At 35.1% G+C, this 68,628-nt stretch overlaps 1 protein-coding gene and 2 pseudogenes across 1 annotated transcript; all 3 read right to left on the bottom strand.

The window, feature by feature from the left end:
- Positions 1-23,646: 23,646 nt before the first annotated feature.
- Positions 23,647-54,141, bottom strand: LOC113199224 (taste receptor type 2 member 125-like). Its single transcript, XM_077799075.1, has 2 exons — positions 54,018-54,141; positions 23,647-23,792 (listed from the first exon to the last, which is right to left on the bottom strand). Exons 1-2 carry the CDS (start codon positions 54,139-54,141, stop codon positions 23,647-23,649), a joined length of 270 nt encoding a protein of 89 aa, XP_077655201.1.
- Positions 54,142-58,520: 4,379 nt separating this feature from the next.
- LOC113199225 (putative taste receptor type 2 member 33) lies at positions 58,521-64,262 on the bottom strand (annotated as a pseudogene).
- A 2,442-nt stretch (positions 64,263-66,704) lies between these two features.
- Positions 66,705-67,390, bottom strand: LOC113199227 (taste receptor type 2 member 140-like; annotated as a pseudogene).
- Positions 67,391-68,628: the final 1,238 nt, after the last annotated feature.

Genomic DNA, 68,628 nt, shown 5'->3' with positions numbered 1-68,628 from the left:
TCTTCCTGTGGTCCCATGAAGCAAGCAGTCACTAAGGCAAAGGAGTTCATCCACATAGCTAGAATCCTCATTCTCTGTTTCTCCTTTGCCCCGTAAGGACCATTCCTCTACCAGCTCCAGAGACCTCTTTCGGGTTTTATCTACCCGCCCTCACCTCCCACCAGTGGCTCTCCCAGAGACTCCAACCCTGCACCTTTCACTCTGGGTTGAAAATGCTTTAGATTTCCACCTGAACAACAGCCTCTAGGGAGTACAGTCTTTTCCAGACACGGTGAGAATGGTGCCCGGAGTAATTCCCACACAATTTCATTTGTATAGTAAAAATGACAAGTCAGTCCTGAGAAACTGTGTCTCCATCCATTTAAAAATATTGAGCAGTTTGTACATTGCATTTAATTCTTTCATTCCTGAAAAGTTTTATGTAGTGTCTGTATCCAGGGCATGATATCCAAAAGAGGTGAATCTATCATAATCTTATGTTTCTGTCTACTTAAATCACAGTATTTACAATGATACTTGCATGTCATAAAGATTTATATCAATACCTAAGATTAAATTAATTTAAAATATATTTTAATTAATATTAAAACTATATAAAATAGAGTTTTATAGTTTTATTAAAACTATGTTTTTTTAAAAGTACATTAAGCTCTAGGTCACCATCGTTCTGATTTAGCAAGTGTTCAAACACAAACATTACTGAAGCTTCCTTCTCAATAGTTTTTCAGTTGTGTTACTTCTGATGTATTTTTGACATCTGAAGGAAGTACAATTTCCAATAAGAGACCATGGATAGGCAGAAAAAGAGATTTGGGCAATCAGCCTTATTCATCTCTAAGGAATTGTGTAATTATACTCTCAGCAAGGAGATTCTGTGAGATCACCTGCAATTTGAAAAATAGAGCCTTTGGTTAATGTGATTTTAATCTTTAGAGAGAAGAGGAATTACTTGCAAGAGACTGAAAGTGATACTCAATGAACAAGGGTATAACCAAGGAGAGGGAGGTGTCCTGGGAAGCAAGGAAGTTCCTTCCAAGGCTGCTCACAGGTCATGCAGGGTGAAGCCTGAGCCCTGGCAGCACAGACTCACTAGAGACCCTGCAAGGTCAGGTTCAAAGAAGTCCTGATAGCAGCACCCTATGGAGCAAATTCAGAAGATAGCAGTTGAGGGAGCTTTGTAGTCTGCTAAATACTATAAACCAAGAGGAGAAGAGAGCTAAAAAGTTGATTACTGAGCTTAGCCTTTGAGGAAGAAAGTCAAAGGCCCTCACCCACCTCCGAGCACTGAGCCAAGACAGAGAATCAGAGTCCGATGACTGAGGGGATCTAAGTACCCGGAAAAAAGATACTGAGATGCACCACAAGAATAGCGAGGATGTGTTCATATGGTACTTTCTCAAAGATCTATAGCCATGTACCCGAAAATGTGTTCAGAGAAAGGACAAGTATCAAAATTCTGAGACTTTCAAGCATGGAACCTAAAATGACTCCAGTATCTGGGGACCAAACCAATGAAGTGGGGGTTCCTGAATATCAGATGCTCCTTAGAGTTTTGACTTATGTCCACCCCAAGGTTTGAAGTTATTTACCTATTCCTGAAGATATTATTGAAATGCTCAGATTTGGCAGGTGGTAAAACTCACATTGCTTCCTGATTTGTAGAGTAAGTGACATTATCTTCAGCAGGAGCAAGGGGGAGTCTCCGAAACTTACCAGTTCTAGCAGACAATGACTTAAATAACCACATTCTTAAAGGAATGGAATAAATTATAACGACCACAAAAGTTTGAAAGTTATAGTGAGCAGTATTCCTCCTCATATTCCAATTAAATTAAAGTATCTGGACTCTGCCAAAACCAGCTGAGGTATAGAATGAATGCAGATTATTTTGCAAAACATCAAATTCCATCTATTAATGGCATTATATTAATTGGTATCTGTAAGCAGAAAATATAAAATTCCTGAAATATCATAAAATACCATAATATTAAACAAGAACAAAATGTCAAAGGAAAATTAAACTTGAAAAAATTAAGAACATGTATAACGTGAGTGATGTTTTGGGATGTCCAATGGTCTCATCTACATGTGCAAACATCTTTTCTAAAGAAAATAACGCACTAGAGAGGTGCCAGTGTTTGTTGGGCTTCTTTTGATTTTTGAAGCCAACATAAGCCACATTTAAGGATATTGTTCAGATCCATTTATGGAGTTTTCCAAGAGGTTTCTGGCTTCAAGTGGACCCCAAAACAAAAAAAGGGCTCTAAAACTGGTGCACAGTGGCGTCCTAGCTGCTCTGCTCATCATGCTAGTTCAGCCATGAAGCTTGGTGATGCATGTGCACAGCATCATTTCTTTCTCTCCTCATTACTTACAATCACTTTTCCCCAAGCCTTAGACAACCCTACTTAGAAAAAGGATTTGAAATCAATCTTTTGTCTCCACACGCATAGGCACCCCATATATAAACTTTTTTTTCAAACTTGTTGCTTCAATGACTGGAATTCCACAGTGTGAGTAAAATGCACCTGGTTTGGAAAAGGGGACACTGGGCATGTCTCTAACATGATCCATAGGACAAGGGGAGACCAAAATCCTTTGGAATTAGTACAAAGCATACTTTCTGCAGCACAGGAGTGCCCTGTGTCTGTAAGACAAAACAATAAGAGCAGAGCATTAAACCAGGCTAAGGTCCCTTGAGCACAAAGTCCCATGAACTTGTACAAGTCATGCCCTCAGAAAGTCAGCCACTCTCGGAAGGCATGGATACCCCTGAGTGACAGAAGGGGCAAACTATCAGAAACAAATTTGTGTGATTCCTCCCATTCCTTGACCATCTCCTAGTCTCTTGGTCAGCACGTTGGTTCATCTGGATTTTTTTTCCATCTTTAACTTGAGTGGAAGTCCACTCTGTAAGCATTAGACCTTATCTTCAGAGTGGCCCCCATACAGCTGGATGATGGAAGGCAGCAAAGCAGAAATGCTGGTTTTCTTTGAGTCAACCCCAGCCAGTGGGAAATAGAAGACAGAGAGATCTAGGAAGATAAATTGCTTATCATCTCTCTCCTCCATGGACTAATGCCAGATCTGGTTCACCCTGAACCTCTCAAAAAAGCCCTTAGGGCCAAATATGCACAGTGCTAAGCAACTTGCTATCTCTCAGCTGAATGCCAAGTGGCTCCCAGCAAAATCATATACCACAACACATTGTTTCACATCTTTTCTTAACTTAATTTTTATATATCCTCCCCGTTTCTATATAGGACTTGCTTTTGAAAAGAAATGTCACCATTTGAATCCCTGACATTGACTCAGGTTTTAGAAGCTCCAGGATAAACTATTATTTGAATTGCACTGGTTCCCTTCTCTGTGAGTTTACAATATGGTAATTAAAAATTGAGAAAGAATATTGGGAAAATATTATATTAAAATAGCATTTTAAGAAGGAAGTTGGTTATTAATTATATTGCAAAAAGTCAAATGCCATTTTTGGTGTAAAATAGGCAGCTAGAATTATCATAATAATAATATATCAATATATCATCACAACAGAAACAGAAACAGACTTAAATTTAACAATTCTTTTATATGCTTTTAATAATTATTGTTTGGTGATGTGTCATCTACTTATAGCTGTTCACCCCCCTCACACACACTTTCTATTCCTGGTATAGTTGCATCAGAGCTATATTCTAGTGATATTTTCCCTAGAACTGTGGACTAGCCAGTTTTTTGCTCTGAGGCATACTTGAATTTGAATAAGCCTGTACCCTCAACATTAAGCTAGAACCAGGAAATCTGTGCATCTTGCACATTGGTTATAAGTTGCATTTTCATTGATTCATTTGTCCTCATATAGTTTATGCACTCATTACTTTATTGATTAAAATATCACTTTTTATCAAATATTCATGTCAGCTTTGGCATTTTTCAGAGTAAAAAACTAGCTAGTCCACAATTCTAGAGAAAATATCACTAGAATACAGCCCTGATGCAACTTGATCAGAAATATGAGGTAGGGAGAGATGGAGTGCTAAAAGTGGATGACCCTTAAGACACATCATATTATAATAATTTTAAAAGCAAATAAAAGATTTTGGTAAATTTATGTCTCTTTATGCCTGGAAGTCAATATAAAAGAAGACAGATATGCTCTCATCCTATATGGTCTTTACACAATATATAAATAAATCAGATGTGGAGATGATCTAAAAATTTATACAATAATGCTAAGATTTCATAATGAAAGAATACATGTAATAATGTACAATTCAGTTATTGTATAAGGCTATATATTTTATTCTTGGATTTGAACTTTCTATTAATAATTATGTCCATACTTTCTTTTATTTCAATAACTTACACAATTATAATAAAAGATATTTATAATAAATTCCCTATTATTATCATATGGATTTCATAGATATCTTAATGGTTGTAAAAAGGATCACTGAATTGTGTAATGATTTCTATACTACGTTCATTTGATTTTTCTTAAAATAGGGAGATTGGAATCTGCTCATTTTAACTTTAAAATGAATTTTTAAATGGAGATTTTCAGCAATTCAAATGCCAAGAGGTGGTTGAGGAGAAAACAGAAATATTAAAAATGAGATCTCAACTTCAAAAAAGTGTTCCTCAAGACAAGAATAGAAGAAACAACCTTCCTAACTGCATTGATATTGGGACGTGATCATGTTCCTATCTTCTTCATCCCGATTATGGAGATGTTGTTTTTCTAGGCCTTGCACCTGCTTGTATTAAATCCAATGTTTTTAGTACAGTTTAGGGACTCATTTGTTAACTTTACTCTAAATATATTTGTCAATCTTGAATTTTATTGTGTGTATATTTTAATAACAATTCTGTCTACTCTCCATTAAGCCTGAAGTAAGTCTTCATGATGAAGCAAAATCAATCTCTAACATACATCCTTGATATGTGATTTAGAATTGAGTATTCCTGCCATCCAAAACAGTTACAAGTACAAAGCATGAAATCTAATATACTGTGGCCTATATGTGTGTTATAAACTACAATGGAAGAGAGCAATAATTCCTAAGACAACAAAACCACCAGTTCTACACAATGCATAAATGCAAATCATAAATGCTTTAAATGGAGGATAAAACAGAATATGTAGGTGAAAGACACATGACTTTATAATATTGAAATATTTCCTACCATATTTAGTAAAACTTAGTTGCTTACAAAAAAAATTAAAGATGTGTTATGACTAATCTTTCTTATATTTTTCATACCTACTCAAACATATAAACCTTGTATCCCTTTACTTAATAAACATAAGAAAAGACTTCTGTAATATCTTTAGATATTACTCAAATTTAGACAATATGAAAAAAGTGGTGGGAAGCATGAACTGTTACAGACTCTAGCAGTTTGATTTCTGCTAGAAGTCACCATGTGCCTGTTACTGATCTGTCTACTGACTTGAAGGTTTCCGTTCTTTCAGACAACATCTCACCTGCTACAGAACCAACAGGAAGACCTGTTTCTGCTTCCAGTTTCCCCAAATCAGGATGAATAAATGGCCTTAGGGACAGACAGTGACAGAGGCCTGGCAGAGCAAGGGGACTGGCTCATCCAACAGTCTATTAAAACTCCTACCATGAATGGTTACAGACATAAAGTATGTGGCAATAGCAAGAGAGAGGAGACCACAGTTTGCCAGGTTTTCATGTAAAGCCTGGTGCTGGATCGTGGATCCCTTGCCTGGAACTGTGTCATCCTGTGTGTTTACACAGGGAGTACATTAGCAACACAAAACAGATCAAGGATTTTATAAAGAGGATGAAGTTTACTAGAGTGAATATGGTCAGATTTGAAAGGCTTATGACTCCCTCAGTTTGGTCTTCACGCTCCCGTTTCCTTCTTACTAATTCACCCACATGGTCTCCTCTGTGGTGGCCTCTGCAGGATGAAAAACAAAACCACCATCATCCGGAACAACATCACCAGAATGACTCTCTTCTCCCTTATCTTTAAGTGAAGAAATATAAAGTTGGAGAAACTGACAATCTTGAGCAAATAAAATATGCTGAGGTTTGTAGCAAGTGAGATGCTAAAATAGTTGATTACTGCCCCAGTAATAAGAACAATTCTTACTTGTCACCTTGTTTTATATCATAGTGTTTTATTTTATATTGTTTATATTGCTTGATTTCCTCCTGGTAAACCAATTCTGGAGATGACTGAGGCAGAAACAATTCAATTACCTGAGGGGATCCTTTGTCTCTTGACCCAGCCATGGCAGTTCACCAGTGCTATGAAGACCATTGCAAAATTTCCAAAAACAAACTTTGTCATTACTTAAATGGAAATGATGCTCAGTAGTGAAACTGAAATCTGGAAAAGAAATAAAAATAAAATATTTCTGTTGTTTTTCATATTCTTAAATAATATCAAGCAGGAAAGCACCAAAATGTGCTAAATGATGAGCTTGTTCCTGTTTTTATGGAAAACACTCTTATTCCCCAAATAGATGAAAATAACTTTTATTTATGTACTTTATGATCTTGCACAGGCTCCATTCTTTCATAGCAGATGTTGGATCGAAAGCTGAATTCTCATTTGCTAGGATACAAATGAAGACATATTCTCTTTCATAGTTTGGCAGCTTTTTTACCTTCTCTAACCTATGCATAATTTGGCGTATCAAGGTTAAATGTCAGCTAAAAAAAATTTAAGCCCTAATAAATTAACCATGAAGGAAATGTCTAAACTGATAGATAGCCCTTGGTTATCTGGTAATGACTTGAATGGTTTATTGCCACTAAGGGTTTATTTTAACACAATCACTAAAACCATATAGAAGGGTCAAAAGACATCAATATGGAGGCTTTCCAAGGTTTTCCTATCAAAAGTTTCTTTCTTCCAGTAGAAACCTACAAAAATTGGATCCTGATAACCAATACTTACATTCATCTTATAGTTTTCAAGCCATAAATGTAAACACATGCACTCATCACAACTACCCATACAATTCATTTGATCTCTGAAAAATTAAAAAACTATAAGATGTAAATTATTATCATATAATTTCCAAAATGAGTCTCAGAAAACTTATTGAGATTTAAATCACCTTATTTTGCCTCAGGCTTCTTAAAAGACAATATTTACCACGTATATCTTTCACACTAAGGTCTTTTACAAAGGGTTCTGTACTAAGTATATTTAATTTATATTTAATTATATGTAATAAAAATATTCAGAAAATTTACAGTATTCCTGAAATCCATTGGGATTTTCCTTGGATCCTAGAATTTGGACACAACAGCTACCACAAGAAATTGATCCTGTCTTCTCAAAAGCCACATATTTGTCTACATTCATTCTGATCTTCTTTTATATCTACATTTATTCAGATCTTCTTTTATATCTATGTTTATTTATATCTTTTTTTTAATAACTGCCTCAATAAAATCTGAAATGTGAGACTTATTTTCAGGCCCTGTCTCATTTTTGTTGCTACTGTGAAAAAGTATAATTTCAAATTCCATATTCTAAATAGTCTTTACTGATGAATAGTTGTGTCTTTATATATTTGGCAATATTGCTAAGAATATTTTATTCTATTTAATAATCTACTAGCAATTTCTTTATGGATTACATTGGATTATTCATAGGTAAAACACTGTCCAAAAAAAAAAAAACAACTATTTTGTCATTTTCATTCAAATTTTCATAAGTTTTTCTTTATTATCTCTCCTAATTGTACAGGCAAATAACTAATACACAGCTCTTCTTAATATTGGAATTAGTATAAAATATTTTACTTCTGACCATTAAGTATAATATTCTTGTATTTGGTTAATACACACCAATTTGGGGTTCTTATTTATTTTCTTCCATGCATACTAGTTTAGTGAAAATTTAATCAAATGATACTTTAACATCTTTTAATTGTCAGAGTTCAATCAGAAGACAAATCATGAAGAAATTTGACCATTAAACTTTAACATGAATAATTTTTTATTATACTAGGGGGTAGAATAATGAGGGATTGATTGGAACCAAGTAAAGATGACTCTACAGAATGCAGAAATAGCAAAGAACAACCATTATACTTAAGGCTAAGACATGGCACCCAAAAGAAGACTTACTTTCTCTCTCTCTCTCTCTCTCTCTCTCTCTCTCTCTCTCTCTCTCTCTCTCTCTCTCTTTCTCTCCCCCCCCCCCGGCCATCCACGTGTAAGAACAAGAGTCCCATGAAGACCAAAAACAGCTAGAAATCTTCTGTGTAGGCCTGGCCACAAATCCTCCTCTCCAAGGTTGTGAAAGCAGGTCGTAGATGTCTTGGCAGAGGTGCTCCAGGTGAAACGAACTGCTTGAGGGCCTTCTGGGAAAAGTTACCCACAGCTGGGTGTGGTGAGCCGTTTCTGTGAACTGTGGCCGCCATTACAAGATGGCGCTGGTTTCCCCTGTAGTCTGTGACAAACAACTCCTTATCAGAATGAGTTGGCATGCTGTGACTTGGCACCCTATGAGAAAAGTCCACGTGGCAGCTTCGCATTGGGGCTTGAGGTGCTTTATTAAGGCTGGGAGGGGCATCCAGGGGATAGAAGAAAAAGTATCAAGGACCTGAATAAACTGCTGAGAGAAGATTCCCGAGTTGCGTCTTCCTTGCGGGCAAGGGGTCGCGACAGCTGGGTGCTGTGGTCCACCACACACCTCTAGAGCCTGGCAAGGAAAAGCTACCCACACTATCAATCCAGACACCCAAACTGTCCAATTAATCTGTATTGTACTTGAGTTGAAAAACTATGCTTATACACTTTTTTTGTTTGTTTTACAATGGATTATTATTATGTTTCCAATATCATCTATATTTGTTTTCTGTTTATCGAATTTTTAGAAAGAAACTTTTGATTTCTTATTTTCTGTATTTTATTTTGGCCTTCAATATCATTAATTTCTTCTATTATTACAGTTGTCCCTCTGTAGCCACAGATTCCATATCTACAGTTTCAAGCAACCACAAATCAAAAATAATCAAAAATTTTTTTCTTCACTACTGAACATGTATAATTTTTTTTATTGTCTCTAGTCCCTAAGTAATGTATAACAACTACATATATATCCATACACACACACATATGCATAGTATATATATTGTATTTATAAATACACTATATATTTATACTATGCATATATGCTATATATGTATAATATATAGATAGTATTTATATTATATTAGGTATTACAAGTGATCTACAGATAATTTTAAATGGGCTGAAGGATGTGCTCTAGCTATATTCAAATAAAATCTAGTTTTACATATGTTGCTTATGCATCCACAAATTTGTAACCTTTGTAGTTTACTGTAATCAATCTTTGTGGATTATTATGTAGTTAGCAATGCAAACTTAGGAATCAGATTTCTTGGGCAAACACTATGAATTTTTTCCTTTTCTGGTTGAGGTTCTTAACCTCTTTTACCTTTCATTTCCTTATGTCCAATAATTGGTGTCATCATTTTCAGGATTATAAAATGATAATACATGTAGAGCACTGAGTATAGTTGTCTATATACAAAAAAAACTAAGTAAACTTTTTTTTACTCATACTTAAAATTTTTTGTCTCATTAATGGTCCACATATGCAAAAACTTAATGTTTCTTTGAAAAGATTATAGAGTGTCTGTTGGTGAAATACTCTATACTTATCTATTAGAATAAACTTATTGGAGAGTAGGGGTTGTAGCTCAGGGGTGGAGCACTTGCCTTGCACATATGAGGCACTGGATTTGATCCTCAGCACCACATAAAAAAATAAATAAAAATAAAACAAAGGTATTGTGTCCATCTAGAACTAAAAATATTTTTTAAAAAGAATAAATTTATTGGGTGTGCTATTCACATTATCTTTAAATTTACTCATTCTGCTTGATCCATCAGATTGTACAATATTTAAAATTTTTAGAGTATATGTATTCAATATGTAGTTCATTTTTAAATGTTGGTGCATTTATTTCAGTACTACATTTTTAAAAGACCTCATGGACTTAATTGCTGGATCATGCTTATTGCAGCTTCCTTTTTTAGTTGAAATATCTTTTTAAGTATTAATGCATTTCACTTTAATATATATTTCATCTGATATTAGGTTTGCTCCTCTGGCCTTTGTCTACTTGATATGTTAGTTCAGAATTTAGCTTCATATTGCAAAGCTAAAGAAGGCAGCAAAAGCTTAGTGATGTAATGAGACATAAAATTTTATCTACCTCTCATCTAACAAAACTAGTGGTTTGTACACCAAGATGCACATGATAACCTTAGGGTCTGTCACTAACCAAGAAGGAAAGAGAAGAAAATATTGGAAAACACTTAATAGTCCATTTGTATCCTTACAACTTTATTCCCACATTTTCAACCCTTCTTTATTTATTTTAAATTTCACTTTTATATACAAGATAAAAACATAAAATATATAAATGTGCAAAATATGATTGTATTTTATAAAATTTATGTAATATTGCATATATATAGACAAAAAATGAGTTAATCTTAAATTTGAGTATTTTGCCTTTTAGTGACTGACTTAATTCACTTAGGAATTTCTGGTAACTTTGGCCTCATTAGAATGTCCCTAACTGGTGGTCATGAGTCATGCTTTCTCTTTTCTTGTCTGCTTTTTATTGGATCAATGAAATTGTTATTATTCCTTTTCCCCAGCTCTCTATTCGTCACATTACTTGTTATATTTTTATTAAGTAAGACAGATCTGTATATATGCAACACATCTCCTTCTAACCATTTCGGAATTACATCACTCTCTCTTCTAATCCAAAGATTGGCTTGTTTCAAGACCCTTTTATACTAACTAAACCTTCTAGCATTTGTTATGTATATTTTTGCTTTAGTAGCTAGCTTTATTAAATAATGATTTTTGTAGAGTAAGTATGAACAATTTTAAGTGTATAGTTCATTTTTGTAGAATCTTTGTAATTACTTTCTTTTAACCACAAAGTATCAAATGGTTACTTCTTATTCACACCCATTCCTTTTCTTCAAATACTTAGCATATTATTTGCTCAGCATCAATCTTTTCCTCTTATTTTCTATCTTTGTAATATTGTGCTTGGGCCTCCATAACAAAATATCACAGACTTGCTGCTTAAGGAACAGAGATGTATGTCCTCACAATTCTGGTGGATTCTGGCAAGTCCTGTCTTGATGACTGGTCTGCCAGCCCCCTTCTCAAGGACTAGCCCTCTGTGAGCTCATATGATCTTCTCTGGGTACTCCTGTTTCTCCCTTGTTTTCACCACTTCTATTGAATAAGGGTTTCTCACTTTGGACTTTGCTTAATCTTAAACTTAATGACATCTACAAAGGTCCTGTCACCAGACACAGTCACATCAGAGTTTGAGGCTTCAACATGTAGACTTGAGGGCACATAATTCAGTCTATAACAGTCTTTTTAATGGATATGCACTGGTTACATTTTTCAATGAGGAGATGTACACAGGAAATACTTTAGTCTTTTTAGTTATGAAATGATATTTATTCAATCCCTTGGACATATTTTTAGCCAAGAATTCAAGAATGTGAAGCTAAATTTAAGCACTGTAAAATATGAATTGGTCCTCTTGTGCCATATAATTTTCAATAAGATTTCCCATGTGATTCAAATTACTTATTTTGTTCTTTGGAGATTACCTCTCAGGCCTTTGTAAGTACTCTCTGAATTTCAGTTTGGCTCTGATCATTGCATTTTTTTATGATTGGTGCAAATGTGAATATGTATATGATATTTCACTCTCTGAAATGTACGGACTAGGAGGTATACTGTTATTTTAAGTACAACTGTTTAAGTACCACTGTTAGTACAGCCTTATTTTAATTGGTCAGAGAAGAGTGAAATACATGATCAACATGATAATGGCAAAACCTATTTGATGCTTTGTTTGTTTACAGCAACTTATTCATAACTGCCAAACTCTAGGAACAACAAAAGTATCTTTCTACAAGTGAATGGAAAGCAAACTTTGGTGCACCATACATGAAATACTACTCAACCATGAAAAGCAATAGTTATGTATGATTCTCAAAGACACTACAGTGAGTGAAAGAATACAATCTCCAGGAACGTGCTGTACGGTCCTATTTCTATAACATTCTGAAGCAGACAAATCTGTATGTACTGAGAACAGATGAGTATTTGAAGGAATTGGGGTGAGGTGAAGGTTTGACTACAATCATTATAAATAATTATACAGGGATGACATAATTTATTTTTCTATGTGCAAACAATAAGAGAGAAACCCATGGGCCACCCTTAGATGATGGATCTACTCTATGCCCTAAGAGTGGTAGATACTTGAATTGACAGGTGTTGAAACTCACAGAACTATGAAACATTTGATACTTTTAGCAAGTTTTATTGAAATATGACCTGCAAATAAAAAAGAATATTCTCTTTAAGATAATATGAAAATTATTTATCTCAAAGTTAAAATCAGTATTATGCTTATCTATGAAACATTAGCAAATTATCCATTTACAAAAACTCTGGTTATCACAGAAGTTACTAGTTATCACAGCTATCACTTAACATCATAATTTTTTGAGCCATTTCATTATATAAACCAACTCAAACAAAAAAAGAAGTATAATTAAAATAATCTGGGAACAGTGGAGCACGCCTGTAATCCCAGCAGTTTAGGAGGCTGAGGCAGGAGGATCACGAGTTCAAAGCCAGCCTCAGAAAAAGTGAGGCACTAAACAACTCAGTGAGACCCTGTCTCTAAACAAAATACAAAACTAGGGTTGGGGATGTGGCTCAGTGTTTGAGTGCCCCTTCAATCCCCAGTACACCCTAAAATTAAAATAATTAAAAGAAGTGGCAGAATTATTATAAATAATTATACAGGGATGACATAATTTATTTTTCTATGTGCAAACAATAAGAGAATAGGATTCAAACACAAAGCACATGTGATAGTTTAGCATGTGACTTCTAATTAAGCAAATGAACAAGAACAATGATTCTGTCTAGTTGTACACAACAACCAGTCATCAAATATCATCAAATGCCATAAAAATTAAGAACTCTTAATTTGAGTACCAAAATAAGTATTGTTTTTTGTATTTTTTTTCCAGCAGATTCCAGATGTGGCTATGAGCAGCCTCTTTCTGTTGGCATTTCATCTGAATTTGAGGGAGAGTCTCCCTCTGTAGGTCTTTGCTGATATTTTCAAACATAATTGATAAAACCTGTAACATTTCAAATCCTCAATCTCTTATCTTAGATATAGTATTAAATATATGTAAATATAAAAATGCTATGGAGAATATATATAATCCACCACAGAAATATTACATCTTCCATTTCAGATGTCCACTTTTTACTTGATAAAATCTGTTACATATTAAAGTGTGCAAAAGACACAGAGAAAAGGACCCCAACATATATTTCTTCCCTGAATATATGAGACATTTTGAGAATAATAAAATCTATTCCAAACACAAACCCCAAAGCTTGAAGGATCTTCTTTGTGAAAATAAGCCATGAGCAAAGAATGATTCATTCCTAAAAATATGTAGGATACTATCTTGCTGAAAATTTGACATCAAACAAAGGGCAAATGGCCAAGTTTTCCTCTGTGCATCCCAACTCTTGAATCTAATTATTTCAAAATTTTCCACCAACCTTATTAAACAACTTACTTAAATCATTTCTTTTACACAACCAATATTAATAACATACTCACATAACCAAAATTCATTTAATTTTTATATCAGTCACCTATAAGTTTCTTTAACTTTCTGGTTGTATAACAACCTAGTTGTTATCCACCCAAGTGAAATACAGGCACATGACATATAATGATTTAAAAAAAAATATCTCAGTATGATATTCAATTAAAAGACAATCATCAAGATTGCTATGGAAGGTAGAAGATGGCAGGTTATAGGTACTCAGCACTAACCTGCTACTGAAAACATTGAACCAAATCAGGTGTGCTGCTGAATATTAAGGGGATGAGGGTCATGGGAAAGCACTGGGGAGCAACCTATCAGTGACCAGGTGAAACCAGATATATTGGTTTTTAGAGTGGTAGGAGGAATGGAGCATACCAACACCAAATGCTCAAGGGACCACACAGGGGAGGGGAACTGTTCCTTCAGCAGGCTGAAGGGCAAATGTGCACAGGGCAAATGTGCAGGCTAAGTAGACAGGAGACTTATATAGGCTGTATTCTGCATGAGGAGTTGTTTTCCATGCTTCGTAGCATGTTCATACTATGCTACCAGGGAAGATAACTTAAGAAGGTCTCCTTGTCTGAACTTTCTGTGTGAAAGAAAAAAAACTAATTTTTTTTTATATGTCCAAGACTCAACCTTCTCTTTACTGGCTCAGCAGGTGCCAGCTGGAGAGTCAGTTTGGGCCCAGGAAAGTGACTGTGACACAATCTGCTGAGAACTCTGTACAGTGGGATGTGCTATCTGCACTGTGGATAGAAGAGAACCATACACCAACAAGACACAACAATCATAAATATATATGCCCCCCAAAATGGTGCAGCTATGTTCATCAAACAAACTCTTCTCAAGTTCAAGAGTCAAATTGACCACAACACAATAATTGTGGATGACTTTAACACACCTCTCTCACCACTGGATAGATCTTCCCAAAAAAAGTTGAATAAAGAAACTATAGAACTCAATAAAACAATCAATAACTTAGACTTAACTGACATGTATAGAATATTTCACTGGCATCAAGTGGATAAACTTTCTTCTCAGCAGCACATGGATCCTTCTCTAAAATAAATCATATACTATTCCACAAAGCAACTCTTAGAAAATACAAAAAAAGTAGAAATAATACCATGCATTTTATCAGATCATAATGGAATGAAATTGGAAATTAATGACAAAATACAAAATAAAAATTTCTCCATCACCTGGAGACTAAACAATATGCTATTTAATGAACAATGAGTCACAGAAGACATCAAGGAAGATATTTAAAAATTCTTAGAGGTACATGAGAATAGAAACACAACATATCAAATTCTCTGGGACACTATGAAAGCAGTACTAAGAGGAAAATTCATTGCATGGAGTTCTTTCCTTAAAAGAAGAAAAAGTCAACAAATAAATGACCTCAGACTACATCTCGAAGTCCTAGAAAAAGAGGAACAAACCAGCAGCAAAAGTAGTAGAAGACAAGAAATAATTAAAATTAGAGCTGAAATCAATGAAATAAAAACAAAAGAAACAATTAAAAATTGACAAAACAAAAAGTAGGACATTTGAAAAAATAAATAAAATTGACAGACCCTTAGCCACACAACAAAGAGAAGGAGAGAGAGAAATCAAATTACCAGCATACATGATGAAAAAGGAAATATCACAATAGACACTACAGAAATAAAGAGGATAATTAGAAATTATTTTGAAATCTTATACTCCAATAAAATAGAAGACATTGAAATCATTGACAAATTTCTTAAGTCATACAATTTGCCCAGATTGAGACAGGAAGATATACACAATTTAAACAGACCAACATCAAGTGAGGAAATATAAGAAGCCAACAAATGCTTACCAACCGAGAAAAGCCTAGGACCAGATGGATACACAGCCGAGTTCTACAAGATCTTTAAAGAAGAACTAATACCAATACTCCTTAATTTATTTCAGGAAATAGAAAAAGAGGCAGTAATTCCAGACTCATTGAACTCAAAGCCAGGCAAAGACACATCAATGAAAGAAAACTTCAGACCAATATCTCTAATAAACATAGATGCAAAAATTCTCAATAAAATTCTGGCAAATCAAATACAAAAACATATCAAAAAGATTGTGTACCATAATCAAGTGGGATTCATTCCAGGAATGCAAGGTTGGTTCAACATATGGAAATCAATAAATGTAATTCATTACATAAATAGACTTAAAATAAGAATCATATTATATTCTTAATAGAGCAGAAAAAGCATTTGACAAAATACATCACACCTTTGTGTTCAAAACACTAGAAAAACTAGGGATAACAGGAACATATCTCAACATTGTAAAGGCTATCTACGCTAAGCCTCAGGCCAACATCATCCTAAATGGAAAAAAATTGAAGGCATTCCCTCTAAAAACTGGAACAAGACAGGGATACCCTCTTTCCCCACTTCTATTTAACATAGTTCTTGAAACACTGGCTAGAGCAATTAGACATACAAAAGGAATCAAAGGGATATGTATAGGAAAAGAAGAACTTAAATTAGCACTATTTGCTGACTATATGATTCTATACCTAGAACACCCAAAAAACTCCACCAGAAAACTTCAAGAACTAGTAAATGAATTCAGCAAAGTAGCAGGATATAAAATCAACACCCATAAGTCAAAGGCAAAGGCATTTTTATATATCAGTAACAAATCCTCTGAGAAGGAAATGAGGAAAACTACCCCATTCACAATAACCTCAAAAAAAATTAGACTCTTGGGAATCAACTTAAGGAAGGAGGTGAAAGATCTATACAATGAAAACTACAGAACCATAAAGAGAGAAATCAAAGCATACCTTAGAAGATGGAAAGATCTACCTTGCTCTTGGATAGGCAAATTTAATATTATCAAAATGACCATACTACCAAAAGCACTATACAGATTTAATGCAATTTCAATCAAAATCCCAATGACATTCCTCATAGAAATATAAAAAGCAATCATGAAATTCATCTGAAAAAATAAGAGACCCAGAATAGCTAAAACAGTCCTTAGCAGGAGGAGCAAAGCAGATGGCATCACTCTACCAGGCCTTAAAATATACTACAGAGCATTAGTAACAAAAACAGCATGGTATTGGGACCAAAAAAGACTGGTAGACCAATAGTACAGAATAGAGGACACAGAGACTAACCCACAAAATTACAATTATCTTATATTAGACAAAGGTGCCACAAACATGCACTGGAGAAAAGATAGCATCTTCAACAAATGTTGTTGGGAAAACTGGAAATCCATACGCAACAAAATGAAATTAAACCCATATCTCTCACCATGCACAAAACTTAACTCAAAATGGATCAAGGACCTAGGAATTAAACCAGAGATGCTGCGTCTCATAGAAGAAAAAGTAGGCCCTAATCTCCATCATGTGGGATTATGCCCCAACCTCCTTAATAAGACTTCTATAGCACAAGAATTAAAACCAAGAATCAATAAATGGAATGGAATCAAACTAAAAAGTTTCTTCTCAGCAAAAGAAACAATCTGTGAGGTGAACAGAGAGCCTACATCCTGGGAGCAATCTTTACCCCTCACACGTCAGACAGAGCATTAATCTCTAGGGTATATAAAGAACTCAAAAAGCTAAGTACAAAAAAAATAAATAGCCCAATCAACAAATGGGCCAAGGACCTGAACAGACACTTCTCAAAAGAGGATATACAATCAATCAACAAATATATGAAAAAATGCTCATCATCTCTAGCAATCAGAGAAATGCAAATCAAAACTACTCTAAGATACCATCTCACTTCAGTCAGAATGGCAGCCATTATGAAAACAACAACAATAATGTTGGAGAGGATGTGGGGGATAAAGGTACACTCATACATTGCTGGTGGGACTGCAAATTGGTGCAGCCAACATGGAAAGCAGTATGGAGATTCCTTGGAAAGCTGGGAATGGAACCACCATTTGACCCAGCTATCTCTCTCCTTGGACTATACCCAAAGGATTTAAAAATAGCATACTACAGGGACACAGCCATATCAATGTTTATAGCAGCACAATTCATAATAGCTAAACTGTGGAGCCAACCTAGATGCTCTTTAGTGGATGAATGGATACAAAAAATGTGGTATGTATACACAATGGAATATTACTTAGCAATAAAAGAGAATAAAATCATGGCATTTGCAGGTAAATGAATGGCATTGGAGAAAATAATGCTAAGTGAAGTTAGCCAATCCCCCCCAAAAAAAAGGTGCTGAATGTTTTCTTTGATATAAGGAGGCTGATTCATAGTGGGATAGGAAGAGGGAGCATGGGAGGAATAGATGAATTCTAGATAGGGAAGAGGGAAGGCAGAGTAAGGGAGGAGGCAGGAGATTAGCAAGGATGGTGGAATGTGATGGACATCATTATCCAAAGTACATGTATGAAGACACGAATTGAGTGTCAACCTACTTTGTATACAACCAGAGATATGAAAAACTGTACTCTATATGTGTAATAAGAATTGTAATGCATTCCGCTGTCATGTATTTTAAAAAATAATATCAATTAAAAAATCAGAAAAAAGTTAACACCAGAAACAGAAACAAAAAAGGCAACATGACTCCTCCAAAAGCTTGTAACTCACCAATAACTGAATCTATACATGTAGAAGAGGATGAAATGCAGGACAAAAAATTCAAAAATTTGATTGTTAAAATGATCAATTAACTCAAAGAAGATTCAAATAAATAGCTGAGGAAGACAACACAAGATATCAAAAATCAATTCAATAAGAAGGTGAACATTCTGAAAAAGAGTCAGACAGAAATCTTGGAAATGAAACTCAGGAAGTCAAATGAAACACTCAGTTGAAAGCTTCATCAATAGTCTAGATCCAAGGAAGAAAGAACATCAGGGCTTGAAGGTAATGTCTATGAACTGGCAAATGGACTTTATTATTTAGATGATAATAAATACTTAAATAAAAAAGAATGAACAGAACATAAAAGACCAATGGGACAATAAACAATCAACCAAAGAATTATGGGTGTAGATGAAGGAGAGAGTTGCAGGCTAACTCACAGAAAATTGACTCAGAAGCTTAGCTGAAAATATCCCAAATCTTGGGAACATGAATATTCAGGTACTGGGGATATTTAGAACCTAAAATAGAAATGATGAGAAAAAAAACTTTCCATTACACCTTGACATATTATACTATCAAAAATAAAACAAAGAATATTGAAAACTACAAAGTACTGCTTACACCAAGTCACATGTAAAAGCAAGCCCATCATATTAACAGTAGATTTCTCAATGGGAAATCTAAAGGATAGGAGGACTTGGAGTGATATGTTCCAAATCCTGAAAGAAATTCACTGCAATGTAGATTACTATATCTAGCAGTTACCTTTCAGAATATATATATATATATATATATATATATATATATACCTTTCAAAACAAGAATAAACAAAAAGGATTCATGGCCACTAAATTAGTATTATAGAAAATAATCAAAGAAATCCTACATGCAGATGAAGTAGCAAGATAAGCACAACAAAAGCATTGGAAAGAATAAATCTCAATAAAAGAGTAGCTAAGTAAATAAGAAAAAGGAGAGAATAAAAATGACTATTTCAATAAGCCATCAAACCTCTATGATGAGTAAGAAAGATATAAACATAAAATTTTCAAAATGAACAAAGAAAACAAAATAACAGAAATTAGTACATTTCCTCCAATAAGAAAACTTTGAATGTAAATGGTCTGAATTTTCCAATTGAAAGATGCAGGCTAGCTGACTGAATTAGAAAACAAGAACCAACCATTTGCTGTTTGCAAGAAACTCACCTCATCAGCAAAGATATACACAGACTGAAAATGAAATAAAGAAGAATGATATGTCAATCAAATAGAATCCAAAAGCAAGCAGATATAGCAACACTCATATCTGACAAAATAGACTTTGAGCCAAATCAGAAGAGAAAGAAAGTCACTACACTTAAATAAATGAGGGAAAACATCAAGAAAATATAATGATTATAAATATACATGCACTGACATCAGAGGATCTAATTATGTAAAACAAATTCTACAGGACATAGAAAGATAGGCCCCCACTTGCCATTCTTACCAATAAAACAATCATCTAGGCAAAAAAAAGTAAACAAATATCAAGTTAAGTTACCCTATAGACCAAATAGACTTAACAGATATCTGCAGAATATTTCATCCAAAAGCTATAGAATACATATTGTTTTCATTAGCATATGAATCTTTCTTTAAAATATGTCACATTTTAGGCCATAAAGCAAATTTTAATACATACCAAAAAAAGCTGAAATATTTTCTTGTATCTTAATAGATTGTAATGGAATGAAATTAGAAATCAACAGCAAGAGAAACTACTGAAGTTATACAAACACGTGAAAATTGAGTCATATTTTTGAATAAGCAGTAGGACACAAAAGAAATAAGAGGGAAATTTTTTAATTATTAGAATTAAGTGAAAATGGAAACACAACTAATCAGAATCTATGGGACACAATGACAGCATTTATAAAAGGTAAGTTTGTAGCAGTAAGTGCCTACATTGGAAAAATAGAAATCTCAAATAAATAACCCAATGATGAATCTCAAGGCTTCAGAGAAACAAGAACAAACCAAACCCAAAATCAGTAGAAGAAAAGAAAGTATAAAGATCAGAGCTGAAATAGGGAATAAAACAGCAAGTTAAAGGATCAGTAAAACAAAGAGTTTGTTCTTTGCAAAGAAAAACAAAATTGACAAATACTGAAACAAAGTAACCCAAAGAGGAGAGGGAAAAAGAGAAAAAGCAAACAAATAAATTAAGAGACAAAGGACAGTATAACACCACTGAAATTCAGAGAACTGTTAGGGAATATTTTGAAAATTCTCAAAATAATAAATCAGAAAATCTAGAGAAAAACAATGGAAAAATTTCTGAAATATCTGACCTAATATTGAATCAAAAGGAAATGAAAAGCCTAAAACCTAAACAGATCAGTAGCAAACAATGAGATTAGACCAGTAATAAAAAGTCCCCAATGCGTAGGCTCTCTCTCGTTCAGCGAGGAGGTCCACGGAACAAGTTAGAGGAGAATGTGGCTGCAGAGTCAAGAACTCTGAAGACCAAGCTAGAAGGAGTTCTGATTTTATTGCACAGTTACCATGTATATATACTAGGGCAGTAGCTAGGCAGATTATAGGCAGCCACCAATACAATGTCTTGCCAACTGTCCTTATAGCGACCAATCAATGAACCCTGGAGCAAGTACCTGGACTGCAACGCATGACCTCACGCCAAGGGCTGTGCATACAGGGTAGGCAGTTTGCCACTCCTGCACCTAGCACCAGGGAAGTGATTTGCCACTCAGATGCCCTTAACATATGCCATGTATGCAGGACTCCATGCATTAGTTCCCACTTCCCAATAAAGAAATCACAAGGACTGAACAGATTCACAACTGAATTTTACCAGGTCTCTAAAGAAAAGCTAATACAAATGCTCCTCAAACTATTCCATAAAATAGAAAGGAAAGTAATTTTTCCAAATTCATTCTATGAAAACAGAATTACTCTGATACCAAAACTTAATAAGGACACAAGAAATAAAATATATACTTGAAAATTGAGTTCAACATCATATTAAAAACTCATACACCATGATCAAGTTGGTTTCATTCCAGTGATGCAAGATTGGTTCAACATATGCAAATCAATACCTGAAATGCACAATATAAATAGAATCGAAGATACAATCACACAATTATCTCAACAAATGCAGAAAACTCTTCAATAAAATTCATCATCCCTTTATGGTAAAAGTCATGAATAAACTAGATATAGAAGGATCCTAACTCAACCTAATAAATGCTATGTGTGGCAAATCCATTGTTCACATCATACTAAAGAGGAAAACCTGAAAGTGTTTCTTCTAAAATCAGTAATGAGACAAGGGTGTCCACTCTCACCACTCTTACTCAATAGCACTGGAAACTTTAGCCAAAGCAATTGGTTAAGAGAAAGAAGTAAAAGGCATAAACTTAGGAAAAAAGGAAAATAGATTATCTTTGTTTATATGATTCTGTACCTAGAAAACTGTAAAGATTCCACCAAAAATCTCTTAGAAGTGATAAGCAAATTCAGCAGGATACAAATTGAACAGAAAATGGCAGCTTTCCTGTGCACCAACAATAAACTCACTGAGAAAGAAATCAGGAAAACATTCTCATTCACAATAACCTTTCTTAAATACCCAGGAATAAACCTAACTGAGGAGGTCAACAATTTAAATTATAAAATATTGAAGAGGATGCTAGAAGACAGAAAAGAATCCTATGTTCACAGATTGGAAATGTAAATATTGTTGAAAAGGTCCTACCACCAAAAGTGACCTACAGATTCAATGCAGTCACCATCAAAATACCAATAACATTCTTTACAAAACCTAGGAAAAACTATCCTAAAATTCATATGGAAGCACTAAGAACCCAAATTGCCAAAGCAATCCTGAGCAAAAAGAACAATGTCAGAGGACATCTCAATACCCAATTTCAAAATATACTACAGAGCCATAGTAACACAAATAGCATGGTATTGGCATAAAAATAGACAAAAAGACCAAGGAATAGAATAGAGGACCCAGGAATAAACTCACAAAGCTGTAGCCATCTTATTATTTTTTTAAAAAAAATATTTTTTTATTAGTTATTGATGGACCTTTATTTATTTATTTGTTTATATGTGGTGCTGAGAATCAAACCCAGTGCCTCACACATGCTAGGCAAGCACTCTACCAAGCACTCCACAACCCCAGCCCCTCCAGCCATCTTATTCTTAACAAGAAAGTCAAATGCATAGATTGGAGAAAAACTGCCTTTTCAATAAGTGGTGCTGAGAAAGTTGAACTTCCACCAGTAGAAGATCGAAATCATCTGATTTCTCTCTCATCTTATGGAAAAATCAACTGAAAATCTATCAAAGACCTTAATGTAAGGCCTGAAACTTTGAAACTATGAGGAAAAACAGGGGAAGTACTTCAAGATAGAGTAGAGATAATTTCCTTAACAGATGCCAGTAGCTCAGGGAATAAAAACCAGAACTGACATATAGGATTACATCAAATTAGAAAACTTCTGCACAGCAAAGGAATCAATCAACAGAGACAGAGTCTACAGAATGGGAGAAAATGTTTGCCAGCTATTTACCTGGCAGATTAATATCCGAGATACATAATGAACTAAAAAAATTAACAATAAAATCACAAGTAATCCAATTAATAAATGGACAAAAAAGTTGAATAGATACTTCTGAATATAAGTATAAATGGCCCGTAGTTACACCAAAAACAAAAACAAACAAAAACAATGTTCCACATTTTTAGCCACAAGGGAAATGAAAATCAAAACTACATTAAATTTCCATCTCATCCAAGTCAGGATGGCTATTATCAAAAAAATAAAATAAAAAGTAAAATAACAAATACTGGTGAATATGCAGAGGGAAAGGAAAATTTATACACTGCTGGAGAAAATGTAAATTAGTCCAGCCATTATGGAAAACAGTATTGAGTTTTCTCAAAAAAACTCAAAATAAATCAACCAAATAATCTAGCTATACCACTAGATGTGTGCATACACACATACATCTTCTGTGTTATAGGTTTCTCACTTTAAAATCTCCACAAGGTTAAAGATCAGCAAAAACTTCATAGTATTTATAACTATAAAGACTTCTTATCTTTATAGTCTGTATTGATATTCTCCTGTGTGAAGTATATTAACATATATACATGTAAATGGACTGCTAAGGTTGTAATATGTTTGGTTAGTGTTTATTCCAAACATATATTTGTAAAATTCAAAATTTTACATACAATAGAAGAACATTGGGAGAGTACAAATTTATAACACACAGACTTTGTCCCTCAAGAATACTCTCCATGATCCCTGAAATGAATTAGAGTCCTCACATCCTTGGACCTGCACCTCAACCACCTCAGCACTGAACAAGAGGCCTGCTTCAGCTTATGGGTTCGCAGAATAAGGACAAATGAGTGGCCTGAAGGAAAAGCTGTTCCAGTAACCAGGCCAATAAAAAGATAAGATTGGGCTGGGGATGTGGTTCAATCGGTAGGGTGCTTGCCTGGCATGAGCGGTGCACTGGGTTTGATCCTCAGCACCACATACAAATAAATATTTTTTAAAAATTCTCTCTCTCTCTCTCTCTCTCTCTCTCTCTCTCTCTCTCTCTCAAAAGATAAGATTACTCCCCATTAATTCAGAGCTAGAAATTTGTATGACATGAGAAATAAGAACAAGGTATGTAACAGGAGAAAGGCAGTCACAGTTTGTAAGGCTTTCACGTGGGCCATGGGCAGGCATCTCTGAACCCTCTGACATTGTGCTGCCTCTCTTCAGATGTTTCCACAGGTGTGGGACGCCATTCTCACACGTGATCGGGTGCCTCCCGTTGAGGGTCTGAGGCACTTTGGCAAATGTCGAAGTTTTTCCCGTCCCTCTCCTGATGAGAGAGCCCATCCGTGTGGGGGTGTGCCTGACCACTGACCCCGGGGACCCAATCGCTGACCCTGACCTTGGAGTGCAGCCCCCCCTCAACCTTCATTGGATGGAATTCTCCCCTGAATCTCTGGTTCCCTAATAAAAGGCTACTCCCGGCGTGCTCGCTCTCTCTCTCCTGCTAGCCCTGAGTAATCCTTGCTGCCCTGCTGGGCGGCTAGAGGAGCGAACCAGAGAGGGGAGCCGTCTCGGACCTAGCAATAGAATTAAGGTAATTGAGTCTTGTGTTTTTATTTCGATCTCGTCTAACTAACTTTATGCCTAGAACCTCATTAATGAAACCACTGCGCAGGCCGCGTGGTAGATTTGGCGCCCAACGTGGGGCATTCTAGATTAGTTAGATTGAGTGGGAGCGCGCTATAAAGATAAGGAAAAAAGATATAAGGACAAGGAAAAAGGAAATAAAGAAATAAAGGAAAAAGATAAAGATAAAGGAAGAAGTGACATTGGGTCACAAAAGTACCTGGAGTTATTGAAGGAAAGAGACATTAAATTAATTAAAATGGGAAATTCAACTTCTTCTGATAAGGAAATGTACCTGACTATTTTAGACAGTATAATTAATCAGAAAGGGAAACAGATTAAGAAAACTCAGTTATTACAATTTTTAAAGATTGTAGGTGAATATTGTCCTTGGTTTTGTGAACAGGAATCTCCAAATTTACTTACTTGGGAGAAATTAGGAAGGAAGTTACAGAGAGTTTGTATTTCTAATGAATTACCTGGAGGCATTGAAAATATACAGAAAACATGGACAGCTCTAGAAGTTTGTCTTTTTGAATATATGGGCCAAAGTTCGTGGCCCCCTGAGGACCTTTTAAAAGGCATTCAAGGAGCTGTTAGGTCTATTCAAATGGAGAATCAGCCTGAGGCTAAGTTAATTCCCTTTCCCTTAAGCCCTTTAAAAACAAAGGCACTAAGGGCCAAGCCAAAGGTTCAAAATGTGAACTTAAACTTGTAGCCCCATGTGGAGGATTCAGATGGCGCGGATGAGCCCGCCTTCTCGCCGCCATCATTCCCTCCTAGCGGGAGCCAAGCAACAATATGGGGAATTCCAGGGAAGATCACACAGTATGACGTCACTGGCGCCGACCAGAGCAGTCCGCAATTTTTACCGGGACAGGGACAGAAATCACAGACAGTTTTCTTAGGACCTTCAAGGATAGTTGAATTAAATCCTGAAACGGGGCCGAAACAAATTCCTACTGGGATTTTCGGGCCGCTTCCTGATAATACTGTAGGTTTAATTTTGGGACGGAATAATTTGAAGGGAGCCATTGAGGTAATACCTGGTGTGATAGATTCAGGATTTAAAGAACAGCTATATGTTACTGTAAAAGCCAATTATCCCCTAAGACTCACCCCAAAGGATACCTTTGTCCAATTAATATTATTGCCTTGTGTCTCTGAAAGGCACCTGCCGGCAGATTCAGTTTCTAAGCAGCCAGACAGAGTATATTGGTCACAGTTAGTAAGACAAGAACGCCCTTTATTAAAACTTAGAATTAATAATAAAAATTTTCTAGGAATAATCGACACAGGAGCCGATATTTCGGTATTGTCTAGTCGGTTTTGGCCTAGAAACTGGCCTTTGCATGTAGCACCAGCTAACCTAGAGGGAATAGGACAGGTTTCACAGCCTGCTCAAAGTGCCAACTATCTCCATTGGGAAGATTCTGATGGGAACAGTGGAGTATTTAAGCCTTATGTGTTAGAGTCTTTACCAGCTAACCTATGGGGAAGAGATATTTTAACCAAAATGGGATTATTATTAGTTACTCCAAATTCTATAAGGTCAGTTGAGGAAGTTAATCAGAGGTATTTTCCTAGAGATGATAGGGAGACCTTTCAGGAAGAGTATCTGTTTACAAGCCAGTCTCCACGACAAAGATTAGTAAATGCTCCAAACCAAAATTTTTACTAGGGGCCCTGAGCACTTCCCCGATCCCTAAGACAGCTGAAAAAATCACGTGGCTCACAGAGGAGCCTATATGGATTTCTCAGTGGCCCATCTCAGGGGAAAAACTTAAAATAATTCATAGATTAGTTGAGGAACAATTTCAGGCTGGTCATATTGAACCAACGCTTAGTCCTTGGAACACACCTATTTTTGTTATTAGGAAAAAGTCAGGAAATTGGAGATTACTACAGGATTTAAGGGCAACAAATCATGCAATTCAGCCTATGGGATCATTACAGCCAGGACTTCCCTCCCCCACAGCCATTCCCTTAGATTATAGCTTGATGGTAATAGATTTAAAAGACTGCTTTTTCTCTATAAGGTTGCATCCTGAAGATTGTGAAAGGTTTGCTTTCACTGTCCCAGCAATTAATTTTAAGGAACCTGTTAAGAGATATTGCTGGAAGGTTCTTCCTCAGGGAATGCATAATAGTCCTACACTGTGTCAAAAGTACGTTGATCAGGCAATAGATCCCATAAGAAATAGCTTTCCTGATGCATATATTATTCATTTTATGGATGATATATTATTGGCTCATGCTAATCCAGAGACACTTTCAGAAATTTTTACTCAGTTAGAGGCTTCGCTTACAGCAATGGGTTTATGTATAGCTCCTCAAAAAATTCAAAAGGTGTCTCCTTTTCAATATTTAGGCCAGATAATTCAAGGACGTACAATCCGTCCTCAAAATCTTCAGATAAGAGTTAAGGAGTTACGTACCCTTAATGATTTTCAAAAATTATTGGGAGATATTAATTGGCTAAGGCCATCCTTAAAACTAACTACTTCTGAGTTAAGTCCTTTATTTCAGATATTACAAGGGAATCCTTCTCCAACCTCTCCACGTCAGCTAACTTTGGAAGCTAAGGCAGCCTTGAAAAAGGTTGAAGTTACAATTAAAAATGCACAGCTTACTAGAATAGATCCTAAAGAAATAGTGTATTTATTAATATTTCCAACTGAGCATACCCCAACAGGAGCCATATGGCAAAGATTAGGAGTTATTGAGTGGATTTATTTATCCCACTCTCCTCAAAAAACATTAATTCCTTTTCATGATTCTATAGCTCAATTAGTAATTAAAGGTAGAACTAGGATTTTACAATTAATTGGATCTGAGCCTGATATCATAATTATTCCATTTTCTGCTCAACAAACTAACTGGCTTTTTCAAACTTCTAACTATTGGCAAATAGCTTTTGCTGATTTCCCTGGACAGATAGATAGCCATTATCCTCGTGATAAGATTGTACAATTTGCATCATTAACATCACTAATTTTTCCAAAAATTGTACGAGCTCATCCAATAGAGGGAGCTTTATCGGTGTTCACAGATGGTTCCAACTCCGGTAAGGCAGGTTTTTTCAGTCGTGTTCACACAGAGGTGATACAAACTTCTTATACTTCTGCCCAAAGAGCAGAGCTTCAAGCTCTGATCTGTGCCTTAGATTACTTTTCAAATGAGCCTATTAATATTTATTCTGACAGCTTATATGCAGTCGGAGTTACCAAAAATATTGAAACTTCAATGATTGGGTTTACTTCATCACAGGAGTTATTTGAATTATTTCATAATTTACAAAAGACAGTGCTAATGCGAAAGTACCCATGTTTCATAGGACACATTCGAGCCCATACTAATCTTCCTGGACCTCTAGTTTCAGGTAATGACAAAATTGATAAGTTAGTAGCTTTTTGTCAACAGATGTCTTCATATGACTGTGCACTAGCTTCCCATTCCTTACACCATCAAAATGCTTCTAGCTTACGTAAAAAATTTAGTATTACCAGAGAACAAGCTCATCAGATTGTAAGCCAATGCCCAAAGTGTGTTATTCACACTCCATCTCTGCCATCAGGGGTAAATCCCCGTGGATTAAAACCAAATCAGATATGGCAGATGGATGTAACTCATATTCCTCAATTTGGTAAGCAATGTTATGTGCATGTCATAGTGGACACTTATTCTAGATTTATTTTTGCCACAGCACATACTAAGGAAAATGCTCAACATGTAATTTCTCATTGCTTAGCAGCTTTTTCCGTTTTAGGGTGCCCTATACAGATTAAAACAGATAATGCTCCAGCTTACGTAAGCTCTTCTTTTCAACAATTCTGTCAAGAGTTTAAAATTAATCATAAAACAGGAATTCCTTACAACCCCCAAGGTCAAGCCATTGTGGAACGAGCTCATTTATCTATTAAGCTTCAATTACAAAAATTAAAAGGGGGGAATAGGATTGTCACTCCCCAAAATAGCCTTAATCATGCCTTGTTTGTTTTAAATTTTTTAAACTGTGATGCAAAAGGTCACACTGCTGCTGAGAGACAAATGTCTCCGTCAATAACAGGCCCCTTAGGCAGAGTTCTGTGGAAAGACTTACAGACTGGTCAGTGGAAGGGTCCAGATCCGGTAATAATGTGGGGAAAAGGCCATGCTTGTATCTTCCCAGAAGGTGCTTTCCGTCCTATTTGGGTGCCTGAACGTTCTATCAGACATGGAGGAGATAGAACCCAGATTCAAGCGACTGAGGATCGACCCAGAGGAGCCACTACCCAGAAGGAGGAGATTTCGGAAAAGGATGAAGAAAGACCAGATTGAACCAGCTGAAAAGCTGATTTCGTGGAAAGACATAAAGAAGCTAACAACCCAGGCTTCCCAAATACTTCGACGCCTAGGAAAGAACAGGACCCCAGTCTTGATGGTAGCGACAGTAATTGCCCTACTGGGCTGTCAGGTAAAAGGGAATCAAGTAGACACTTATTGGACATATTTCCCAGATCCACCCCTGGTACACCCAGCTGTGTGGACTGGAGAATCTATTCCAGTATTTACTAATGACTCATTCATGATGGGAGGATTTACAGATACTCATATTACTCCCAATCATGTGACTAGATTTAATTATTCTAGCTACAGTGCCCAATTACCTTTGTGTTGGTCACATGATAAACATGCTGGCTGTCTGAAAGTATCATTTGAAGAAAAGACAGCGATTGGTAAACCTAGATTGACAAATAATTCTATTTATGGGGACTTAAAACCTAACACTAGATCAGTAATTAAAATGGGACTTTCCCATAACAAGCCAGTCATTTCTGCAAAACCTCCACAGATATCCCACTGTCCAAATAGTTCTATAATTGAGATCGGCACCTTTCCTAAATGGATGGATTGTGTAAATGCCTTTCCTGTACAACATAAGGTGTCTAAAGATAGTGGGTATATTTTAGACTGGTCTCCAAAGATTGATAAAAGACAATTACGAAGAAATTCTGCTATGACACCTGCAGGATTTGTCAGTAATATTTTGACTTATAGTGAAGGAGGTATTCAAAAAGATATTTGGTGCTTAATTGCTGCCTCAGAGTATTTACATTTTACAGATAAGCCTTTACCAAAATTTGTCGGCAAGAACTGTAAAGAGGGATCTTGCTATGGCTTAAGAGCTTGTGTCCAATCTCCTTATGTTTTAATTATTGGTAATGTAAAAGTTAAATGGATAGATGACAGATATGTTATTACTTGTAATAAGTGCAACCTAACCAACTGTATTACTAGGTATAATGGAGGAAAAGGAGTGCTGATACTTCATCAGCCCTCTTTTGTTTTATTACCTGCTAATATTTCAGAGCCATGGTATGCTGATGCTGGTTTACAAGTCTTGCAGCAAATTCATGCTCAGCTAACAAGACCTAAACGTGCTATTGGAGTCATAATTGTTGGTGTGTTAGCACTGGTCTCATTTATTGCCTCAACTGTCTCTGTGTCTCTGACGTTGTCTCAAAATATTCAGCATGCAAAATTTCTTAATAATTTAGCTCAAAATACTTCCAAGGCTCTGCGTAATCAAGTAAATATTGATGAAAGGATTGAAACTAAATTAAATGCCTTAGAGGCAACTGTTATAGACATAGGTAATGAACTTTCAGCCTTAAAATTTAAGGAGAGGCTTAAATGCCATGCTAATTATAAGTATGTATGTGTTACAGCTGCCAAGTACAATGCTTCTCTCTGGGATTGGGAGAAGGTTAAAAACCATTTATTAGGTATTTGGCAAAATATTAATAATAGCTTGGATATTCTGGAACTTCATCACCATATCCAAGACATTCAAAATAATAAAGCTGATTTTTCAGATCCTTCTTCTTTGGCTAACCAAATATTGAAGGAGTTAAATGGATTCAACCCTGGAAATATTCTTAAACACTCCGCTTGGTACATTATTGGATTATTCTCTTTGCTGTTAATTCTCTTTTGTATTGTAACTATAGGATGGCGAGTCTTCCAATCAAGAATCCAGAAACTCCAGAGAATGAACCGCCGCCTCATTTTTAAGACAAAAAAGGGGGAATATGTGGGACGCCATTCTCACACGTGATCGGGTGCCTCCCGTTGAGGGTCTGAGGCACTTTGGCAAATGTCGAAGTTTTTCCCGTCCCTCTCCTGATGAGAGAGCCCATCCGTGTGGGGGTGTGCCTGACCACTGACCCCGGGGACCCAATCGCTGACCCTGACCTTGGAGTGCAGCCCCCCCTCAACCTTCATTGGATGGAATTCTCCCCTGAATCTCTGGTTCCCTAATAAAAGGCTACTCCCGGCGTGCTCGCTCTCTCTCTCCTGCTAGCCCTGAGTAATCCTTGCTGCCCTGCTGGGCGGCTAGAGGAGCGAACCAGAGAGGGGAGCCGTCTCGGACCTAGCAATAGAATTAAGGTAATTGAGTCTTGTGTTTTTATTTCGATCTCGTCTAACTAACTTTATGCCTAGAACCTCATTAATGAAACCACTGCGCAGGCCGCGTGGTAGACACAGGGACATGATTAGCAGGTGAAAAGCCAGCAAGGACACAGAAAAGGTGATGAACATGAACATAGAGTTGATGAGAAAAAGAAGTTTGGTAGTTTGTACAGAGTTTCTAAAAATGGAACTGCGAGATAGGTTTCTTTCATATTCATCCCAGCCATCAATATGTGTGTTTGTAAGTATAATATTTAAAAACAAGAACATCAGAGACACCAGCAGCATCACTGAAACCACTTTTTTAACTCTCCACCTTAAGTAGAGAAAAATAGACTAAGAAAAACTAGCTATCTTAAGAAAATAAAAGATGCCAAGGCTTGTTGACAGACAGAGGTTGAAAGGATGGATCACTGTCCAGATCAAAACAGTCATTTTCATCATTTTTGCAGTCAGCAACGAACCTAGACAAAGCACAGGTACAAGGATATTGATTGGTATTGATGAGAGCACATCAATTCTGGAGATTGCCAGAGCTATGAGGATTCATTCAACTGAAGAGATCTTCTCTTGACCCATCCACACAGTTCACCAGTGCTATGAATCCATTTCCTAAACTCCCAGTTATTAATTCCACACTTTAAATAATTGTAAATATGTTGTATATGACACCACCCACCATCCTAAAAGAATGTCCCAAGGTTTAATATCACTGCTGAAGACTAGTTTATACATTCATTTAAAATGCAATGGATGATGGATTATTGAAAATACAGAAATATTCTCCCTTCAAAAACCAAAAAACATCCAGATTTTCTCATGACTGGATTAAGTTTTCTGCATGAAAATCTTGTATTTTCCAGACAGCCCTACTAGGCTCCTCAAAATATTGCATACCTTACACATAGTAGTCTGGAGTCTTTTGAAGTTGATGATGGATATGTTGAATTCTTTTGCGCTAACATTTGCATTGCTTTGATTTTTTTTTGCCCTATCTACATATTTCAGTCTGGCAGCATGAGTTCTGAGTAAGTAATATTACAAAATCCTAACATAACACACATAGCAGGTACCAAAAATATGAGCTGGATCCTCAGCATCACAAAAAAAATAATGAGGGGGGAGCTGAGCTGGTAAATGGAACTCCCAAAGCATTGAGGATTTAAAACTAAAGTTAAGCATATATGGAAACCTATGCAGATGTTTACCAGAGCTCTTCCTACAAAGTGTCAGCATGGAGCTCATTATTCCTACAATGCTGAAGATTGAAATGTCATTTTAGTTTTTATAAATACATGGGTAGACAACATACACAACCAAACCATAAAAACACATTTACTCAAATCCAAATCTCCTTCTCTTTTCACTCTAATAATTGAGGTTTTTTTTTAGATTTGCATTCAATATACCTCTACCTAATACTGAGTACAGTGATAATTATTCTGTCATTCTTTTAAAAATGTTTCCAGGTATATATATATATATTATTAAATGTGAATATTCAGTAAACTTTATTTTTCTGTGCATATAAAAAGTGGTGGGAATCTCTCTGTGGTCCCCTGAAGCAGTCACTGCAGCAAAAAAGTTCATCCACACAAGAATCCTCCTCATTCTCCACCTGCTCCTTGCCCAGTAGGGACCATTCCTCCATGAGCACCAGAGACTTTCACATTTTATCCACCTGCTCTCACTTCCCACCAACATCTGCTCCATGACCCTCACTACAGGCACCCAGGTAATGAAAGATAAAGGAAAAGGCAGATAAAGGTAAAGGTAAAGGCACCCAGATAAAGGCAGCCTGAGCAAGATGGAAACTAAGCAGCCTGGTGACATTGTTTCTCCTCAATAGCTAAGAAGTAAGCAGGGAACAAATAAGAGGAATACAACAACAGCTACCAGAAGCAAAAGAAAAACATGTATTCTAAACTTTAGGCATGACAGGGATATTGCATGGTGAACATGTGACACACCCTCCATCCTAAAACAATACTGAACCAAGCAAGTGAATCCAACATATCTTGAAATTTCTCACAGATGCCCAACAATTAGGGAAGAGAAATACTGAATAAAGGTAGACCTTCCTGGGCAAAATACAATGAATACTCCTCAGAACAGAAGAAAGGCATACCATTAGTATGCAGCTGGAAGGTCCCTTGGCTTTACTGCACACATCAAAGATGAGCTCAAGAAAGACAACCTAGGGATAGGGCTATGTGGAGGGGGAACTGGGACTGCAACTTCTTAGGCTTTTTGAAAAGATCCAGAACTGGGTCCCACAAAGGCCACACTCACCTTTGAGCAGCTCTCCCTGAAGCTTCACCTGTGCACCTTTCCCCTGGATGGGAACAATTTAGGTTTCCACCTGAACAATAGTCCCAAAAGAAAAATAACACCTTAGTTCCTCAAGGAGAAACAGTTTCTTTATTCATTTTATAGTTAATGTTATATTTAGGCAATGTTGTATTTAGACAAGGTTGAGAAATTTCTTTTTAACATTTTCATTGTGATTACAGTATCAAGTGCAAACAAAATGAAATGGACTCATGGAACATAATTCTATGTAGCTCTCTGCTAGCTCACTATATCCATAATAACAATATCTGTTCATAAACCAAGTGATAAACATATTGTTATCTTAAGTAAAACTATATTAAGTTTTTGGTCATCATCACTCTAATTTAGCAAAAATTCAGGCAAAATATTATTGGAGCTCCCCTCTCCTTGTTCAATTTCTGGTAGTGTTACTTCTAAATATATCTTTCATATTTGAAGAGAAAAGTATGTTTTCTTATGTGAGATAGATGATGCGTGGATGGATGGATGATATATTAGAAGTATGGATGGATGGATAGGTAGGTAAGTAGATAGATAGATAGATAGATAGAGTAAAACACTCAGTTTTATTCACCTCTATGGAGCTGCTTAACTAAAGACTAGTAAAAGATTATATAAGCTGATCATGAGGTTAGCATAACTCCAGTATCTGTGGAACCAAAGAGACCTTGTGGTACACTGCATGGAGTAGGAGCTCCTAAATATGACATGAAACTGAAGTCCATCCCTATGTGTTTCTAAATGTGTAGTTAACATAAACAGATTTGGCCATTGGAAAAACTCTCACATTGCTTCCTGATCTGTACAGTAAGGGACATGGTTGTGAGCAGGACCAAGGGGCACTCTGAAACTCTCTCTTCCTGAAAGACAATGAATAAAAATTAAAAATCACACTTTTGAAGGAATGGGATAGATTACTGCCAGCACAGAAACCTTAATGTTGCAGGGGATCATGTTCCTTTTCATATCCTCGTTGAATTCAAGTATCTGGACTCTGCCAAAAACAGCTAGGATACAGGATATAAGTTCAGATTACCATAAATTTACATTTCACTGGTTCATCTTTCCAAGAAGTGGTATCATCAGTGAGTAGGACACACCCTCTGGCCCTTTGTATGTGGCTATTGATTTGGTGAGTGTATTTTTAATCTATAGCCATGAAGAGAGAAGGTCAAAATAATTTAATTTTATTTTTTAAATACAATAGTATACCTTCACTGTTTTATGTCAGCGCTATGTCACTTTTTCAGTTCTGTTTCTTTGATATTTTGCAAAACATTTGTTTATCAAATGGTTCATATCAATAACACTATATTAATTGATATCCATAATCAGGGAATGGCAAGTTTCTTAATTATTATAAAGTACCATAACTTTAAAAACACAAATGAAATACTGAAAGAAGGTACATAAACCTGATAAGATTTAGAGACTTCAAAAATCAATGTCATTTTTAGGAGTTAATGGTTCAATTTTTATGTTCCAATATATTTCCTAAGGTGAATATTATGTTGTCATATTTTCCCTAAAGGCTGCTGGTTTCAAGTGGACCCAGAGCAAGAGAGGGCTCTGCAGCTGGTACAGGCTGTTGTGCAAGCTGCTCTTCCCATTGTGCCAGATGAGTCAGCAAATTCAAATTTGAGAGAGGTCTTTTCCAGTAGAGTTCAAGAGGCAACCATATCTAACATTAATGTGGTAAGGACATGATTGTAGGAAAGACACTGCACAAGTCTCTGACAAGACTCACAGGCAAAGAGGTAAAGCCAAGGTCCTGCTGACTCAGTACAAGGCAATACCCTCTTCAGGAGGAACACCCTGTGTCTGAGAACCAAGTGGTAAGAACAGACGTTTAAACCAAGCATAGGTCTATTCTCAGCACCACACCTTCTGTGAATGCACAAGTCATACATTTATAAGGCAAGTCACTATTGCAGGCACAAACTCAAATGAATGGTACAAGGGATGGACTGTTCGAACACAAAATTGTCTGGTTCCTGAAATTCCCTGATGATATCCTATTATCTTAGTCAACACTTTGATGATCTGAATTATCCTTCTTTTATGAACTTGAGAGTAGTCACAACAGTCTCAGCATCAGGTCTTATTTTACAAATGAGAATGAATAATGTAACACAGAAAAGTAGAGATGTTGGCTTGGGGTAAACACTGACCAATGAGAAATAGAAGAGAGAAGAAAGCTGAGAACATAAATTTCTGATACTTCTGTCAGTGATGGATTGATGGTTCCCTCTTGGACCTCCTAGAAAAATTCTTAGGACCAAGTGCTCACCTGTGCTGACCACCTTGCTGCCTCTCAGCTCCTGGTGAGGAGGCCACCAGCAGAGAGTCACACAGCACATCACAGTGTTCCACCCATTCTCATGGCTCAGTTTCCATATGTCCTCTGCATTTCTGCCTGGGACTTGCCCTCTTAAACAAGTATCATCACATTAATCCCAGATACCTGCTCAGGTTTTTGAAGTCTCAGGCTAGGATATTCCTTGAGTTGTACATTTTCTATTTGTCCCCTCTCTGTGAGTTTACAACATAGAAATAATAAAAAGAACATCTATCTAGATAAGATATTGAAAAAAATATGTCAAATATTTTTTAGTCAGAAGCTTGTTACTAACCATATTTTTTTAATCAAATGCCACTTTGTGTAAAAAATAGTCCCTGAGAAAATATCAAAAAAATAACACATCACTCACAATAGAAAATTTATATAAATTTATCCAAACCTTCTGTATTTTTTAAACTATCGAACTGTGAAAACTGTCATTGAACTTTGATGTTCCAACTCATCTCCACATTCCTAACATAGCTACGTAAAGACTCAATTTTACTGATGGCTTCCCTAGAATCATGGGATAGCCACGATTTCAACAGCTTGAAACTTACTGAAATAACTATAACATGAAACCAGGAACAAAACCCCATGCAGTGTGCAGATTTTATGATGGGTTTTAATTTTATTGGCTTATCATTTCTAATCTAGTTCATTCATTCACTAATTTCTTCTGTAAAATGTATTTTTTGGCCACCTTATCCATGCACTGGCTCTCAGGTCCTGGATATCAACAGTCAACAACATGGACGTTGTCTCTGCTCTCTTGATGTTTATACTGCACTAGGGAGAAGAATGATGAAGTCAACAGATGAAGCAGATTAGGACATGATTTATCTGAAATTTCAATAATAATGTTATTGAATAATGTTAAAATTTCGTGACAGCCCAAATAAATAAAGTCAGTAGAACTCAATTGTTGAACAGGTTATACATTTCCTTCTTGTAATAGAATTTGCCATTAATGAATACTCAACACACTTTCTCTCATTTACACGTTTTACACGACATTATTAGAAATAGGATCTTCCTTGTAATTATTACATGAATTTCATAGTTTCTATTTTTATGTTTGCAGAAAAGTTCATTGAATTATACATAATAATTTTATATACTGAGCATTTTGTCATAATAAGAAAGATCATTTTCTTTTTTTTTTTTTTTTTTTTTTATTGGTCGTTCATAACACTACATGGTTCTTAATACATCATATTACACGGTTTGATTCAAGTGGATTATGAACTCCCGCTTTTACCCCATATACAGATTGCTGTATCACACCAGTTTCCCTTCCATTAATTGACATATTGCCTTTCTAGTGTCTGATGTATTCTGCTGTCTGTCCTATTCTCTACTATCCCCCCTCCCCTCCCCTCCCCTCCCCTTTTCTCTCTCTACCCCTTCTACTGTACATCCTTTCTTCCATTTGTATTATCTTGTCTTACCCCTCCTTTCCTCTTATATGACATTTTGTATAACCCTGAGGATCGCCTTCCATTTCCATGCAATTTCCCTTCTCACTCCCTTTCCCTCCCACCTCTTATCCCTGTTTAATGTAAATCTTCTTCTCAAGCTCTTCGTCCTTACCCTGTCCTTGTTTACTCCCCTTATATCAAAGGAGTCATTTGGTATTTGTTTTTTAAAGATTGACTAGCTTCACTTAGCATAATCTGCTCTAATGCCATCCATTTCCCTCCAAACTCTATGATTTTGTCATTTTTTAATGCAGAATAATACTCCATAGTATATAAATGCCACATTTTTTTTATCCATTCATCTATTGAAGGGCATCTAGGCTGGTTCCACAGTCTTGCTATCGTGAATTGAGCTGCTATGAACATCGATGTAGCAGTGTCCCTGTAGCATGCTCTTGTTAGGGCTTTAGGGAATAGACCGAGAAGGGGAATAGCTGGGTCGAATGGCGGTTCCATTCCCAGCTTTCCGAGAAATCTCCATACTGCTTTCCAAATTGGCTGCACCAATTTGCAGTCCCACCAGCAATGAACAAGAGTGCCCTTTTCCCCGCATCCTCTCCAGCACTTACTGTTGTTTGACTTCCTAATGGCTGCCAGTCTTACTGGAGTGAGATGGTATCTTAGGGTAGTTTTGATTTGCATTTCTCTGACTGCTAGTGATGGTGAGCATTTTTTCATGTACTTGTTGATTGATTGTATGTCCTCCTCTGAGAAGTGTCTGTTCAGGTCCTTGGCCCATTTATTGATTGGGTTATTTGTTATCTTATTGTCTAATTTTTTGAGTTCTTTGTATATTCTGGTAATTAGGGCTCTATCTGAAGTGTGTGGAGTAAAGATTTGTTCCCAGGATGTAGGCTCCCTGTTTATCTCTCTTATTGTTTCTTTTGCTGAGAAAAAACTTTTTAGTTTGAGTAAGTCCCATTTGTTGATTCTGTTTGTTAACTCTAGCGCTATGGGTGTCCTATTGAGGAATTTGGAGCCCGATCCCACAGCGTGCAGATCATAACCAACTTTTTCTTCTATCAGATGCCATGTCTCTGGTTTAATATCAAGCTCCTTGATCCATTTTGAGTTAACTTTTGTGCATGGCGAGAGATAGGGATTCAGATTCTTTTTGGTGCAAATGGATTTCCAGTTTTCCCAGCACCATTTGTTGAAGATGCTATCCTTCCTCCATTGCATGCTTTTAGCCCCTTTATCAAAAATAAGATAGTTGTAGTTTTGTGGATTGGTTACTGTGTCCTCTATTCTGTACCATTGGTCCACCCGCCTGTTTTGGTACCAGTACCATGCTGTTTTAGTTACTATTGCTCTGTAGTATAGTTTGAAGTCTGGTATCGCTATACCGCCTGATTCACACTTCCTGCTTAGTATTGTTTTTGCTATTCTGGGTCTTTTATTATTCCATATGAATTTCCTGATTCTTTTATCGATTTCTACAAGATATGCTGTTGGGATTTTGATTGGCATTGCATTGAACTTATATAGGACTTTTGGTAATATCGCCATTTTGATGATGTTGGTTCTGCCTATCCATGAGCAGGGTATATTTTTCCATCTTCTAAGGTCTTCTTCTATGTCTTTCTTTAGGGTTCTGTAATTTTCATTGTATAAATCTTTTACCTCTTTTGTTAGGCTGATTCCCAAGTATTTTATTTTTTGGGGGGATATTGTGAATGGAGTAGTTGTCCTCATTTCCGTTTCAGAGGATTTGTCGCTGATATACAGGAATGCCTTTGATTTATGCGTGTTGATCTTATATCCTGCCACTTTGCTGAATTCATTTATTAGCTCTAATAGCTTCTTTGTAGACCCTTTTGGGTCTGCTAGGTATAGAATCATATCATCTGCAAATAGTGATAATTTAAGTTCTTCTTTTCCTATTTTTATGCCTTTAATTTCTTTCGTCTGCCTAATTGCTCTGGCCAGTGTCTCGAGGACTATGTTGAACAGAAGTGGTGAGAGAGGGCATCCCTGTCTTGTACCAGATCTTAGAGGGAATGCCTTCAATTTTTCTCCATTCAGAATGATGCTGGCCTGTGGCTTATCATAGATTGCTTTTACAATGTTGAGGTATGATCCAGTTATCCCTAATTTTTCCAGAGTTTTGAACATAAAGGGATGCTGTACTTTGTCGAATGCTTTTTCTGCATCTATCGAGATGATCATATGGTTCTTAATTTTAAGTCTATTGATGTGGTGGATAACATTTATTGATTTCCGTATATTGAACCAACCTTGCATACCAGGGATGAATCCTACTTGATCATGGTGTATAATTTTTTTGATATGTATTTGAATCCGATTCGCCAGAATTTTATTGAGGATTTTTGCGTCAAGGTTCATTAGAGATATTGGTCTGTAGTTTTCTTTCTTTGAAGTATCTTTGTCTGGTTTCGGAATCAGGGTGATGTTGGCCTCGTAGAATGAATTTGGAAGTTCTCCCTCTTTTTCTATTTCCTGAAATAGCTTGAAAAGTATTGGTGTTAGTTCCTCTTTAAAGGTTTTGTAAAACTCTGCTGTATACCCATCCGGTCCTGGGCTTTTCTTAGTTGGTAGTCTTTTGATGGTTTCTTCTATTTCCTCTATTGTTATTGGTCTGTTTAGGTTGTCTATATCCTCCTGGCTCAGTCTGGGCAGATCATAAGACTCAAGGAATTTATCTATGCCTTCACTATCTTCTATTTTATTGGAGTATAAGGATTCAAAGTAATTTCTGATTATCTTCTGTATTTCTGAAGTGTCTGTTGTGATATTGCCTTTTTCATCCCGTATGCTAGTAATTTGGGTTCTCTCTCTTCTTCTCTTCGTTAGTATGGCTAAGGGTCTGTCAATTTTATTTATTTTTTCAAAGAACCAGCTTTTAGTTTTGTCAATTTTTTCAATTGTTTCTTTTGTTTCAATTTCATTAATTTCAGCTCTGATTTTAATTATTTCTTGCCTTCTACTTCTTTTGCTGTTGTTTTGCTCTTCTTTTTCTAGGATTTTGAGATGAAGTATGAGATCATTTATTTGTTGGTTTTTTCTTTTTTTGAGGAATGAACTCCAAGCAATGAATTTTCCTCTTAGAACTGCTTTCAATGTGTCCCATAGATTCCGATATGTTGTGTCTGTGTTTTCATTTAACTCTAGGAATTTTTTAATTTCCTCCTTGATGTCTTCTAAAACCCATTGATCACTCAGCAACCTGTTGTTCATTCTCCAGGTGATGCTTGATTTTTCCTTTCTTCTTTTATCATTGATTTTCAGTTTCATTCCATTATGATCAGATAACATGCATGGTATTATCTCTACCCCTTTGTATTGTCTAAGAGTTGCCCTGTGACATAGTATATGGTCTATTTTTGAGAAGGTTCCATGTGCTGCTGAGAAAAAAGTGTAGCTACTTGAAGTTGGGTGGTATAGTCTATATATGTCAATTAAGTCTAGGTTGTTAATTGTGTTATTGAGTTCTATAGTTTCCTTATTTAACTTTTGTTTGGAAGATCTGTCCAGTGGTGAGAGAGGTGTGTTGAAGTCTCCCATGATTATTGTATGGTGGTCTATTAGACTCTTGAACTTGAGAAGAGTTTGCTTGATGAACACGGCTGCACCATTATTTGGGGCATATATATTTATGATTGTTATGTCTTGTTGGTGTATGGTTCCCTTGAGCAGTATGAAGTGTCCTTCTTTATCCCTTTTGATTGTCTTTGGCAGAAAGATCATTTTCATATTAAATTTAGAAGGAGTCTTAAGAATAGAAGATGGAGCCAGGTGCCGTAGTACATGCCTATAATCACAGTGGCTTGGGAGGCTGAGGCAGAAGAATCAGAATTCAAAGCCAGCCTCAGCAAAAGCGAGGCATTAAGCAACTCAGTGAAATCCTGTCTCTAAATAAAATACAAAATGGGGCTGGAGATGTGGCTCAATAGTCGAGTACCCCTGATTTCAGTCCTGGGAACCAAAAATTTTAAAAAAAAAAAAGGAAGATGGAGCTAGACATGGTGGAGCACACCTATAATCTCAGCAGCTCAGGTTTGTGAGGCAGGAAGATAGCAAATTCAAGGCCAACCTCAGGAATTTAGTGATGCCCTAAGCAATTTAGTAAGGCACTGTCTCAAAATGTTTTTTTTTAAAAGGGATTGGGGATGGTGTAGGTCAGTGGTAAAATGGCCCTGGGTTCAGTCCTTAATATCAAAAAAAAAAAAAGAAATAAAAGAAAAGAAAGAAAGAAATGGAAAATGGAGATGATTGGCAATTCAGAGGCTCCTGGATGATGTAGGAAAGAAACAGAATCAAACAGAATCAAATCTCAACTACAAAAAAGGTCTTCTATAATTTAACAACTGTAAAAAATGCCTTACCTACTGTACATGGAAATCTGTAAGAGCATTAAAATCAGGTCGCAATAATTGTTCTTCATTCTTCATTTCTATTATAGAAATGATCCTTTTATTAGTTTTTCATATATTTGTACTAAATCAAATATTCTTCAGTACTGCACATGGTCTATGCATGTGTGTGCATATTAAATTAATTCAAAATATATTTGTTGCTCTTTGTTTTTTGGGTGCCTGTTTTTATAAGAATTATGCTGCATACTCTCTATTAAACATGAAATAAGAATTCAAAATGGAATAACTACCTCAAAACAAAAAGCTCAAAATGTTAATTTCAAATTGAATGTTCTTGCCATCCAAAGTACTGGGGTTTGAAAAATGAGGCCAAACACCCTGTGTTACATATGTGTATACAAATTGCAAAGCAAAATAATGATTTCCCAAGAAAAGCTGGCAATTCTACAAAATGTATAAATATAAATCATAAGTTATTCAATCAGAGGATAACAGTATTATGTGAAACCCATGGATTCTTAATTCTAAAAAATTTTCTACTATATTTGGCATCACTTTTACTTACAAAAAATTAAGGGTATTTTATTATGAATCATTTCTATTTTTCATCTATATGCACAAATATACACAATCATATACTTTTCTATTTATAAGATGAGGTTTTCCTTCAACACAATGATGTTTCCTTCTGCAATGATGTTTCTGCCTCATCAAAGACCTAAAAGCAGTGGAGCAAGATGACCATGGATGGAAGCCTTGGAAACCACGATCCAAAATAAATCTTTCCTCCTTTCAAATGGTTGTCAGGTTTTTTTGTCATAGCGACAGAAAGAAGACCGACCTATACTCCTACAGTTTGATTTCTACCAGAAGTCACACCATGGCCCTGCTATTGATCTATGCACTGGAAAGTTTCCATTCTTTCAGCCAGCACCTCTCCTGCCACAGAACCCACAGAAAGACTTGTTTCAGCTCTTTCCTTCCTGAATCAGAACATATGAATTGCTTAAAGAATAAACAATGCCAGTAGCCTGGTAAAGCAAGGCGACCAGTTCATTGAGAAGCCTCTTAGAACTCCACCATGATATGGCTGCAGAAAAAGAATGCATGGCAAATAAGAGAAAAAGGACAACATTTGCAAAAACTACAAGTGGACTTTCTTTACAGCATCTGTGCATCCTTTGCTATAGAGAAGCATCTTCCCAAGATGTTTACACAGGGAGTAAATTCAGAGAAAAAGCAGATCAGAGATTTAATAAAGGGCTTGAAGTTCACTAGAATGAATACTGTCATATTTGAAGGACTTACAAAGTTGCTGAATGTGGTCTTCCAAGTCACATCTCCATATTCCTACACCTGTATGGTCTTACTTGTGTTTACCACCACAGCAAGATGAGAAAATTAATGACCAAAGTCCCCAACTGTGTCACTAGAGTAAAACTCTTATCTCTCTGCCTTAAGTGAAGAAAAATAATATTGAAGAAATTGGCTAGCTAGAACCAATAAAATATGTTGAGGTTAGTAGCAAGCCAGGCACCAAAATGGTTGATTACTGACCAGACAATGAAAACTACAATTCTTACTTGTCCACTATAACCTGGATAACTATGGTTTAGTAACATTATATTAACTTTTCCAAAGCAAACAACTTTGAGAGAGAATTCCATCAACTGAGGAGCTACTTTGCCTCTTGACTCTGTCACTGCAGTTTATCAGTAGTATGAAGACAAGGGCAAAAATTCCAAAATAAATCCTGCCATTACTTGGATTGAAATGATGATTCATAGTAATCTTACCAAGTCTGGGGAGTGGGACAGGCCTACTCTTCCGGTTGTTATTTATAGCCTCCTGACCTGAAGTTTCATCAGTTCCACTTTTCTGAATGTGCACTGGAGTTCTTTATTTCTTTTACATTCTGTGACCAATGTCAAGCAGAATATCATAATGGTATGCTAAAGAATTATTTTAATCCTGCTTTATGGGAAACATCATGATCCCCAAAACAGCTCAAAATATTTCATATCCATATACTGTATGTCCTTACCCTAGATTGGGTTCTTTTATGGCAGGTGTTGAGTAAAAGATGAGCTCTCATTTGCTAGCATGCAAATGAAGATATATTGTCTTTCATGGTTTTGCAAGGTTTTTTCCTCTTGTCTGTCTCTAGATTATTTGGAGGACAGCGAGTAAAATTTTATACCTAGTGCATAGAATTTACCAGAAGTGTTTAAATGGATAAATGAAATTTAGTCATGTGGAAATTACCTGAATGGTTTATTATCACTGAAGATTTATCTTTTAAAAAACCCATATATGAAGACTTAAATGAAGTGATCCATAGGTGTGTTAAGTTTTTCCCTTCAAAACCTCAAGGAAACTCCAGGAAAGCTAATTCTCCCTAAAACTGGGTGCTGACCACTAGTACTTACTTGTACATAGCTTTATTGTTCTCAAGCCAAGAACACAGACACATATTCACCAGGACCACCAACACATTTTCTTGGGTTTCTGAAATAGTTCTAAGGAAATTTAAGAGATGAATTGTTATATTTTCCAAAATGAAAAATTAGTATCTGAGAACTTACTGAAACGTAAATCTCCTTCTTTCACACTCAAGCTTCTCAGTGCATAATATTTATCAAGCCTGTCCTCACACTTAAGAGTCCTGCAAAGACTCTATCTCAACTCCATTTGGGTTTTCCTTCTTTAATGAAAATATTCAGGAATTTTATAGACATTCCTGAAATTCACTACGATTTTCATTGAAATTGTACTGGATACAAGGAATTGGACACAATAACTACAGTAGAAAGTTGTTTCCTCTGCTCAAGAACACAGAGCACATCTATATTTATTCAGGATTTTTTAAAGGTTTTTCAGTACACTTTAATAAATGACTTAATGAACTGTAACACATGAGATCACTTTCAAACCACTTGTTAGTTTTTGTTGCTACTATTCAAGAATACAGTTTCGAGCAATATCATTAGGTATTACTGGTGAATAGTTATATCTTAATATCGTAAAGGATAGTTTTCCTAAACTTAGTTCTTCTATTCGATAGTCGTCTATTGTGTCTTTCTGGATCATGTGTTAGTGCACTTTTTGTCAGTGTGATCAAATACCTGAGTAAAACAACTTAAAGGAGGAAGGTTTTATTTGGGTTCATGGTTTCAAAGTTCTCAGTCCATGGTTAGCTGGCTCCATGGCTTTGGATCTGAGTGAGGCAGAATTTCAGGACAGAAGGTTATGGAAGAGGAAAGTGTTTAACTCATAATACCCAGGAAAAGGAGAGAATCCTTCAGGAGTCAGATATAGAGAAGTTGCTGACACTATCAATCCAAAAATGAAAAAAAAAATGTTCAATTTCTCTGAATTTTGTATTTTTCCTGAATAAGCATATGCATACACTTTTATTTTTTTCCTATAAGTTTATTGTGTTTCTAGTACTCTCTATATTTACTTTTTCTATTTATTGGTTTTTAGAAAGAATCCTTTGGTTTGTACCACACCTACACTTAATAATTTGAGTTTTCTAAGTAATTAATTTCTTCTGTCATTATTGCAGTCAGACCTCAGTCTCCACAGGCTCCACATTAGTGGATACAGCCAACTGGGTATTGAAAAGCAATGGGAAAAACATTTTCATTTACACTGAACATGTACATAATTTTTCCTTATTTCCTAAACAGTAATATGTTAAAACTATTTACATAGTCTTTTATTGTATTACACATTGTACATATTTTGAAAGCATTTTAAAATATAAGAAAGCATAAGGATGGTAATTTACATCCAATTTTTATACCATTTTAGATAAGGGAATAGTGTATCCAGATTTGGGTGTCCCTGAGGAGGCCTGGGCCACTTCTTCATAGATACCCAAGGATAACTAACTGTACGTGCAGAGGTACTGACCACAGCTCACTTATGCTAGCACAGTAAGATAGGTTGCCAAGAAAGACACTCAGAGAACTGGGGCTGAGGCACGGGTTTATGTAAAAATACTATGGGAAAGGTCAGTGGCTATGGGATGGACAGCTGCTGCACCAGAAAATTCCATGGCGACAGGCTGGACTGGTGGGCCTCCATTTATCACAGTGCCATCAGTGTTTTGCTAGAAAATATAATCTCCCTCCCTCATGATGCTTTGTCCAGAGACAGCTGGCTATCTGAGCACTTCCTGCTCTGTGGTGCTTTGTCCCACATCAGTTACCACAGGGAGAGGGGTCTTATAAGTCAGGCTGCAGACACAGTGACACCCTTAGTTCACTTAGTTTGCTCTTCTCCTTGCATAATCAGCATTACAAGGAGCCGTTGTCCTGTAATACATGCAAAAAAGCAACTTTCCACACATAACACTAATTACTTCCCAGCTGCTTGAGAGAAAGACAAAATCCTTCAAAATAAAACTTATGTAGGCTTTAGAGCCTGGGCCAACCCCTACTGTTCCCTTATGTTGGCTAGGTTCTTGGAAACTAAAAGGGGCATTTCAAGGAAGTGATGTTTTACTGTTCTTCACTTTTTCAAATTATGACACAATAGTCTATATAGTAGTAATGAACATCAGCTTGGGAATCGGATTTCTTGTGTAACATTTTGATTTTTATTCTGTCATATAATATGGGAACTTGGCAAGGTTTTTAACCTCTTTTATCTTCCAGTTTCTTCGTGTACCAAAGTGTCATCACTGTTATCAGACTTCAACCAGATAATACAGGTGGAACATTGAGGATGGTTTTCTGTTCAGAATTATTTAAACATTATTTTACTTATTATTATTTTCCTTGTTTGTGGTTTTTTTGTTGTTGTTGTTGTTGTTGTTTGTTTGTTTTGGTTGTTGTTGATTTTGGTACCAGGAATTGAACCCAGGGGCGCTTAACTACTGAACCATACCCCCAACCCTTTTTATTTTTTATTTTGAGACAAGGTCTTGCAAAATTGCTTAGGGCCTCACTACATTGCTGAGGCTGGCTTATGAACTGGTGATCCTCCTGCCTCAGCCTCCTGAGCCACTGGGATTATAGGCCTATGTCTTCACACCTGGTTCCTTGTACTTTTTCTGAGATTATTTAGTCATTCATTTCTATCATACACACACACACACACACACACACACACATATATATATATATATATATATATATATATATATATACATTTATATATATATATACATTTATATATAATATATATAAATTTGTACATGAACACCATGAATTTATTTTATTTATTAATTTTTTTTATGTTGTGCTGAGTATCAAACCCAGTGCCCCACACATGCTAGGCAAGTGCTCTGCCACTGAGCTATAGCCCCAGCCCCATTTCTATCTTCTTGAGTTAAATAGTCTACCCGTTCATCTTTTCAACATTCTTTTCATACAAAATGCTAACCTGGATATGAATTTTCAAATTTGGTTGAAATTTCCAAAGTTCTATTTAGGAAGTGCTGACATTACTATACAATTATAAATTTGACACTGATACTACTGTGCTATTTTATTTTTAATTCATTGAATTACAGTACAATTTTCCTTCCAAATATGTAGAATGTTATGATTACTATCATCATTTCATTCAAGTATTATTGAATCATGGTGGTAAGAAAATATGTTCTGTGTAATAATCACTATGACATATATTAAGAATTTGGGGCTCAATAAAAGTCCATGTTTGGAGACAGCTGGATGGCTGGCTTCAGAGCGAACTTTTATTGCACTAGCCATAAAAGACTGTTGTGAATATCAGGTGCAGAAAATGCAGCAGAATTAAAAATGGGTGATATTGAGAAAGGTAGTTTTATTCTGAAGCATGCTTAAAGACACACTGTGGAAAGGAGAGGCAAAAACACAAGACAGGGTCAAATCTCCATGGGCTGTTTGGGCAGAAGACAGTTCAGGCTGTTGGATTCTCTTACACTGACACCAGTGCACACAAAGCCATCCCCTAAAGAGAGGAGACATTGACGGATTATTTAGAGAATCCCACAAAGTCCACCCCTGAACAAAAATGATCTTTGCTGGTATTGAGAAAGAAAAAAAGGACAGACTTAATATCTTACATCAAACAGAAGCTACTAATAAATAATGGCCACTGCCTTTTGTTTTATGTATACAAAAGAGAGTCTTCTTTTGACTTTTTATGTGCACCATAAAAAATTGACATCATATCAGAATTCAAATCATGACTGGTTGGCAGAATATTTTTGTTGGACAGTCCCGATTTAAGTAAAATCGGCCTATAGATAAATGAATGTAATCTTTTGGGTGTTTTTTTTTTTTTTCAGTTTTGATAGGAACAACAGATCAGTAAATGGCATCACTATTTTACCTTTCTAAAAATCTGGTTGGATTTCATGTTCATTTCCTTACAGAGATGGTGATTGACATCTCAAACCTATTAAAGACTGGTTTTATGTTTAGATTTATATAACTGGTTATACAAATATGTTTAAATGCTGAAGGAAACCCTTTCACTGTCTCAGAACCTGGCAAGACTCATGTGTTTCAATTTGTGTTCATTAGTTTACTGAAGGCAATAGTTGAAAATTAAGGGGACACCAACTTTCTTAATAAGACTCCTATGGCACAAGAAGTAAAACCAAGAATCAATAAATGGGATGGATTCAAACTAAAAAGTTTTTTCTCAGCAAAAGAAACAATCTGTGAGGTGAACAGAGAGCCTACAATGCTGGGAGCAAATCTTTACCCCTCACACATCAGATAGAACACTAATCTCTAGGGTATATAAAGAACTCAAAAAGCTAAGCACAAAAAAAAATAATAATAATAACCCAAATAACAAATGGCCAAGGACCTGAACAGACACTTCTCAGAAGAGGATATACAATCAATCAATAAATATATGAAAAAATGCTCATGATCTCTAGCAATCAGAGAAATGCAAATCAAAATAGTCTAAGATACCATCTCACTCCAGTCAGAATGGCAGCTATTATGAAAACAAACAACAATAAGTGTTGGAGAGGATGTGGGGGAAATGGTACACTCATACATTGCTGGTGGGACTGCAAATTGGTGCAGCCAATTTGGAAAGCAGTATGGAGATTCCTTGGAAAGCTGGGAATGGAACCACCATTTGACCCAGCTATCCCTCTCCTCGGACTATACCCAAAGGATTTAAAAACAGCATACTATAGGGACACAGCCCCATCAATGTTTATAGCAGCACAATTCACAATAGCTAAACTGTGGAACCAACCTAGATGCCCTTCAGTGGATGAATGGATTAAAAAAATGTGGCATATATACACAATGGAATTTTATTCAGCAATAAAAGAGAAAAAAATCATGCCATTTGCAGGTAATTGGATGACACTGGAGAAGATAATGCTAAGTGACGTTAGCCAATCAAAAAAAAATGCTGAATGATTTCTCTGATATAAGGAGACTGACTCATAGTGGGGCATGGAGGGGAGCATGGGAGGAATAAATGAACTCTATATAGGGCAGAGGGGTGGGAGGGGAAAGGAGGAGGCAGGGGGTTAGCAAGGATGGTGGAATATGATGGACATCATTATCCAAAGTACATGTATGAAAACACAAATTGGTGTCAACATACTTTATATACAACCAGAGATATTATAAAATTGTGCTGTATATGTGTAATAAGAATTGTAATGCATTCTGCTGTTATTTATTTTTTTTAAATCAATTTTTTAAAAGCTATTTAAAAAATAAAATTAAGGAAACATAATCTATGTTTGCATACGTTACCAGTTTTTTTTAAATGATTGTGTATTTTCTGCTGGTAAAAGACTTTACATTTATCTATTAAATTAGACTTATTAGCTGTATTATCCATATTTTTAAAATATTAACTGCTTGATTTATCAGCTTGTGAAATATTTAAAATTTTTATTGTACATAGTTCAGTATTTTCTCCACTTTTAAAAATCCTTGGACTTATGTTGGTACTTATTTTTATACTGATTATGACCCTAATTATTTTCTTATTTATGATTCTTATCTTTTATTAGTTTAAACATCTATCTTTCAATATTAACACATTTTAATCTTATGATTTTTTTTTCATTTGCTATTAGTATTTTTTTACCAGCTTTTATTTGTTTGGTATGTCAGTACAGAATACAGTGTGGTATTACAAAGTTAAATGAATGAGTTAAAATTTGGTGATTTAATTAGATGAAATTTTAATCTCTCACTCTTCTAACAAAAAATCTAAAGTTTAGAGGCTGGGACAAGAACATTCACAGCTAATTAATAATAATATTAATATGTGGTGCTGAGGATTGAACCCAGCACCCCATGCATGCCAGGCGAGCGTGCTACCGCTTGAGCCACATCCCCAGCCCTAGCATTTCATTTTCTGAGCATTGTTCTCTGCACCCTTCATATATATATATTAGTATGCCCAGGTTTCCATGACAACATATCAAACACCATGTAGCTTAAACAACAGAGATTTATTTCCTCACAGATCTGGAGGCTGGAAATTCAGATCAAGGAGCCAACAGTGCTGGATTCTGGTAAGGCCACTCTCACTGCTGGTGGACAGGCCACCTTCTCAGAAACCTGTCCTCCATGAGTGCACACTGCCCAGCATTTCTCCTCTTCTCATAAAAACATCAGTCCTACTGAATTAGGGACTCCGCATATGACCTCCCTTAACCTAATGACATCCATGATTGTCCTATCATTAAATATAGTCAAGTTGGGGGTTAGAGATCCAACATTTGGATTTTCAGGACAAACAGTTCAGTTCATTACACAGTCTTTCTGAAGTAGGTCCATAGGAAGCATTTATAGTTAGGGGATGGGTACTGGAAATTTCTCCAGGTATTTTTGTATGAAATGATAGTAACTAATCTAATCTTTATAGATGTACTTTTAGTCAAGAATTTAGGGGGCTGGGGTGGTGGTTCAGCAGTAGAGTGCTCCCCTAGCACGTGCAAGGTCCTGGGTTCGATCCTCAGCACCACATAAATAAAATAAAGGTATTGTGTCCAACTACAACTAAAAAATAAATATTAAAAAAAGAATTTAGGGTTGTAGTCACATTTATTAGCACTTTGATGATGTGAGTCAATTGTCTTCTGGCATACTTTTTTAAAACTTTCTCATGTAGTTTAGTTTCATTATTTCTCCTATCATTACTTTGTAGATTCCTTCTGAATTTCTCTTTGCCTCTGAGGATTGCAAATTTCTTACAAAATACACAAGTGAATATATATGAGGCATTTCGCTGACTATAGAATGCACACACTAGAAGACATACCATTATTAACATGTCTTTAATTAGTAAGAGAGAAATACATATTGATCCTCGTACATAAAATACAATTAATACTTCTTTTTTATTTATTTATTTTTATTTCTTTTTTACAATTGATACTTTTAACACAGGTATTATCAGAAAAGGTAGGAAGAGAATGATTCTCTCTTCAGATAACTTGTACAACTCTTAAAACTGAACACAGTGCTATGCTTACTGTTACCATGAAACTCTATTTGCAAACAAAGATGCTAAATTTCACCACAATTATTTAACCTTTGGAATATTCCAGCCATTTCTTTATGTAACTAACCACCAAAAATAATTTATGAATAATTAATAGAAGTAAAATAATGATTACAAATAACTTTTATGCAGATAATATCATTTTCACTTTCAAAAGTTAAGAGAATAAGATTATAATACAAGCCACATGTGCTACATTAGTAAAGCAGCTGGTTTCCAAATCAACAAATAAAGATACCTATACCTTGTCATGTGCATGTTGACCAAATTCTTAATGTCATAGAAAAATAACAGCATTAAATATAAGAAGCACAATTACATATGCTTTTATGTCTTTTTCTACTGTATTCTGGATGTGGCTATAAGCAACCTCTTTCCAATTGACATTGAATCTGAACATGGGGGAGATCTTCCCTATGCCACGTTATTACTGTAACTCTCAGCTGGAATTCTCAGGTAACACCAAATCACTCTTTTATCATTCAGAACATCTCCTCACATGAAAAAAAGGTATAAAATATATGGATTCCCTGCCACATATATAATATTCTCTTTTTAGTGGCTACCTATTATACATATCTGCTTTTTATTTTACAAATAAAAAGTTTCTCAGACATTTCAAAAAGACAAATAGAAAATTTGTGCTGCATATATTTGCTCAATGAATAAATAATTAAATGAAATATATAGAAGAACAGGAAAATCTACATACCAAATTCAAACCAGCAGTTCAAAGGGATTTGTCAAGAAAATAAATCACAAAGAGTTCTTCATGTTTAAAAATTTATAGACTTTTATCTTATTGAAAATTTAATAGGAAGCCAGGAGTGGTGGTGCACACATGTAATCCCAGTGTCTTGGGAGGCTGAGGCAGGAGGATCACAAGTTCAAAACCAGTCTCAGCAACAGCAAGGCACTAAGCAACTCAGTGAGACTCTGTCTCTAAATAAAATAGGGATGAGGATGTGGTTCAGTAGTTGAATCCCCCTGAATTCAATCCCTGATACCAAATAATAATAATAATAATAACAGCAATGAACACAGACACATGTTTCCCTCTCAATCCCCTCTCTTAAATGTAATTCATTGTAAAATCTTCACCTATTTTACTAAATTTATGTAATTTTAGATACATCTAATCTTTGGAATATTCCAGCCATTTCTTTATGTAACTAACCACCAAAAATAATTTATAAATAATTAGAAGAAGTAAAATAATGATTACAAATAAATTTTATGCAGATGATATAATTTTCATCTGCAAAAATTAAGAGAATAAACTTATAATACAAACTACATATGATACCTTAGTAAAGTAGCTGGTTTTTTTCTGCCATACAATCAACACTAATAATACACATATATAAGTACATGTTAATTATGAGTAGACCACTTAGAGCTGACTCTAAAGTCCTGTCCTATGACAACCTGGATATATTCTACCCTAGTAAATTAGAAGTATGTGATAAACTAAAGTACAAGAAAAACACTAATTTCCCAGTGTGGTATTCAATTTAAATGAATTGTGATACGTACCTGTAAAATATTCAGAAAATCACAATACATTCCAAAAGCAAATTATATATCTCTAATAATATTACATATGTTCCAAGAATTCTTGATTCTGAAACTCACAATATAGATAGGGTAATTGAAATAAAGTAGCCTTATGATTTTGAGGAATTTCAAGTACTTTTCTAAACTGGATCTTATATTTGAAACACTGTATTTAGTGCAACTGATTTCCAAGCCCAGCACTGGAAACCTGGCTCAGAGGTAGAGTGCCTGCCTTAGAATGTATGAGACCCTGGCTTCAATCCATGGCATCACACACACACACAAAAAAAAAAAAATCAACATGTACAATAAATATTCAAAAAATTTGTATTACCATGTCATAAGTATTACTGAATTTGGGTCATTGGGTTCAGAGTCAATATAAATGGCTTCCTAGTCTATATATTATGTTATTCTTCATTTCTTATCTGAAATTTTAGGCACATATTCTACATTAGGAAATTATTTTTATTTGTATATAATTATACAACTTTATTTTTACTATGTCTTAGATATACACATAAACACATATGTCTCATATATTATACATTGATCATTTTTAAATCTCCAAATGGACAAAGATTGATGCAAAAATTATGTTACAAAAAGAGTATTTAGTGGAGTGTGGTGATGCATGATTATAATTCCAGTGACCTGGGAGGCTGAGACAGGACAATAGTAAGATCAACAAGGCTAGCCTCAGCAAATTAGGGAGGACCTAAGCAACTTAGTGAGCCCCTGTCTCAAAATTTAAAAATTAAAAATAGCTTGGGATGTAGCTCAGTAGTAAAGCGCCCCTGGGTTCAATCCTCAGTACCTCCAACCCCCCCCCCCAAAAAAAGAGCACTCATAATTAAGTGGTCCATATTCATATACTTCTTAGTATGAATATAGTAATATACATACTTGTGTCTATATTATGCTTGTTTTTTAACTATTATGTTTTTTAAGTATTATGTTTGTTTTTATTTAACTATTGCTACATATTTTCTAAAATGCAGTTACATACAATAAAAATATTTGGAAAATAAAAATACATAAATACAAGACTTTCTTGTGATTTGATTTTCTTTTAGACTATAAAAGATAATCCCTGGGGCTGGGTCTGTAGCTCGGTGGTAAAACACCTGCCTTGCATATGTGAAGCACTAGGTTTGATATCACCACATAAAAATAAATAAAGATACTGTGTATTCATCTACAACTAAAAAAAAATTTTAAAAAGATGTTAATCTATGGCAAAGTAAGAAAATTACTTTCAAAAAAAGAGAGAGAATCCCTAAAAAGTTTCAGAGACCAATGGGTCCACATCTTTGCACATGCACCTCAGCTACCACAACACCAAAAGAGAAGCCGTTTCAGCTTCTTATTTCCCAGAATCAGGATAAATGAGTGGCCTGAAGGAAAAGTCACTCCAATAGACCAGACAATTAAAACAGTAATATATTTATCAAGAAACACAGGGTTACAAATTTCAACAAGAAGCGAAATAAAAAAAATGACATACAGTAGCAGAAAGGTGATCACCGATTGCAATGCTTTCACGTGGGCCACGGTGCTGGCGTCCCTGGACCCTTTGGCACTGTGGTGCATCCTCTTCAGGTGCCTCCACAGAGAGAAGATTAGCAGGAGAGCAGTCATCAGGGACAGAGTGAAGGGTATCACCATGAATATAATGTTGATGAATGAAAAAGTATAGGAAAACTGTGCAAATTTCTCCAAATTGGAACTGAAAGACAGGTTTCCTTTATATGCAGCAATCCAGACATCAAGTTGAGTGTTCATCAATGCAATATTCAAAATCAAGAAGTTTAGAGATATCAGCAGGGTCACTGACACCACCTTTTTAACTCTCCACTTTAGGTAAAGAAAAAGAGAGTTAGAAAAATTGGCTATCTTGAGAAAATAAAAGATGCTGAGACCTGCAGCAAGCCAGATGCTGAAATGGTTGGCCATTGCCCCAGTAACAATTATTATTTTTAACATTTTTATAGACATAAATACATCTGGATGCAGTGCATAGATCAATGCATATATGAATGGGAAAAGGAGCTGGCCAATTCGAGAGAGTGCCAAAGCAGTGAGAATTTGATCAACTGAAGAGATCTTTCTTCTCTTGACCCAGTCCACGCAGTTCACTACTGTTATGAATCCATTTCCTAAAACTCCAATCATAAATTCCACAGTTAAAATGATTTCCAATATTCTATGCACAATACCATCCATTGCCTGTAAGAGAATGAATAACCCAGCTTCAAATACACTGCTAAAAATTCGACATTCATTTTAAAAACTATGCTTATCTGATTCTGGAATATTCACAGCATTGCCACTTCTAAAATTTCTCATATGAACCAACAAACAAGCAAGCATCCAGATTTGTCAATAACCAGGTTCATAGTTTTCTTCATGAAAATATTGTGTTTTCCAAGACAGACCAGCTGAGCTTCATCCAGATACTGTGCCTCAAACATCGTAGTCTTCTGTATTGAGGATAAACGAAATGCTAGAACCTCAGTGTGTTAACATGGAGATAGGAGAAACATTTATTAGCACTGTTTTGCTCTTTTTTATAACTCTACCTACTTTAATCTAACTACCTGAGTTCTGGACAAGCAACATTACAAAATTCTAATATATATAGAAGGTAACAAGAAGCTAACTGTGTGTGGAACTTCACTGGGACTTCCTCAGCACCAAGCTTCTTTAAATACTTCAAAGTTTGGCCTGTTCAGGGACCTAAGCACATATTGTCCAAAACTCTTCCTACAAACTATCAGAGTTTTGTGGATATCATTATTACTCCTCAAATATTCAGTACTGAGAATAATACTTCTTAATCGTTTTACTTTCTACAAGGATGTGTATACACACACACAATTCACACATAAATACACACATATTTGGTTCTAAATTTCCTTTGTTTTTCACTTCAATTTTTCAGGTACTCAGTATTTTTATGCATGTGACTCATGTCTAGTACTACGATAGTTGTTCAGACATTGTTTAAAAATATTTTCCAGGATAATGGGGCAGTATAAATGTGAATATTCAGTAAATTTGGAGCTATTAAATCTGTTCATCTGAAAAGCAGTAGAAATCTTTGTGGTCCCCTGAAGCAGTGAATGAGTTAATCCATAGACCAAGAATCCTCATTCTTTGCCTACCTCTTTCCTGGTAGGGACCATTCCTTCATCAGAACCAGAGACCTTCAGATTTTTATCCCCCTCCCCTCTCCTTCTACCAACACCTGCTCCATGACATTCACTACAGGTACCCAGGTTTATGAAGAATGGTACACTGCCTGGTGAAGATGTTTAATGAGGAACATGAAATAATCATTCTTCCCTTACTAAGGAATAATCAAGGGACAAATGAAACATACGCAGAAACTATTACCAAAGACAGCAGAAAAACATGTTTCAGAGATGGGAGAGAAAGACATGAGGTATATACTGGGAAGGGCAGACCCTAACCTCTGAACATTAAGAAATGAAACCAAGATCATTTGAAAAAAATCCACAAATAATCTACGTGTAAGAGAGAGAGAGAGAATAAATTAGCCAACATTAGAACATTTTTAGAGAAAAAGAATAGAAGCACAAGCATACCATCCTTGTAGAGGCAGGAAGTTTCCCTGGCTTGGCTCATCTCATGTAACAAGAGGAGGTAGAAAAGGAGACAAAGAGCAAAGCAAACAGTGCTGGGGGTGGGGCTGTGTGGTGGGGGCACTGGTACAGAGCTTCATTCCCTTTTAGAAAAGAGACAGAAATCCATCCCATACCATTGAGGGCTGCGCTCACACCAGAGCAGGCCTTCCTGAGGCCCCAACACTGCACTTTTCACTCTGGTTATTTGTAACCATTATTCCCTACATATAAATCTTTAATTTAGGTTTGTTTCCACCTGCACAATAGCTTCTAGGGAAGACAGGCTTTTTCCAGATAAGGTGAAGATGGTACCCAGGATAATTTTCCCACATTTCATCCATAAAGCAAAACAAGTCAGATCCTCAGTGAGGGGCAGTATCTTCAAGCATTTCTCTATCAATCATATATTTAGGTGTGCTTAGAAGTTAGGGCATTTCATGTTAGTTTTTTTCATTTGTGGCAAGTCTTATATACTGACTACACCAAGTCATCTAAAAGGATTTAACCAAACAAAATTCTATGTATCTCTCCACTTACATCACTATTTGTAATCATAATCCCCTACATATAAATCTTTAATGTTTTTCTTTTAAATAAAACTAAATAAGTTTCTTGGTCACCATCACAATAGGTTAGCAGAAATTCAGATAAAAAGTCGTACTGAAACTCCCTTTTTCTCTCTAGTTTCTGGTAGTGTGACTTTTAACCATACGTTTTACATTTTAGGGAGAAAAAGTACTTTTTCCAATGTGAGATAAATAGACAAATAGAGGTACAGATTTGATCAGTCAGCTTCATTCATCTCTAAGGAAGTGCATAGTTACATTCTCAGTAAGGAGACTGTATGAGGTTACTAGTGAAAACTGAGCCTTCGGTTGGCCTTTATACTTTTTAGGGGAAATCAGCAAGAGACTAAGAATCTGCCCTCAATGGTAATATCAATATACTTTCTCTCATTTCCACATTTTACATATGGTAATAGAACAGGTATATGATAAATTTCCTGTAATCCAAATACAAATTTCATAGATGTCATTTTAATGGATGCAGGAAGGTTCATTGAATATGTGTGATGATTTCCATATTACTTTTATATTATTTTCTTAAGTAAGGAAAGTTTAGACTCTTTTTAAGTTTAAAAAGCATTTTTAAAATGGAAGATACAGGAGATTTGGGGAAATCAAGACCCTGGTGGTTTGGGACAAAACGGAAATATTGAAAATCATATCTCAACTTTGAAAAGATCTTCCTTGCTGGAGTAGAGCACTTGCCTAGCATGCATGAGACTCTGAGTTCGACCCCCAATATCACACACCCAAAAGAAAAGAAATCATTCTAAAAAGGTCCTTCTTAATTTAACAACTGGAAAAAATGACTTTCCCTACTGCAGATGGAAGTACATGACAGCAATTAAATCAGATTCATTCCTGTCATAAAAATGATCTTCTTCTAAGACTTTTACCTATTTGCATTAAACCTAATATTCTTCTGTACTACTTAAAGTTCATATATATATATACTAAATTTACTCTGATATTTTTCTCACTCTTGAATCAGATTATGTGCATGTCTTACAATAATCATACCATTTAACAATTCATATTAAACATGAAATTAGAGTCCATGACGGAACTCATCATATCCACCTCAATATTCCATTTAGAACTGAGTTTTTTTGTCATCCAAAAAAAAATTGGTGGCTCAAACAATGAAATCCAAACATGCAGTGGTACACATGTGTGATACAAAGTACAATAGTAAATAGCAGTGATCCCTGAAATAAGCTGACAGTACTACATAATGTATAAATTAAAATCGTAAATACTTCAAAGGAAGGTCAATATGGAGTAGGCATGTGAAATGCACATGGCTTAATTTTCTGAAATTTTCTTCCACATTTTGAATAATTAGGTCATTTCCATGAAAAAAATGATTAAGGGCATATTATTGTCATTGTCTCATATTTTTCATATACTCATGTATTATTAAAAAGATACACATGACCATGGGTCCTTTTATTTAATAAGTTTAGGTTTCAGACTTGGGGGGCATGTCTTTAGAAATTAATCAAATACTAAACTACAGAAAAAGTGGTATAAAACATAATGTTACAGACTTCATCTGTTGGATTTCTGCTAGAAGTCACTCAATAGTCCTGACATCAATCAATGAACCTGAATGAAGGTTTCCATTATTTCAGCCAGTGTCTCACCTGCCACAGAACTGATAGAAGGCTTGTTTCAGCTTCTTTCTTCCACAAAGTAGAACAAATGAATAGACTTGAAGGACAGATGATCCTAGTACCAAGGGAACTCCAAGAAATCAGTGCATCAACAGCCTGTTAGAATTCCAACCCAATGTAGTTGCAGAAGGAGAGTACCTGGCAGATAATAAGAGAAAGGAGATCACAGTTTGCCAGGTTTTCATATGAAACTTGATGCTGGGATCTTGGGACCCTGTGCCATAGAGCTGCATCTTCCTGAAAAATTTACACAGGAGTAGATTAACAGCAGAAAACAGTATTTCACATGTATGAAATTTACTGCAGTAAATGCCATCATATTTTAAAATTTATGGCATCCCTCGATTTGGTTTTTACACTCAGTTTCTTTTATATTCATTTTTACAGCCCTTCTATAATTGTTTCTACAACATGAAATAACAAAACCACCATTATCCTCAAAAGAATCAATAGAATGACACTCTTCTCTCTCTCCTCCTCAAGTGAAGAAATAATAATCTGGAGAAATTGACTAACTTGAGCAAATAAAATATGCTGAGGCTGGAAGCAATCCAGGTACTAAAATGATTGATTACTGCCCAGGAAATAACAATAATTCTTACTTGTCCACTATATGAACCTGGATAATCACAGTTTTATATCAGTGTGTTAACTTTCCCAAAACAAACCAACTCTGGAGATGACCAAAACGTAGAGAATTCTGTCAGGTAAAGAAATGTTTTTTTCTCTTGACCTAATCACTGCCAGTTCATCAGTGTTATAAAGACACAGAGAAAGTTTCTGAAAACAAATTCTGCCATTACTTGGATGGAGAGGATATCCAGTAGAAAATTTATCAAGTCTAGGGTTTAATAAATAAATCCTGGTTATGATTTATAATCTCTTTCCTTGAGTTCTACCAACACCTGGTTTCTGGACACTAAACTTCTTGTTTTCTTTTACATTCTGCAACCTATGCCAAATAGAAAAGGACCACAGGTGCTGTTTTTAATGGAAAATACAGTTATTTCCAAACAAGCTCAAAATAAACCCTATGCACATATTTTATATCACTCCCATAGGCTGCAGTCTTTCACAGCTGATGGTGTGAAATAGGAGTTCGAATTTGCTAGCATGCAAATGAAGACATATTCTCTTTCATGAATTTACAATTTTTTGCCTTGACTAATGTGTACATAATTTGAATTCATTAAGTTTACATATTGGCTAGTAAATTTAAAAACCTAATTCATAGACCATGAAGGAAAAATCTAAATTGATAGAAGGAACTTATTTATCTGGTGATTAACTGAATGGTTGATCACCACTGAGAATTCATTTGAACAAAAAATTTGGATATATGTAGAAAACTTTAAAGAACATAATCTATAGATTGCTTATGTTTTCCTATCAAAAGTTTCACAGTTTCCTTAGGAACCTCCAGGAAAGCCAATCCTCCCTAAAATCGAGTGCTGATAACTAGTACATACACATAGCTTTATTGTTTACAAGCCATAAACACAGACCCTCACTTACAACTACCATAAAATCCATGTATTTCATTAAGCTTCTAAGAACATTCTAAGGGACTACAAAGCACGAGTCATTTTCCCAGAACTTCCAAAATTAAGAGTGAATCTCAGAGAACTTAATGAGACTTGAATCCCCTTTTTTCACACTCAAGCTTTTTAACCCACAGTGTTTATCAAGCATGTTTCTCACACTTAGGCCTTTTACAAAAGCTTCTGTCCTGGTTCTATTTAATCCTTAACCATTCAAGGGGGCATAATAGCACACATCTGTAATCCCAGTGACTCAAGGTAAGAGGAGCACAAGTTCAAGGCCAGCCTCAGCAAATTTGAGAGACCCTGTCTCAAAATAAAAAATAAAAAAATAAAGAATTAGGAATGTAGCTCAATGGTAAAGCACCCCTGCATTCAATCCTTAGTACCAAAAAGAGATTATTATTTAATGAAAAAATTTTATTATTTAATGAATATATTTAATGAAAATATTCAAAAATTTTACAGACATTTCTGAAATCCACTGTGATTTTTTCACTGCATTGAATTGGACACAAGGATTTGGACACAGTAGGTGTAGAAATTAGTTCTGTTGATCAAAAAACGTGGTAAATATCAACATTTATTCATATTTTTCGTGTTCCTCAATACAATTAAATTAAATACTTCAATAATATATAATATATTAGACTTAGTGTCATGCCCTTTCTATTGATTATTTGTTTTGCAGGACTGGGGCTCAAACCCAGGTCCCCGACATGCTAGGCAAGTTACATCCTCAGCCCTCCTTCTACTGTTTGTTGCTACTATGAAAAAGTCCAGTTTCAAAAGTTAAAGTCTAAATGGACATTACTGGTAAATAATTAAACATTAATATTATTGTTGGCAATTTTTCTAAACTTACTTTTTTAAAGAGAAAGAGAGAGAGAGAGAGAGAGAGAGAGAGAGAGAGAAGAGAGAGGGAATTTTTTTAATATTTATTTTTCAGTTTTCGGTGGACACAACATCTTTATTTTATTTTTATGTTTTGCTGAGGATCGAACCCAGCGCCCCGCACATGCCAGGCGATCGAGTTACCGCTTGGGCCACATCCCCAACCTTCTCTTAATTCTAGCTTTAGTTGTTAATGTCTACATTTCACCATTAAGTATAATATTCCTGTACTTGTTTCACATAATCTTTTCATTTGGTTATTATTGGTTCCTTATTGAAATTTTGGGTCAAGTAATATTTCAATAACTATTAATGTTTAGATTTCAGTTGGGGTACAAACCACATACAAATTTGTATTTCGTTGAGATGATAGTGTATTCTTTTAGCAAAGGACTCTACTTTTGCCTATTAGATTAATCTTGTTAGTTATGTGATTCATGCCTCTTTTATGATTACTACTTTCTTTTCATCTATCAGTTTGTAAAATACCTTAAATATATACTCTATATTTATTCAGTATTTTATCCATTTTAAAAAATTTAATGCATTTATCTTGGTACTACATTTTTAGAAGCAGTCTTTGTTTCAATTACTGTGTTTTGTCTATTACTGTTTCCTTTTATACTTTAAATATCTTTGTTCAAACACTGATTAATTTCACTTTAACAAACATTTTATCTGATATTTGCATTGCTTGCCCAGATTTTGTTTAATTGTTATGTAGTTTCAGAATTCAGCATCATACTAAAAAGCTAAATAAGTGAGTAAAAACTTAGTGATTAATTTAGATGAAAGTTTACTACTCACCTAACAAGAGCATCCAATATTTAGTAGATCAGACACATGATAACATTGAGGTTCTGTCATAAACCAGAAGTGGAAGAGTGAGTATTGGAAAGTACCTAGCAGTCCCTTGACCTTTTAAATTTTTATATAGTTATTCACATATTTTAACCATTTTTATCTATTTTTAGATGCAATTCATTTATAGGATGTAATACATGAAAAAACATACAAAATTCATATTTATAAAATACATGATTTATCATAGAAAATGTGTATAATACTAAATTTGTATGTTTAATAAATATAGACTAATCTGAAATATGAGTGTTTTTGTTAATGATTAACTTAATTCATTTAGTGATTTCTAACTATATTAAGTTCAAATGGCCTCTTCAGTTATTCATCATGCTTTCTCTTTTCTTCTCTAAATATTCCTGTCTGCTTTGTCTTGGAATTGCCATTTTTCCTCCCAATCCCCCACCCCCCCAGCTCACTATTTAGCAGTTTACTTGTTATTTTAATTTTTTTTTAATAGGTATCATACATTTTGCAATTTACATACCACATCTCTTTCTAATCATGATTAGTTATATCACTGTCTCCTGTCGATCTGAGTAAAGACCTTGACATGGTTTTAAATCCCTTTGCACAGGTCAAGACTTCCAATACACTTATATAGATATTTTTATTTTATTAACCAAATTTCACAGAATAATCTATGTAGGATAAAATTTAATCATTTTGAGTTACTTTATTTTATGTAGAACCTTTTTATGGTATGTAAATTATGTCTTTTTTTAATTTGTTCTTTTTAGATATAGATGACAGTAGAGTATATTTTGACATATTACACCTACATGAAGTATGACTTCCCATTCTTTTAGTTGTACACTGTTAGCCAATCCAAAAAAAAAAAAAAAAAGGCTAAATGTTCTCTCTGATATACCGATTCTAACACACAATAAGGAGGGGTTGAGGAAGGAAGAATAGAAGTTCATTGGATTAGACAAAGACAAATGAAGGGAAGGAAGTGGGGATAGTAATAGGAAAGACAGTAGAATAAATCATTCATTCCTATTCATGTAGAATCTTAACATTAACTTGCTTTAAATTACAAAATATCAACTTTATTACACCTTATATACAGCCAATGGTTAGTTATTTTTCTCAGCTTACTTAAACATTTCATTTGCTCAACTTCATTCTTTTCCCTTTAAATTTTTGTCTTTATATTAATGGGCTTAGGCAGCCATAACAAACTGGCCATGTAAACAACAAATTTATTTTCTCACAGTTCAAAGGCTGGATGTCCAAGATCAAGGGGCCAGTAGGGCTGGATTTTGTTGAGGTCACTCTTGCTGGCTGGTCTGCAGGCTACCTTCTCATAGCACCTGTCCTCTGTAAGCTCATGTGACCCTCTGTGCACACTCAGACTCCTGGTATCTCTCCAGAGCACAAGTCCTATTAGATTAGGATTCCTTCTTATGTCCTTATTTAACCTGGAATTATATCCATAAGGAACCTATCCTAAAATGCAGTCACATTGGGGTTTAGAGCATCAACACTAAATTTTTCTGGCAAATGATCCAGTCCATAATACTATTTCCAATACTAACATTTTCACTGAAGTGTGTGTATAATATAGCATTAATTTTATTTATTCTGAAATGGTGTGAATTCAATTCCTCTGGCATTTTTTAGCCAAGAATTAAATATTACAGCTTAATTCCTCATCACTTTTAAAATATGAATCACTTGTATGTGACATATAATTTTTTGATGAGATTTCTCAGAAAACTCAGATTGATTATTTTATTCTTTGGCAATTGCTTCCCATTACTTTGTAGGTACTTTGAATTTCAATTTGCCTCTGATAGTTGCAATTTTATTAAAACATATACATTATGTTTTAATATTAAGCGTTAAATTGGTCTAAAACCAATAAATTATTATTCATTAGTTAAACAAATTCCTTGGGAAGTATTTTTCCAAAAAGTGAAATGCTGTTATACCTAAAATTTTGCATAAACTGTTTTCTTTGTATCAATATTAGTAAAAATCCAAGCATATATCTTATTTGTCATAGTTTTTATAAAGTTTTAAGTGAAAAAAAACAGAGTATGCACTATGTTTATACTACTTAAAATTCCTGTGTTGAAAACTAAATAAAATGTATATAGCAAATAAAAAAAATAAATAAATAAAATGCATTTACAATGAAAAAAAATAAAAAAACAAAAATTAAAAAAAACATATACAAAAGTGAATATGTGTATGATATTTCATTAACTAGAATATGTATATATTCTATATATTGTTTGTGTATCACTGTCAACATGTATCATTAATTTCATTGGTCAGAGAAAAGGGAAATATGTGATCATCCTAATGAATAACAAAACATTTGATACTTTTGTTTGTTTTTATTACAATTTTATTCATAAGTACCCCAAACTGGAAAAACAACCCAAATATCCTTAAAGAGGTCATGGAAAGCAAATTGTGATACACACATACAAGAAATGCTACAAGACATAAAACGTAAAAATGTAAATTAATATCAAAGAAATTACCCTGAAAAAAGGCAATCTTCAGGTCCATCTATAGTGAACCTATTTATGTAATGTTCTGGAAAAGTCACATAGGAAAAGAGAACACATGAGAATTTGCAGGAATCAGAGAGGAATGAAGGTTTGACCACCTAGGAGATGCACATGGCAAGTCTTTGAATGATGATCTGCTCTGAGGGTGGTGGTGGATTCATGATTTTATACTTGTATTAAACTCATAGAACTGTATATTTGCTACTTTAAACACAGGTTTTATTGGAATATCATACGCGGAAAAATAAGAAAAATATTCTCTGTGAAAATTATTTTTAAAAGTACCTCAATACTAAAGTGATTTTTATGCTATTGGTGAAACACCAACCAACTCTTCATTTACAAAGATGCCAATTATTACCACAACTGCTTAGCATTTTGAATGTTTAAGCCATTTCAAATGTAAACCAACAAAAATTTTCAGCGATACATTATTTCAAATAATAAAATAATAATTATAAATAACTATGCAGATGATATGATATTTTTATCTGCAAAAAGAAAGAGGATGAGAGTAAAAAGCAAAGCATATGCTATAGTTTAGCAAATTGCATTCTAACTCACCAAATGAACAAATAAAAACAATTATTGTACCTTTTTAAGTTCACATAAACCAAGTACCAAATATCATTTTTAAAGCTTAAGAATAGGTATTATATTGTGAATATAATATTTAATAATGTTTAATATAAGCACCAAATTTACATATTCCTTTAAGTCTTTTTTTTAAAAGGTTCTGGATATGTCTGTGAGTAGCCTCTTTCTATTGATATATCATTTGAATTTGGGGGACTGCCTCCCTCTACTGGGTATTATCACTCTGGCTCTTTGCTGACCTCTTCGCGCACTGCTGGAGAAGTCTTTTAACATCTCAGACACTCAGGTTCTTCACATGAAGAATAATATTAGACATACATGAATATTAAAAAGTTATGAAGAATGCATATTAACCTACCACAAAAACAGAACAACTTTCTCTTTTTACTTGCCACTTATTCCAATGCCCACTTTTTATTTCATAGAATCTACCTAGAATCCACTTCAATCTAATGTATGAAATACGATATGTCAAGAGCTTTGTAATGTTGTGAACAACCAATAAAAAAAATTAAATTAAAAAAAAGATGTTAAACATATATTTTTCTTGATAAATAAATAAATGAGCAATATTACGAAAACAAGAAAATCTATTCCAAATGCAAACTCTACAATTTGAAGGGATTTCTTTGTGAAAATAAGCCATGAACAAAGAATTCTTCATTTCTGAAAATACATAGGGTTCTAACTTGTCTGTTTCAGCAACACTGAATACAATATACATGACCATGTTTTCCTCTCCTCATCCCACAACTTAAACCTATTTATATTTTTCACATATTTAATTAAATTACTTTCTATTTCTGTAACACAACCAATATCATTATTATATGCACATAACCAAGTTCCATGTTGATTATGCTCCATGTTAAGTATTTAATTATGTTTAATATAAACACCAAATTTATATATTCCTTTATGTCTTTTTTTTCCACTAGGTTCTGGATGTGTCTGTGAGTAGCCTCTTTCTATTAATATATCATTTGAATTTGGGGGACCACCTCCCTCTACTGGGGGCCCACCTATAAGTTTTTCAAAATTTCTATCCCTTTGACAATCTTATTTGCAATATAGATATATGGTGAGACAAATTAAATCTAAAATACCAATGTACCAGTAAAAGACTATCTGCAGCCATGATCTGGTATTAGTGTATATTAAAATCAAAATGGATTGGGTTACATACTTGAAAACTGTGCTGAAATATACAATATATTTCCAAATCTAAATAACATATCATTAATAATAATAAATATGTTTCAAAAACTCTGGAATTTGAAACTCAAAATATAGACAAAACTATTAGGATAAAGCACTTTTGGGATTCTGAGGAAATTTTTCTTAATTTATAAATTGGAACTTGGAGTTAAAAGATAGATTTAGAGTATCTAATTTCCCATAGTATACATTTTATTCTTGACATCTTAGATAAAACTTTAGGCACATTTACTATGTAAAAACTTGTTTTTATGTGTATAAAATTATAAAATTCTATTTTTAGTAATTGTCTCACATGCATGCATACACGTAATAGCTTGTATATTGTAGGTTTCTCATTTTAAAATCTCAAAAGGTTAATAATTGACACAAAATTCATATTATTTGTTACTATAAAGATCTCTTTAAAACATCTATAATGATATATTTCTGTATAAATGTGTATTAATAGACTTATTATTTATGACATGGTTATAAATGTGGTTGTAAAGTGATTAGTGCCTGTGCCAAACAGAATTTTATAAAATTCACAAAGTCGATAAAAGGAGAATATTAGAAAAACATAGATTCACAAATGCAGGAATTTTTGTGAACTGATTTTTTTTCTAGATGATCCCAAAATGGCCTATGGACCCGGTGGCTCAGCATCTCTGGACCTGCACCTCAGCCACCACAGCACTGACAGAGGGGCCTGTCTCAGCTTACCGTTGCCTGGAATCAGGACTAGTGGCCGGAAGGAAAAGCAATTCCAGCAGCCCAGCAAAATAGAACAACCAGCTTTTCCCCCTGAAATTCAGAGCCTGAAGCTTGTGTGACAAAAGACAAAAAGAAAATGGTATATAGTATGAGGAAAGTGATCCCAACCTGCAAGACTTTCATGTGGACCATGGTGAAGGCATCTCGGGACCCTCTGCCATTGTGCTGCATCTTCTTCAGATGTTTCCACAGGGAGCTGATTAGCAGGAAGAAAGCCAGCAGGGATACAGTGAAGGGTAGGGACATAAACATACAGTTGGTGAATGAGAAAAACCTGGAAAATTGTGCAAACTTCCTCAAACTAGAACTGTAAGACATGTTGCTTTCATATCCACCAATCCAGATCTCATTAGAAATGTTGATCAGTACAATATTTAAAAACAAAAGAATCAGAGACATCAGAAGAATCACAAAAACCACCTTTTTAACTCTCCACTTTAGGTAAAGAAAAATAGAATTAGAAAAATTGGCTATCTTCAAAAAATAAGAGATACTGAGGTTTATAGAAAGCCAGAGGTTAAAATGATTAGTCACTGTCCAGGTAATATTAATCATTCTTTTTTTTTAAAGAGAGAGCGAGAAAGAGAGAGAGATTTTTTTAATATTTATTTTTTAGTTTTTGGTGGACACACATTATTTTATTTTTTATGTGGTTCTGAGGATCAAACCCAGTGCCCCGCACATGCCAGGCAAGCACGCTATCGCTTGAGTCACATCCCCAGCCCTATATTAATCATTCTTATCATTTTTGCAGTTATCAATAAACCTGGATAAAATGAAGGAACAACTAAGCTTATGAGTACTGATTAGAGCACACCAATTCTGGAGAGTACCAAAGCAGTGAGGATTTGATCAACTGAAGAGATCTTTCTTCTCTTGACCCAGTCCACGCAGTTCACCAGCACAATGAATCCATTTCCTAAACTCCCAGTTAAAATGATTTTAAACATGCTCTCTGTGACATGGTCCATTGTAAGAGGTTGTCTCAAAGTCTAATATCACTGCTGAAGATTTCTTAAGGCACTCATCTAAAATGCTAAGTGTATCTGATTCTTGAATATTCATTCACCTGTTAAAACTCACATATAGAGCATCAAATAAACAAACATCAAAAATTTCTGATGAATGGATTAATAGCTTTTATCATGAAAATATTGCAATTCCCAGACAGCCCAGCTGAACTCATTGAGATACTGTGTACTTCACACACAATAGCCTGTAGTTTTTGTAGTCAATGATGAAGGAAACACTTTGCTCCCATTTTCTAACATGCAAACTGTAATCTTTTATTTGCATTATTTTGATATTTCTTCCTTAATTACATATTTTAGTCTGGCAAAGTGAGTTCTGAGCAAGTAAGATTACAAAAATTCTAATAACATGGCAGGCAATGAATATACGCATAAGTATGTGGAACTTACTAAGCTCTAAGGATTTTAATATTTTTTAAAGTTAGGTATACAAAGAAACCTATGCAGGTGTTTCCCAGAGCTCTTCATACAAAGTGTCATGATTGTCTAACATCCTGAAGCTCATTATTTCTACAATGCTGAGTACTGAGAATAATATTTATCATTTCACTTTTTACCAATGCATTAGTAGCACATACAACACACCCATAAAAATACATTTACTTGAATTCAAATCCCCTTCTCCTCCCATCCCAATAATTGAAGATTTTCAACATTCAATATACATCTGCCTCATACTGAGTACAGTGATAAGTCATTCCTTTAAAAATGCTTCCAGGTTGATATTATACCTTAATAAATATGAATATTCAGTAAACTTTG

This window comes from Urocitellus parryii, chromosome 5, assembly GCF_045843805.1.
Source record: "Urocitellus parryii isolate mUroPar1 chromosome 5, mUroPar1.hap1, whole genome shotgun sequence".
In the NCBI taxonomy this organism is placed as follows: Eukaryota; Metazoa; Chordata; class Mammalia; order Rodentia; family Sciuridae; genus Urocitellus; species Urocitellus parryii.
This window is presented reverse-complemented; position numbering and strand designations above follow the sequence as displayed.

Excerpts from the sequence above, each read along its gene's own strand:
- LOC113199224 (XM_077799075.1), bottom strand. The coding sequence starts at position 54,141 with ATGCACCACAGTGCCAAAGGGTCCAGGGACGCCAGCACCGTGGCCCAC. Across the intron at positions 23,793-54,017 it reads TTCGCTTCTTGTTGAAATTT|CTTTTCCTTCAGGCCACTCA; the intron begins GTAACCCTGTGT and ends TTACTGGAACAG.